The sequence below is a fragment of the Papaver somniferum genome, chromosome 9 (genome assembly GCF_003573695.1).
Source record: "Papaver somniferum cultivar HN1 chromosome 9, ASM357369v1, whole genome shotgun sequence".
Taxonomy (NCBI): domain Eukaryota; kingdom Viridiplantae; phylum Streptophyta; class Magnoliopsida; order Ranunculales; family Papaveraceae; genus Papaver; species Papaver somniferum.
In genome coordinates, this window is record NC_039366.1 from 199,717,989 (window position 1) to 199,790,077 (window position 72,089).

General features: G+C 36.5%; 3 protein-coding genes and 2 long non-coding RNA genes across 11 annotated transcripts; 3 read left to right on the plus strand and 2 right to left on the minus strand.

Annotated features, from left to right (window-relative positions):
* Positions 1–5,685: 5,685 nt before the first annotated feature.
* On the minus strand, positions 5,686–6,092 carry LOC113310556. The gene is made up of 3 exons (XR_003341207.1): positions 6,061–6,092; positions 5,905–5,954; positions 5,686–5,718 (listed from the first exon to the last, which is right to left on the minus strand). It is a non-coding gene; the product is annotated as an uncharacterized LOC113310556 (long non-coding RNA).
* A 22,734-nt stretch (positions 6,093–28,826) lies between these two features.
* LOC113314144 lies at positions 28,827–31,671 on the plus strand. Of its 3 annotated transcripts, none has more exons than XM_026562908.1 (5): positions 28,827–28,968; positions 29,633–29,761; positions 30,220–30,248; positions 30,410–30,542; positions 31,079–31,671. In XM_026562908.1, exons 3-5 carry the CDS (start codon positions 30,235–30,237, stop codon positions 31,460–31,462), a joined length of 531 nt encoding a protein of 176 aa, XP_026418693.1. In that variant the 5' UTR covers positions 28,827–28,968; positions 29,633–29,761; positions 30,220–30,234; the 3' UTR covers positions 31,463–31,671. The 3 variants fall into 3 exon arrangements, with proteins under 3 accessions (XP_026418693.1, XP_026418692.1, XP_026418694.1); XM_026562907.1 differs by having other exon boundaries at positions 30,097–30,248; positions 31,079–31,518; XM_026562909.1 differs by having other exon boundaries at positions 30,413–30,542; positions 31,079–31,518.
* A 229-nt stretch (positions 31,672–31,900) lies between these two features.
* Positions 31,901–34,404, plus strand: LOC113314145. 2 transcript variants are annotated; one of them, XR_003342302.1, is made up of 4 exons: positions 31,901–32,089; positions 32,177–32,403; positions 33,796–33,898; positions 34,068–34,404. It is a non-coding gene; the product is annotated as an uncharacterized LOC113314145 (long non-coding RNA). The 2 variants fall into 2 exon arrangements; XR_003342303.1 differs by having other exon boundaries at positions 31,928–32,089; positions 32,248–32,403.
* Positions 34,405–37,658: 3,254 nt separating this feature from the next.
* Positions 37,659–43,671, minus strand: LOC113310684 (F-box protein At5g49610-like). Of its 4 annotated transcripts, none has more exons than XR_003341335.1 (6): positions 42,317–43,671; positions 41,018–41,138; positions 40,201–40,273; positions 39,724–39,730; positions 38,034–39,563; positions 37,659–37,718 (listed from the first exon to the last, which is right to left on the minus strand). XR_003341335.1 is itself a non-coding variant. In XM_026559433.1 (1 exon), exon 1 carries the CDS (start codon positions 43,435–43,437, stop codon positions 42,322–42,324), a length of 1,116 nt encoding a protein of 371 aa, XP_026415218.1. In that variant the 5' UTR covers positions 43,438–43,671; the 3' UTR covers positions 42,016–42,321. The 4 variants fall into 4 exon arrangements, 1 of the variants encoding a protein (XP_026415218.1); XR_003341334.1 differs by having other exon boundaries at positions 39,647–39,730; XR_003341337.1 differs by lacking the exons at positions 37,659–37,718; positions 38,034–39,563; positions 39,724–39,730 and adding an exon at positions 39,766–39,867.
* Positions 38,983–40,715, plus strand: LOC113313091 (senescence/dehydration-associated protein At4g35985, chloroplastic-like). Its single transcript, XM_026561813.1, has 5 exons — positions 38,983–39,576; positions 39,667–39,765; positions 39,976–40,126; positions 40,214–40,298; positions 40,556–40,715. The coding sequence occupies exons 1-5, from the start codon at positions 38,983–38,985 to the stop codon at positions 40,713–40,715; spliced, it is 1,089 nt and encodes a 362-aa protein (XP_026417598.1).
* Positions 43,672–72,089: the final 28,418 nt, after the last annotated feature.

A 72,089-nucleotide genomic window follows, 5' to 3' on the forward strand; every position in this document is an offset into this window, starting at 1 on the left:
ATTCAAATAAAGTCGACCACTGGTACCCTTGTATTGCCAGTTGTGTTGAACCTAGAGTTAGGTTATCGACCACATGGTATACCCTTGTATATGCCAATGTGTTGATATTAGTCAGACTAGTATCTCAATCCATTAGGATAGGTTCATTTGGCGGAGGCCTTCAGACAGATATGGGAACTCGTTCACTTAGTAAACATCAAACCATCTAGTTTTATATCCATCCATCTTCTTGATCTAACCATGTATAGTTTGACTCCGAATATGTCCATAGTGCAACTATCTGAGTAGAGCTCTGTCACTTTATATGAATTTTAGTATGCTTGAGTGCAAACTCGTGTACAGCAATTGGAATTTCGCATCAGGGTACTTCTTCTGTAGTCAATAAGTATGCCAACAAGGAGATTCTTTAGTGCCTTCCAAGGTTCTGCGTAGATAGCTAAGGTCTGGAGTACAGGTTTGTGGGTATATCTCTGGTAAGCCCTCCCGAGACTTTAACTCGGCCACTAGGGCCACCTAGGGTTTAAGCTTATTGCATACGCTAATGCATCGACGATGCCTGCGACAGTGAGTTAGGATTTTATTTTGAGTTTTGATTGCTCGGGACTAGCAAATAATAAGTTTGGGGTATTTGATAGACGCATTTATGTGTCTAATAGCTCCATTGTATATAGTGTTTTGCTCAATTTTTGTATTTTGGTTATTTTATATTTGTAGTGTTTCAGAAGAATAAGGATTTGCGGCGAAATTGCTGAAAATGCGGCGTTTGAACCTCCATTGATAGAGTGCCGGAAGCGCCCAGAAGTGTACCGGAAGTACCCCAGAAAACCCGGAGGAACCCCGAAAAAAGTGCGGAAAATGCCCAGAGGAAACTTGCTATATGGACCCTTGATTTTGGATAAGGGGTAACCTAATTACTAAGGGGTGACCCATTTCCAAGCAGTGCTAAAGGGACACCAGGTCTGGTTAAGGGGACACCATTCAAAGTTCAAATAATGGAATTTGGCGGGAAAAACTAATTTCAGTCTGATAATTCCTGTTGGATTTCTGGGGTTTTGAGGGAGATTAATCCCTGAAATCAATTGGGCTAGGCCTGTTAAGAATAAACAGATCGTATGCAAGTGATTTTATCGATCAACTTGGGCATGGAATGGCTGGGAGAAGCGATCAAAGTCCAAACAGAATACGTGTTCTCTGTGAAGTTTTCAATATATTTTTAGAGATTCGGGAGAGTTTACGTTGAAGTAAAGTGTATCTAGTCTTGTTTAAGGATTAGGAGAAGTTTGGAGCGTAAGAAATTGCCAGAAGAGCGGACAAAGCAACAGAAAAGAGATTTCTCTCTCAACTGCACGTGAAGAAAAAAGGGAGATAAACTCGGATTAATCGAGTTATTTGGACCCTATTGGTATATAAAGGCTGGTGGAAAGTGAGGAAAGTTTTATCAAGAGTGAGGGGTCGATTGGGAGGCCAGCAGAGAGGCGCAGGAGGAGTTGCAGGAATTGTACCCTGCTTGCTGCTGCCATTAACAAAGCTCGAGAACGACGAAGAACACACCAGCATAGACAGTCGTTTATCAACAGTGTCAACGACTAGCATCCGAGGGTCTTAAATAACGCGTCAACAGCAGCGTGAGGTATCGTTTTTACAGCAGTGGTATTCTATCGTTTCTTCTCTGGACTTAAAGAGGGTCGTAGTTTCACTGTATTATATTTTTTCACTCTTTTAATCATATTTTGAGCATCAAGTATGTATTTTAAGAACATGTTATTATAGTAGCTAAACCCCAATACTGGGATGATGGAGGAAGCTGTTTTTCAGCACATGTGGTTATTTAAATAATTCTTAATTCACTTTTTTGCACCGATTTTAATTGATTTATTTCAATTAATTACTTGTGATTTTGTTTGATGGAACATGCTTAGTCCTAGGGATTCTTGATGTTCCATGCTTATCATATACAAGTAATATTTTATGGAATCTAATTTGGCAAAGATAGAGTTAATACTTGTTTTATTTTGAGCTATAATCGCCTAGAATTATTTTCTGAGCCACTTGAATATGAAACACATTGGAATCCTGAGTCCTGGTTCCTCTTGATCTTGTGACAAATTTTGTACATATTTTTGTTTTTTAAATCTATTCAAGTCCGAGCATCGAATCCGTATTTACCGCAATCGAATTACTACAACACTGTTCTCCATAAATTTACTCCTCCGTCCTAAATCTCATCTCAATCTTAGTTGGACTCAACAACAAGACGATAAACAATATATGTAATATTAATATATGGAGTTTTTACTGTATGTCGGATCTGCATTTTATCGGGTTGTCTCCTCATAGATGTTTTGTTTCAGATATGCTGTTGTGGATTTTACTGGCCGATGATTTTGCTGTAATACCGAATCGGCTTAAAAAAGTAAGAGCCTGTTTGGTAGCATTTTCAAAAACAGTTTTCAAAAATAGTTTTCTACTGTTTTTAAAACAGACCCTTTTTCATTGTTTTCATTTTCTAAAAGCTGTTTGGTATGGCTGTTTTCAAAAACATATTTTTTAAAATTAGTTATATGTTAAAACTAACAATTCAAAAAGTAGTTATGAGCTTGCACAAGTGTTTTACACATAACAATAATTTTACATATTTGTACAACCAAATCTCTTCCAAATACTCCCTTTGGTACAGTCCCTACACAAAGCAAATACATATTGTTATTTACAAGCAAAATGAATAACAATAAAAAAGAAAATTTTACTGATATCAACATAAACCCATTACTAATTACTATCAAAAAAAGCAAATCACACAAAACCAAGCTCACATTAACATAAATATTGTGTCACAGTGTAACTTCAAGTTATAAATCACAACACTCAACAACCCTTAACCGAGTTCAGTTTCTAAGAAAAAAAAAAACATATTACAAACTCTTAAGCCACATAATTCTCCTTGATTCTTTCATTTTCTTAAAAATTCTCCTATAGTTGGGGTTTCTGAACTTGTCAATGGCTTTGAGATATACATCATCTTCCACTCCTTCCATGTTGTCCAATATATCCATACAATCTTCAATAGATGATATCTCGGTGCTGGTACAAAGAGGAGATGTTACTTCCTTATCCTTCTTACGTTCAACCTTCGCTTTTGTTACTTCAGCTTTAACTTTAAGATTTTCAGTCCATGCTACAAGTGCATCATTAAACCTTGATGATTTAGTCGCCTTTCGCTGAGGAAGATCAATAGAAAGTTCTAAAGCACGTCTCTATATGTTTGATTTTGTGTGTGATGAAGGGTGACTCGTGTCTTCAGAGCTAGCGGGTTCCACATGTACCCCTTTGCCAAGGAATTTTGTTTCCAAATCTCTTTCGGTGTCTGAGTCAGGAGGAGACCGTGTTGATGCATTAGACATGCTTCCAGATGCTGTTGTGCTATTAAATATCTCCCCAAGCATATAATAATTGTCTAACCCCTTTTTACGGAAGGTTTTGCACCAGGATATTTCTGCATTTGGGAATGTTACACATGCATTATACTCTTGACCTATATTATGTACCTATATTATGTACAAGTAAATATCTTAGTGTAAACATTTATGCGCATACCTTCAAGTAACGCTTCCAAGCATCATCACTTGCAGTGACCGTGTTTGCAACTGGATCCCAACCCATACCAGTATCACTCACTAACCTTGCAAATTCCCTATGCTCTATACGCAGTCGATTGAATTTAGATTTCAACTTAGGAATGCTGTATCTCTTACCAAACTTAGCAAAGAGAGCATTATCTATTTCTCCCCATTTCTTCTTCTCCAATGTAGTGGTTTGTAACCCATTTTTGGCTTCATCATGAACCAATTGAACAAAGTAATCCACAATATAATGTGGCCATGTGCGGATATCATCTACGTTATCATCACTTGATAGAGAAGCCATCTTTTTTTCTACAGAATACATACTGTATAAAACTTAAATCTCACAGGTATGCAAAATCACATAACTCGGAATTTTAAGGCAACAAGATTAAAAATATTATGCAAAATCAAAACATGTTTACTTAAATAGAAAATAAATAAATCATTGTGTTGCTTAAATAATTTATGCATTACTGTCCAGGCTTAGTGTTGTTGCTTCTCAATCAGTTGTAAAGCAAGAGAAATATCAAGCAACCTGCTGATTTAGTCATGAAAATGGTGCTACTGACAGTTACAACTAGTTGTTAATAAACTCCCAGATAAAATGACGTACGGATGATCCTAAAAATTCAGTGTAGTCCACCACATGGTACTTACGTAAGAAAAAAAAAGAATTGTAATAACAGTAGCCAGTAAGGATCCCTAGTTTTAGAAAATGTATCCATCTCCCATTCCCAAAAATCCCCTTCATAAGCTTAAGTGTAACTATCCCCATCTTCCTAAGTGAGCCTTCAAAAAGCCACAGTATAAAGAACACAAATGGCATATTTTTCTACCTACAAACATCCATGTTAAGTTGATTTATATGGTCAAGGAGTTGATGACAGTCAGCATGCAGTAGTCAATCACTGAAAAACCCCAGGCTCGAAGACTAATCGTAACTAAACTCAACGAAATCCAAGTACAAATGCTATCTAGTTTTGTTCAGGATCCAAGTAGACATATCTCGTACCCATGATTAGACATTGCCTGTAATACCCCAATTAACATAAGGCAATATGGGTAGAGTATGCAGTTGTTGATCATTTACAAAGAAATACACTAATAATAATTCATAAAAGATACAATTGCAAGTTCTTCTTGAACAACTCCTGCCATGGAGGGTTGGGCGGCTTTTCACATTTAATTTTACTTAAATCCACAAAAAAATTGTTAAGGGGAATGCTTATAATGCAAAATTAATGTGAAATTTTACTCACAACATCAAGGTCACATACTACAAAATTCCATGATTACAGAGTAATTAAGCAAAATTAAAGCGGAACTTGTACCTTACGACATTTGAATTTGTTTTTTTGGATATAGTTTGTTTCAGTCCTAAGATGGTGTATATTATTTCCTACCTTTCAGTTGTTTAAGAAAGAAGACATGCCCAAATTAGTTATCCCCATTGCTACACCGGGGTAAATTTGTACTTCCCCTGGTAGAAACACAAGCAGCTAAACCCATAGGAACAGTGTACATCAAGCTAGTGGTATGATGAGAATAGCAGTGGCAGCAACAACAATAGTAGGATTAGGAAAATACCCAGCCAAGACAATCATAATCTCATACCACCACCATTCAAGACAAATCCCTAAACAACTTGGTATAGCCAATTTCAACAATGGACCTAACCCACTAATCACATTCTTAAACCCAAATGTCCATTTTAATTTACATCTTCCCGATATGTAAATATAACCAGACATAAAAATCACCATATTCAAATTTGTTAACACTGATGCCATTGCTACACCGGGTACTCCTAATTTCATTACCATCACTAATAACATGTTTAATGGTACATGAAACAAAACAGCTAGAACTGAAAGTCGAACCCTGAACATGTAACATGGACTTTTATTTATGGAATATGACTAACAATATGTATTACAGAATCATTAAATTCTAGATTAGGAGCAATTTAACTGCCCAGATATGAGCGATAGATTACCTCGTATTCAACCTTGTGCTTCTGAGATTCTTCAAGAGGAACGTAGTACTTTGTAAGACGAGTTTTCCCTTGTCTGTTTTGCAACAATATGAATCGAATCTGCAGTAACATACAAACAATTAAAAGATGCAGGAATGGTGGTTTCTAATAACCGTATACCAAATCAATCAATACATTTGTTTCAAATCATATACCCATTATTCCAAAAGGGGATTAGCTAATAACCGTAGAGAAATCGAAAAGAAATCATACATGCAACCCAGAAATTGAAATAGATATTCATACCTAAAAATTGTTGCAAACCCTAGAACTTGATACCAAATCAATCAACCCATCTGCTTCAAATCATACACCCGATTAGTCCAAAGGGAGATTCACTAATAGCCTAAAAGAAATCGAAACAAAATCATGAAAATGATCATGAAAACAAAATCAACCCACCTCCTCTGGGAAATTCTCTGCTCGTTTCTGAAGGAAAAGAAGGAAGAAATGAAAACGATGAAATGTTGTTTTCATTTTAGGTGTTTTTGAAAACAAAAAACGAGTAAAAAACGTTTTTAGAAAAACCGCTACCAAACACGTTTTCTCATTGTTTTCTGTTTTCCCTGTTTTTGAAAAGTGAAAACTGTTTTGGAAAACACTACCAAACAGGCCTTAAGATTCTACCAAGTTTCTAGCTTGCAGTGAACTCATTTGACATAAAATTTGCTTTTGCTTCTTATTGATGGGACAGTTAGTTCTGTAACTATAGAAAATTTGTACAATATTCAAAATTACGAATTTTAGTTTCCGTACAGTTTTTGGACATTTATACCCTGTACGGTTGGCTTTTATGGAAAGGGTAGTGGACACCGGGTGTTTTAATAATTTTTTATTGATTGGGTGTCCAGTTATTACGAAGTGGAAACTAAGTGGAATCTGGTTATTTCGTAAATAAGTACAGCGATTTGACGGACACTAGAAATCAGGGGTGCAGATACTTATAGATTTTTCGACTGGACACTCAAATATAGAGTGTATAGACACTGCATTGGTCGCCACATAGGCTGCACAGTGACGCATCACTAGGAAATTTACAACTTCCCTGCACAGGCTCCACATATACTTCTGCAGCTTATATACTTGATTGCATATATTTTTGCAGTTCATTATACTCTCCGACCAACATAGCACACCACCCCATAAACTTCTGCAGCTTATATACTTTTGCAGTTCATTCTACTCCTCGACCACCACAGCAAACGACCTCCTTCCTCTTCTTCTTCTGTGAGTTCTTCTTCAACTTTTTTGGTTGTTCATATTGATTTTCGTCCTTTTTTTGTTCTCCATGTTGTTGTGTTAATCATATCAATGAAACACCACTGCCATCACCATCAAATATATCAGATTGAAAGCGCAAGATAGATTTTGTTCATTTGAGTTTCAATTTCTCAAACTCGTATTTATCCATTTGCTCTATCAGGTTTAGTTTTGTTAAATTTCTCTTCTCAATATGAACTCTAGGAGCAATAATATGTTTTTTTTTTCAAATTTGGTGTCAATTGATTCCCCGGTAAAGTTCAAGAAGACTTCGCCGGGTTGTGGACCTTGTGCTTCTGTTGTTGCTTATAGGCATGTTTGGTTTTTAATTCTTGCTTGGATGATTGGTGTGTTTGTTTTTTCATATTGACTGCATCTAGTATTTCATATCATCCAAGCTATGTTGTCAAAGGCGTCGCTTAGGCGTAAAAGTGGCCTTATTTTGATCTTGGGCGGGTATGGAGATGCCGATTTTAAAAGTGGCGCCCAAGCGTCGCCTTTCTAGGCGCTCAGAATAAGATTCCAGTTTGCTGGGGGCCAAAATGCATTTTGTAGAAAAAAAGAAAAATTGCCAAAATCTTTGGAAAATGACATTAATATTTTAAAACCCTAAGCTAATTATGTTAAGAAACAGATCATTCCTAACTGTTTTTGTTAATTTCTTTAACAACAGTGAAGGAAAAAAATCTTTCCCCTTTGCAAATCTTTTCATTAAGATTTACAAGCTAATTTTTTTCATCAAATTCTTTGCACTCTTGAATATACGACTGTTAAGATTTCTGAGGGTGGTTGTGACTCAGGTGTTTTTAATTGAAGATAATTCTTCCCAAAATGACAAGAAAATCCAGAAATGTCCCTCTAATTGGTGTATAGTGAACTTGTTTCCGGATACTTATGCAACCACCCTCAGAAATCACCTGGGAAGAATTGGTTGTGACTCAGGTGTTTTTCATTGAAGAAAATCCAGAAATGTCCCTCTAATTGGTGTATAGTGAACTTGTTTTTCATTATAATGGGAAATGGGCAGATCTGAATACTGGTAATGATCAGTATGCCGGTGCCACCAAGCTTATGCAACCGTTGGTTTACCTTTTGATTACAATTTCGAAGATGTGAAGAGCATGGCAATGGGTTTGCCAAATTTCCGCTACGGGTCCGCTTTTGAAGTCTACGGTCTAATACAGGTTCCCAGTATCGGATGTAACGAACGCTTTTTGACTACTAGTGGTGAAACTTTAAAGATTTATAGTGCTGCAGTGCGTGGCATGACAGTATCTCATGAAGAAGAAGAAGAACATTCAAATGTTGATTCTCCAATAACTCCTGTCAAAAACAATGATCAAACACACAGAGCGTCCCAAATGACTCCGGTAACCCCAGTCAGGTAAACACTGCCACCGAGATTTTGCCCCTCTAATTGGTGTATAGTGAACTTGTTTATTCAAAATGCTTTTGGAAAATATTTAACCGAAGCCTGGATATAAGCTATCTATTTTTTACACATAAGTTAGTCTTTTGAGGGTATCTTCTAGTCTCATACGTTCTTGTTAGCAGTAGATTAGGTTACTTTCTATGCTTTTCTGGGTGTAGGAGGCCTACTCATACTAATCTTAAAATTGTTCCCTATTTATATCAGGGACTAAGCATGCAATGGGAGTTTGCGGGCACGAAAGGTTGGTGTCACCATCTTCTATACAATCACTACTGACGTTCTAGCTCACACATGTAATCGTGACAAACTCTTGATCCAACTACGCGAAGTCAGTAACGCCATGGCCGAATTATTCAAGCTAAAAGTTACCCGGTGTGATACTGCCTATACACCCAGACAACTGGTGATAGACATGAGAGAAACATATCGTGTGGAAGTCACTTACAGGCAGGCATTCAATGGGTGTTGGAAACAGGGAAAAAATAATCAAATCGGATCTCACACAGGTGAGTCGCGGACTAGATCGCTATCTTTAAGGTGTTTCGCGACTCTGCCTCTTGATTGTACTTGCAGTCAAAACTTGTTGAAAACCCTATGGGATAAAACAGCTGATTACTCTCTTGTTTGATTTCTCTGCACTATGAGAAATCGAACTACAATAATCTATCTACACTTGCTCAGTACTCAAAAATAGACGAAAAATTATGTGTTTTCTCTTCTCCAGAAACTATTCTTTTATTTATTAAAAGAAATCAATAAGGTTTTTAATGACAATAAATTTTGCAATTAGTGCTCAATAAAATTCTTCCATAACAGTCATAAAACGGTAACAATATAATTACAAAAATTAATAGAGTTAATTAGAGAATATTAAGTATAAAAAACTGTTTTGAAAATCAAAGGTTAAATCAGAAAAAAATCAATTTATGAATCACCAGACCTCCCAAGACTCTCCCGGACTTTTGATAAATAGTATATATAATATACCTACCCAATGCATGGGGTGAGACTTGAACCCAAGTCTTTAGTGTGGGAGCTCAAAATATTACCACTACACTATCTCTCTAAGTTTGGTAGGATATTACAAAACTATGTTTTTGAATATATATATATATCTCCCAACAATCCCCCAAAAACATTGAGCAAGTGTTGTATAGTTGTGCATCTGCAAAGGTGCCTTTCGACTTGAACCTATGCATAGTGTTAAACTTTCTAAGTACCAGGTGACTAGAGTGACTTGCGTCTTTAACTCTAACTAATATTAGATTATTTAACACATACAACTATATCTAGAGTAAAGTCCTTAAGTTCGCACATTAAGGCCATGTGCTTATCCCTTTTTTAACAAATGATCTAGAGAAATGCCCAATTTCTCATAGAAGACGGACACATCTTCACATTCGTATAGGTGAGTCTATCAAGAATACTCCTGTGTATCCCACTCTAAATTAAGAGCTATAGACATCATTAAGAGTTGAAAACCAAACTCATCTTGTTCCCCACATCAGGATATCATGCTATGGGAATGCATGACTCTATCATATCATTTGTAACTTCGTCTAGTCCCTTTGAACCTATTTCTAGGTTGGTTATCTGTAACAAACGACTCAACTTCTAACGGGCAAAAGTCACATGCTTTTAGAGATACTCCATAACTTTTCTCTTTCTAATCCTTTCGTCAAAGTATCAGCTATATTTCCTCCATACCTTACATGATCTACTCTAATAACACCAGTTATGAGAAATTCTCAAACTGTGTCGTGCTTTCGACGTATTTGTCGAATTTTATTGTTATTATAACAGTTCTCTACTACTCCGATTGCCGCGAAACTATCACAGTGGATCAAAGTGGCTGGTATCGATTTTTCCCATACTGGAATGTCTGGCAACAAACTCTTCAGCCATCCTGCCTCTTCACTAGCTGCTGCTAATGCCATCAATTCAGCCTCCATCGTAGATTGGGTTATAATTGTCTGTTTCTTTGATCTCCAAGATACAGCGCCCCAGCAATTATAAAAACATATCCACTAGTGGCCTTGGAATCATCTGAGAGAGTGTTCCAATTAGCATCGCTAAATCCTTCAAGGACTGCGGGATACCTCTTATAGTGTAATCCTAGGTTTTTGGTTCTTTTCAGATACTGCATAACCCTCTCAATAGCATCCCAGTGTTCCAAACTAGGATTACTGGTAAATCTGCACAGAACTCCCACTACATATGCAATGTATGGTCTAGTACAATCAGTTGCATAACGCATACTTGATGGACACATTTTTGTATCTAATTTGATCTCAATACTATATATTGTTGGCACTCGATTTTGTACTAATTTTGTTATTTTATGTATTTGTAGGTATTTTTTTGGAAATAAATATTTTTGGAAAATACGGCTCGGAAAGTTGATTTTGTCACCCGGAGGACAAGTGTTATTCGGACTCTCGCTTTTGGATAAGGGGTAACCTAATTACTAAGGGGCACCCCCCAGGTCACCCCCAAGGCAGCTGCTATTCACACCCCAGTTCTGGTTAGGGGAAGGACATCTTCTTCCCAAATTCAAAAACCAAAAATTGGCGGGAAAAAAGTATATCAACTGGCAGATGTTTGTTGGAATTTTTGAATTTGTTCTAGGGCGATTCAATAGTTTATTTTTGGTAGGAAGTTGTGTTATGTCCTATCAAACACGTTTTGGGCTTTTGGTTCGATCAAATTTGGCCACAATTAGCTGGACAATTCACGGAAGCAAAACAGGGAAACACGGGTTGGACAAGGGATTGGAGAAGATTTGAGCGTGTTCTGATCATGCATGAGGGCTCTAGCAACGTTGTGGGTCGTGTGTAAACACTTCTAGAGTGACCAGGATGGAAATCTATGCGTACCAGAGCAAGAATGGAAAGAAAATATTCCCAAGAATATTTTTCTTTACTGCCGAGTTAAAGAGAATTATATGGAGTGAATGAGCGAGATTCGATGGGTCTGTTGGCTATAAATATGTTTCTATGGTTTCCTAGAAGGGTTGTCGAGAGTTTGGGGGCTTGAGGAGAACTGAGGAGCAAGAAATCACCATGAACAACAAGCTTCCTGCTGTTGTTTTATGCTGCTGATGAAGATGAAGAACACGAAGAACAGACTCTCAGAAACCGTCGTTCTTCAACAGTGACAACGACAGCGGCTCGTGGGTCGTAGGTGTGGGTCTTAGGACCGTAGCGACAACAGCAGTTAGGTTTTATCGTTTATTCTGGACGCTTTTTGTGCGTCGCAGATTACAGTTTCACACCATTTTCTCTTCTTCTCTTTATTGTAAACACCAATTGAGCTTAATAAAATATTTTGAGAGGTATTTCACCATGATGAGCTAAACCCAACATTGGGACAATGGAGGAGGCGATTTTCGTCATTCTGGTAAATTTAATTTATTCTTTTTATGACTTTTGCATTGATTTAAAATTGAAAAATGATTTTGATTAATTAGTTATCATTTTATTTGATGCGGCATGCTTGCTTAAATGTTTGATGTCCCATGCTTACGATTTATAACTAATATTCTGAGAATCTATATTGGCAAAATAAGAGTCCTTACATTTTATGTTTTGAGCGATAATTGTTAAGGATAAATAAAATGTACCATATGCATGAGAATTGGCCAAGTCCTTAGTCCCAATAACTCTCTACCAATTTGTCAATATTTGTATATATATTTATTTTCTAAAAAAATTATCCTTCACAAGTCCGAGAGTTTGAACCTCATTAATACAACCCACGAAAAATCTTTAATCAATACTGCCAATTATACTTGCATATTCAGATTGTCTAACACTTTGTCCAGTATTCTTAAACAATTTCACACTATGATTAAAAGGAGTACAAACAGGATTACAATCAAAATAATCATACTTCTCCGAATTTTTTCAATGTAGTGAGATTGATCTAAAGTAATGCCACTACTAGTTCTAGTTATTTTGATTCCCAAGATTACACTAGATTCACCCAAATCTTTCATGTCAAAGTTCAAACTAAACATGCTTTTAGTTTCATTGACAACAGATAAATTGGAACCAAATATCAACAAATTATCCACATACAAGCAAACAATCACACACACATCATTCTCAGATTTATAGTATATGCATTTGGCACACTCATTTATTCTGAAGTTATTTGAAATCATTAAATTATCAAATTTCTCATGCCATTGTTTAGGAGCTTGTTTCAAACGATAAAGATATTTTTCTAACTTACATACTTTCTGTTCTTGTCCAGGAATTACAAAACCATCAGGTTGTTCCATGTAAATTTCCTCTTCTAGTCCACCAATCAAAAAAGAGGTTTTAACATCCATTTGGTGAATAAAAAGATTATGAGCGGCGGAAACAACAATCAAAACACGTATAGATGTTAATCTTGTAACATGAGAATAAGTATCAAAAAATTCTACGTTCTCACGTTGTCTAAATCCTTTAGCAACCAGTCTAGCCTTGTGCTTATCTACTGTTCCATCAGGTTTGAATTTCCTTTTCAAAAAATGCTATTAGTTTGATAAATTTCATTAAAAGTAGCAGAATCATATTCAGTGCCTCTATCACTGCGAAATCTCTAAATTTTCCTACCAAATTGATTTTCAATTTCAGCAATAAAAATCTTAAAATTTTTAATAGCTTCGTTCTTATGGCTCAACAAATAAACATAAGTATAATTAGAACAATCATCAATGAACGTCATGATATACCTATTGCCATTTCTAGTTAGGATACCTTCATATTCACACAAATCAGAATTTATTAAGTCTAGTGCTTTCGATTCTCTTACAACAGATTTATGTGAAGTCTTGGTTATTTTTGCTTGACTACAATATTCACATTTTTCAAAATCATTTTCAGAAAATTCAGGGAGGACACCTAACTTGCTCATGTTATTTACTAACTTTTTACCCACATGACAAAGCCTACCATGCCACACATTAAAATTGCAAACTATATAAGCAGAAGAATCAACTTTATTCATAGCATCAACATTAAGCTTAAACATTCCATTAGTAGCATAACCCTTTCCTACAAAATTCTTATTCTTAGTTATAGTGTAAATATCAGACCCAATAGTTTGATACAACCCAGCCTTGTTGAGAACATAGCCGGAAACAAGGTTCTTTCTCATTTCTGGAGTGTGAAGGACATCTTTCAGCATGGGTGTCTTCCCAGAAGTAAACTTCAACTCTACCGTACCAGAACCTTTCACCATAGTGCTGTGGGAGTCTCCCAATAACACTTTCTTGTCCTTGGTTTCATCATAAGTCTTAAACATGAACCTATCAAAACAACAATGACGCGAAGCACCACTCTCTATCCACCACCCATCAGATCCATCAACCATGTAGAACTCTGGATCAGAGACCATGGCAATTATAACGTCACCCATAGCATTAGCTTGTGCGTTATTCTTTTCCTTGTTAAACCTGCAATTCCTAGCCATGTGGTTTGGTTTATTACAGATATAACAAAGAAACTCAGAATTGGAATTTTGTCCATTTTTCGATGGGTGTTGGTTCTTGTTTTGATTAGGCTTTCCTCCTTTCTTCTGGTTCGGGTTAGGTTTCATATCCCTTTTCTTAGGTTTCAAACTCGGATGAGTCTTATTGTTAGAAACAATGAGAATCTCTTCCTTCTTATCTTGTTTCCGAGCTTCTTCCTCAACCCTGAGCTTAACAATCAAACTTTCAAGAGAAAATTCTTTAGTCTTGTGACGCAAAGTATTACAAAAATCTTTTCAGCTAGGTGGTAACTTGTCAATCATTACAGAAACTTAAAATTGTTCATCAGTTTTCATACCTTCGGCCACAATTTCGTGGTAAATTTTTTGAAGTTCATGAGCCCGTGCAACAACCGATCTATCATCCACCATTTGGTATGTCACATACCGACTCACAGCATATTTCTTTGAACCCGCTTCCTCGGTGTCATATTTTTTCTATAATGCATCCCATACATCTTTAGCAGTTTCAAAAGTTGAATAATACTCATATAAATCGTCATATAATGCATTAAGAATGAAGTTTTTGCAATCAAATTCATTATCGACCCATTTATCAATGGCCTTTTGTTTTTCCTCAAGAGTTTGAGAAACAACTTCTTCGACACCACCGGTAGGAGGTGGATCTATAGCAGCAACACCAGCACCAGCAGTCTTATCAGCAGAAGGTTCCAGGGTTCTAGGATGAACACTCGACACAATCATATGCAGTTTCATCAGTTTGAGATAAAAGAACATCTTCAGCTTCCATCTTCTGAAATGCAACCCTTCAAATTTGAAAGGCTTGTAGGTATCGTATTTAAGTATGACGACCTCAAGAGGGGAAACATATTTATGAACAGAAATCAACTTTGATTGATCATAGAAATAGCTAGAATTAAAGAAAGATTTAACTGCCTGGTTGTAACGACCGATCCTAATGTTTTGGCTATCAAATGCAAAGATTCAACATGCAATGGGAGTTAGCGGGCACGAAGGGTTGGTGTCACCATCTTCTATACAATCACTACTGACGTTCTAGCTCACACTTGTAATCGTGACAAACTCTTGATCCAACTATGCGAAGTCAGTAATGCCATGGCCGAATTATTCAAGCTAAAATTTACCCGGTGTGATATTGTCTGTACACCCAGACAACTGGTGATAGACATGAGAGAAACATATCGTGTGAAAGTCACTTACAGGCAGGCATTTAGTGGGTGCACCCGTGGAATAGAACTAATAAGAGGTACCCCTGACCAGTCTTACCAACACCTCATGGACAACAGTTACATGCTTTGGAAGCAAAAAGGGCACTGAAACAGCCATTGAAACCGGTGCAAATGATGGTTTCATGTACTATTTCATGGCTCTAGGTTTATGCCTAGAAGGGTTCATAAATTATTCAAGATGCATTTGTTGTTGATGGTCCACACCTTAACGGCAAACGTAAAGGACTCCTATCTTCAGCCATAGGATATGATGCTAATGAAAGAATCTACCCTATTGCGTTTGGCATTGTTGATTCAGAGAATGAAAATGCGTGTGCTTGGTTTATGGAAAAGTTATCCGATACTTTTGGGAAAACGTTTTCGAGGCGGGAGGATGTGGTTATTACGACAAACAGATCTGATTCACACTGTAAAGCTATTTAAAAGCCATTTCCCAAATCTACTCGTGTGTTTTGCACCCAACATATTAAAGGTATTTAGCAACATCACCTTATATATATATGCATGTTCTACATCATCCCAGTATTGTAGCAGTAGTAGTGGTTCAAAAAATTATCCCATGATGACACAGTTATTCGACCAACGAGGTGGGACGGTTATAATTTTTCTTCCCATCGAGCCTTCGGCGAGATGAGAAGAAAATGAGCAAATTGTGAGGGTAAAATGTCCAACCACCACGTGTCGACATCTCAAGGAATGATCTCATGATAAGATAACAGATAGGATGTACCGAATCATATGTTAAAAAGGTGATTACATTTGAATCGAGATATCTGTTATACAACCGCATGGGAGACGCGTGTATGGAGTAGTAAAATCAATCAGACGGTCAAGTCTAAAAGATAAACAATGTATTTAATGAAGGATTAGAAGAAATATGATATAGCCGTGGAAGAAAGGACGTCGTATCGCAAACTCGGATAAAGGACGATCTACAATATACCCGAAGAAGGCGCAGTACGATGTCTTCCAAGGAGGAGCAATACGATGATGGAAAAGAAGAGACAACTTAGGAGGAGATTCCAGCAAGAAACCACGAAGGAGAACGATGAGGGATCGTCCGAGTAATGATAAGATGCACGAAAGCGTCACCAGCCCAGCGATGTCGGGTCACACCTTCATAAGTCCTGGCTGTCTATAAGTAATGTAGAAGGAGATGGGAGTGTTATGTAATCTTAGATGGTCTTTCTATAGAAAATTTTAGAGAGATTTAGAGAAAAAAAGAGTGAAAAGTCTAAGTGATATTTGTAATTCATTCAAGGGAAAGACCTTAATCAATAAACAGATAGTTTCTTTCCCATGTATGTATGTCTATAAGGCTGAACCACGTTATATTCTTGTGTTCATATTTAGTTTCATGTTCTTTATATCTTGTTTATCTTCGAATCTTGTATGTTAATAGATTTATAGTCGTTAGATTTACTTGGATGTAGTCATCAGAAAAGGTACAACTACAGATGATGTACTCTAAATTCACCAGCTTCGCCATCCAAAGAAGTAGAAGTTGAAGCTTCGCATGTGAAGATGAATCACATACCTACTTGCTCACATAAATTATGCTCCATGCCCCGGATGCAGTACCCAAGCAGCCAACTACATTTCGTTATGGAATTAGATTGTATTCCATGTCCAATAAACATCAGAATTATGTATAAGCGCTAAATTTTCGCAGTCGCCTCCAATTAGTACCGGTTATTTTTGATCACTTCGTTCTTTTTTGCTTGAGGCTCCTCAGGAACTAAGGGAAGTTGTGGCATCACACTACAACAATACATCCTTTAGATCATATAGTAAATCACATTTTATGAAAACCTATTATATTTTTATAGTTAAAACTTAAAGATCATTGATCTTTTAATGTATGTGATATAATAGCAAAAGACCTTCTTATAGATCTCATGCTTTAGAAATTGTGATCTTAATGCTAACTATTTGACCACTTACAAAGCTGGTTAGTGATCTATAATGTGTTTATTAGAAAAAGAACAGGGTTTTGGGGACTACTCCCTTTTTGTGGGGGGATTATTATGGGTGGATAGTGGAAGTAAACTTGAGTCATCCCTTATCTTTTTTTTATTACCAAAAAAGCCCTTGGTAATCAAATTAGTGTTAGTGTAATGATTTCTTAGTGTTAGTGTAATAATTAATTAGTGATTAGTGAGTTAATAATATGATAGGTTTGTTAGAAGAAGGAGAAGAAGAAGAAGAAAAGATGAACAAAAAGAGGGGTGAACACAAAAAATCTTATTTTGAGTTTTCTAACTATGATTTGAGTGATTAATGTGATGATAGCTCCTCATCTGAATCAAAACATCCTTCATCTCCTAATGTATTTGTCAATCTTCATAAAGATCCGGATATGAGTTATGTTTTAGATGATGAATGCATTCTTCCCCAAACTCAATGTGACAAACCAAATGATGGATTTTATCAACCACAACCAGAAGATGAATTTATGGGTACTCAGGTATGGCTCAAATTTAGTTAATGTAGCTTGAATTGTGCAAAAAATTGGCAAAATCGAAAATTTTAGGAAGAAATTTTGGCTAGGTCAAAGTGGTTCGGTTACCTAACCTGCCTTGCGACGTAACCAAACTGTTCTGTATGTACAGTTCGGTTACTTCAATCAGAAGATGCAGGTAACCGAACTTTATTTTAATGGAGGTTTTATAGAGTTCGGTTATGTATTTCCAGAAAACGTTGCCGAACTATTTATTAAGAGTATACAGATAATAGTTCGGCTAGATCGTATATTAGCTTAGGTAACCGAAAAAAAGAGTTTGGTTTAGTAGTGTGTTCTGATAGACGCATTTATGTGTCTAATATAGCTCATTTGTATATATTGTTAGTGCTCGATATTGTACTTATTTGGTTATTTTATTTATTTGTAGGTGTTTTTGGAAGAATAAGACTTTGTGGCGAAATTGGCTAAAAATATGGCATTTGGACCTCCGTAGATAGCATACCGGAAGCTCCCCGAAGTGTACCGGAAGTACCCCAGAAATACCCTGGAGGAACCCCGAAAAAGTGCGGAAAACATCCCAGGAGAATTGCTAAAGGCACCCATAATTTGGATAAGGGGCACCCCATTTCAGGGCATGTACTAAAGGGACACCGGAACTGGATAGGGGGAGGTCATCTTCAAAGTTTCAAAACTGGATTTTGGCGGGAAAAGAACTCTGCAGAAGAACAGTTTTAGGGGTTCGAATTTGAGCGTGTTTTAAGGAGATTCAACATCGGATTTTCACTGGGCTGGACTTCCTAGACTATAAAAAGATCAGTATAAGCAATTTAACCCAACCAATTGGGCTGGAATGACCGGGAGAATGGATCAAAGTCCAAACAGGACAGTACCGTGTTGTTCACTTTCAAATATTTGTGAGAGATTTGTGGAAGACTTTTACGCTAGATAACTATGCACCTAGTCTTGTTCAAGTCTTAAGAGAAGTTTGGAGCGTAATAACTGGCCAGAGGACGCGTACAAAGCAACAGAAAAGAGATTATTCTCTCAACTGCTCGAGAAGAAAAAAAGAGAAATACTCTCGGATTTGCACGAGAATTTTGGTTTTGTTGGCTATATAAAGCATTGCTTCGAGTCTTAGAGGGGTTAGAAAGTTTTAGGAGAGAGTTAGGAGGAGTTTAGAGTCGGAAACAAAGAAGTTACAGATAATTTGTTGTTGTTGCTGCTGCTGCTCGAGGAGGAAGAAGAAGACGAAGAACAAACGCTTCTGAAGTGTCGTTCTTCAACAGTGCTTACATCGATAAATAGGTGTCGTTTTTCTACTGCAGTTCACTTGTGTCGATTATAAGCTGCAATACCATTGTAACAGTGACTCTATAACATTTATACAGCGTTGCAAACTTCTTTTTACACCATTTTCATCAATAAAAACACATTATTAAGCCATGGATACATCTTATGATTATGTTTTTGGGATGAGGAGCTAAACCCATTAGCCGAGACGACGGAGGAAGCCATTGATCCATATTGATTGGTATAATTCTAATTTTATTATTTATTGCAATATTATTATTTGATTATTTGCATGGAATTGAATTTGAAATATTAGTTTTTATTGAATAGTTGTGAATTATTTTGATGAAGCATGCTGGGTTTTAAAAACTTTTGATGTTTTATACTTTGTGATTACAATTATTACTTCAAAAATATATTTGAGGCAAATATTAGAATTATTTTTAAAGATAGAATTGCATGAATATTATTTAGAGTTTACTATTTAATTGGTCAATGGTGGAATCCTAGTCTTGGTATTTTCTCTAAAGGTTTGAAATATTTTATTTATTTGCCTGTTTAATTTAAATCTAGAAAAATTGTTTCTTCACAATTCTGAAAAGACCCCTTTTTACCACTACAACTACAATCACTATTTGAAATCCATCATGTTCTAAACTGTTTGCCGAACTTCTAAGGAGAAAATTAGTCAAGCTCAGTTCGGCAAGGTTGCAAAATATTTCTAGAGAAAATATAACCGAACATGTTGTTCGGTATGATCGATAAAATTGTTACATTGCCGAACTGCTCTTTGTTTCTTGTTTGTTGTTGTCATTGACGATGTGCCATTTATTGTAGGTTGCATGTGATCCAATACCAATGGAAAATCAACCTTCCCCAGTTGATATTTTGTACGATGACACATCCCATCACTATATGAATGATTTGGTATTCAAAAACCCGGTAGAGGCAAAGAGTTGGGCTAGACAACATGCACAAAAAGACGTGTGCATATTAGTTTTGAATGGGAATGAAAGCAAAACACGGTTTGAAATGGTTTGTGAGAGAAGAGGTGATCCCGAGAAAAGCTACAAGAGGAAGGGTTATGTTTATAAAGGAAAGACAAATATGAAGAACAAAACTTTCTCAAAGAAGATTAAATGCCCCTTCAATCTAGCATTTAATTACAACAAATATTTGGATGGATGGGTTCTCTACAGAGTTATGGAAGGTCGTCATAATAAATATTTGGATGTTTGTAATGTGAAGAAGTCTATGGGACTTCCTTGTCGTCGTATGATACTCAACTACGAGAATGGTGTAATCCCTTTAAGCGATATTGATCCCTTTTGGAAGCATTTAAGTTTCATTCCTCCTCCAATAGATGGTGAAGAAGCCGGAGAAGAGTTCGGTGATTATGAAATGGGAAAAACCATAACAGAGATGTATCGAGGAATGAATAAACTCCAAAAACAAATCTTTTGGGATGACATGAGGAAAATCATATATCCAGAAACTTCAGAGAATGTTCATGAACCGCAAAAGGCACACAGAAAGGTAGGTCAAGCTCGAAAGAAACAAAAAAAAAACAACTTAGAGAATATGCGAAGGTGTTGTCTAAGAAGAAGAGTGACCAAAATGCAACTACTAGAGATCCTTGTGCACATGAGTGGACCACGGAGAATTACTTGGAGGACTCTAAGAAATGAGGTAGGACTATTGAGGAGAAAAGCGAAACAAGTGAGTGAGATTTGAAGACTATATGTCGTACACGCCAACCAAATCAATTGACACCTAATAAATACTAGTTGAGAGAGTCACCCGTATACATTCGAGAATATGTTATATCCACCGATGACGTCCCCCAGGATGGTAATTGTGGTTTTCATGTTGTCGTACAACAACTAGGGCCATTCACTCATGGTGCCAAGCTATATGATGGGTGTGAAATCACTCATGTAAGGCAAATCTTGTTGAGGAAACTAAAGGAGAATTCGGCCTTTTACAAGACAATGTTGAGAGAAGGGGATGCTAGTCTAAACGAGAAATTTGTTAGGTATAAACGTCGTCTTCACGGTGGCAAACCGGTCACAACGAATTATTGGATGAGCATGCCGATATGTTGACACTTAATCGCCGACGCATTCAATTGTGTGGTTCATTTTTTCTCAAAATATACTAGTTTCATATTCACCCCAAAAACAACCGTTTGTGTCGAGCAACTTAAACGAAGGAGATTGGTGATAGCGTTGATTAACAACAACCACTTTATAGGCCTCCGGTTACAACCCGATTGTCCATTGCCTCCGATATTCAGAACCTCTTATTGGCATGGATTTAAGCCCGACATAATGTTGGGTTGGTGCATTATATATGAACATAACATGGAGATGTGGAATGTTTTGAAGAAGTCATACGAAATCTTACGAGAAGGTCCTATTATTATCTAGTAGGATTAAAATAGACATGTAATGTTACTAAGTATGCTCATTAATATACATTACATTTTTTGAAGTGTGGCATTATTTATTGAGTTAATTTTGAGATTATTTTGAGTTCACAGAGATCGATTACATAGTAGGATTACAAAGATCGGCGAAGTATACGTTCAGCTATCAGAGAAATTTTACGAGGTTTCCGAACTTAACAAACCTAAACTAAACATGTAAGTAATACACAAACCACTCTATATCAAACTTAACAGTGCATTTTTGTGATTTCTGAATGAAGAGAATGAGTCTTTCAACTTGTGGACAAAGCAAAATTGAGTCTACAAAGAGTATTTCGGCAAGGTCTCTATATTTTGCGAGCTAACCGAACTATGTGTTCGGTGACTTCCTAAAATTTCCAGGTAACCGAACTAATCTCCTTAACCTGCCATTGTATGTACAGAGAATAGTTCGGTGACCTGGTCAAATTTCACAGGTTGCCGGACTAAGTGTTCTGTTACCTGGTCAAAAGTTTCAGGTCACCGAACGAAGTTTCGGTTGCTTGGTAATCTATTGCAGGTTTCTGAACTAGATGTTCGGTTTTCTACTTTGAATTTCTGTCTAGCCGAACTCTATCCTGTAGCCTTTTCATTCAATATAATGTTGCACGCTACTTATGAACCGAATATAAAATTGAAACACAAACCCAATTTAAACAAATATAAAAGTGTTATACATACCAAACTCCCTAACTAATTGTTCAAAACACACAAAATCCATAACTAAGATTTTTTTTAAAACTACAACCAAATGAAAATAAAAGAAAAGAAGGGATTCAATAACGACCACTACGCCGAACTCTTTTATTTCCTTGTTGTCGATCCCTCTTCAATTTCTTAGACCGACTCTCCCCCCACCATTCTTTGGGAACAATTTCTAGATCTTCATCTTCTTCCTCTTACTCATCTCCCTCCTCTCCCTTATCTTCATCCCGTTCTTCCTCTTCATATTGTCCTTCTTATTCCAACTTCTCTTCTTATACATCTTCAACTTGTTTTCTTTGTTCTTCAACCTCTTCATTTCCAGTGGCTTCATTTCCTTGCGCTTCTTCATCATCAAGATGCGGATTATATCTCTTTCCTTTCTTCCTAATGAATGAAAACCACAATATTAGATAAACATAATATTTTCTTATCAAATTAATCAATAACATGGGACTAAATCAAACACAAGTTGTAAACAAATTAACCGAACTAAAAGTTCGGTTATCTAGCATGAGTTGCGAAGTAAACAAACTACATATTTGGTGTTAAAAGACCATAGTTCGGTTACCTATTAGAAAGTACGAGCTAACCGAACTATGATATAAAAAAGTTCCCATACTAAAGAACAAGTTCGGTTATTAATATCTAGGTTTTGTTTTGCGAGCTAACCGAACTATGTTATACCAAAGTTCGGTTACCTATATAATTTATCGACTACTCCGAACTCAAATTTCCCATACTAAAGAAGAAGTTCGGTTATGAATATCCATGGTTTTGTGAGCTAACCGAACTATCTAGTTCGGTTACCTGAAAATTTTCTAATTTTCCGAAGTGTTCTTCATATTGAAAGTTCGGTTACAAAAAAACTAGGGTTTTTAAAATTCTCCTAGCCTAAATGTTTACTGTAACTACCATTTTTCAATGGATTTTGATGATTTCTAATCGATTTCTTCAACAAAAAACGAATTAAAAGGAATGGGTATGAAGGAAATTACCCGCATATTTTCATTTCACTTGAATCATACTTCTTGGTTGTTGTTGGATGATTGATTTTGCCTCTCAACTTTGTTTCAAGTTGTTTATCAATTGCCAATACTTTTGGGAGATTTACTATATTTTACGAGTCACGGACTCGATCCTGGAAGTCTTGAAGTTTACTTGGTACACATGTTTGAATTTTTCGAATCGACGATTAACGTCGATGTATACGAAGAAGGGGAAAAGCGAAGAAGAAGAAATGAATATGAAAATTTTATTTTTAGGTTGTAATTTAATGGGTTAGATTAGTGGGTAGTGGTTAAATTAGTTAATTATTAGGATTAACTATAACCTTAATTATGATAAGGGTAGATTAGTGTTCCCTGACCTTTTAGGACACCCCATAAGAATTTAGGGTGGACACCCCTATCAAATAGTAGTCCTCCACCAATTTAGAGTAGTCCCAAAAAAAAAGAACCATTTTTAGGGACCATGGTTTTTTTTGGGGGACCATGGTCTTATTAGGCCACCTACCCTACAATGATAAGGGATGTCCTAACAATAATCCTACTTAACTAGCTTACTAATTTGCCCTTAACCTAATTAACATTAATCCTAACACTAACCCTAAATATAATAACCCTAACCGTGATAAAAATAAATAAAAAAAATAGAACCGCATCTCTTCCTCTTCCTCTTTTCCTCTTATTCATTACAAACTCGTCTCCATCATCGATTCATCGTCGATTCATAAAATTTTCATCGTCAATTAATCAATCTAGTATAACAATGGCCCGTCGAAAGCAAACCAAGCGAAATACAGGAACAGGTCCATCATTAGGACGTTTAGCTAATCAACCACCCGAAATTGAGGAAGAACTTCAACCGGAGCAGCAACTAATTCGTCGCAACAGCCGCAAGAACAACGCTGAATCATCCATGTGACAGATTCGAGGGTATTTCTCGACAAAACCATTCTTTTTAATTTGTTTTTCATTGATTCAATTGAATAGAAATCATCAAAATAGGCTTGGAATGGTAGTTACAGTGCTAGGTTCGGTTAGATCGTGTTTTTTATTTTCCCTAGGTTCCTAACCGAACTCACTGAACTCAAGAACACGAAGAACATTTCGGTTATATGTAATTCAGATTATGTAACCGAACTCTAGAGTTCGGTTGTTTCATAAAGAAATTGTAAAATTTCCATGTAACCGAACTCTAGGGTTAATAGCATATAAAGAAATTGTTTATGAGTTTGGTTTGTTTGCAAAATTTCCATGTAACCGAACTCTAGGATTAATAGCATAGAAAGAAATTTTTTATGAGTTCGGTTTGTTCGCAAAATTTCCATGTAACCGAACTCTAGTGTTCGAAAAAACATGACCACATGCTAAAATATCCAGGAGAAGGTTCGGTTACCTGCACAATTTTACAAGTAACCGAACTCAAGCCTTGAACTTCTGAATTTTTTTTAAAGGTTGAGTTCGGTTACCTTCACAATTTTACAAGTAACCGAACTCAAGCCTTGAACTTCTGAATTTTTTTTAAAGGTTGAGTTCGGTTACCTTCACAATTTTAAAAGTAACCGAACTCAAGCCTTGAACTTCTGAATTGTTTTTAAAGGTTGAGTTCGGTTTCCTTCACAATTTTACAAGTAACCGAACTCAAGCCTTGAACTTCGGAATTTTTTTTAAAGGTTGAGTTCGGTTACCTCCACAATTTTATAAGTAACCGAACCTGTGAGTTCGGTTACTTCGCAAAACATGATTTGGTAACCGAACCTTACCCTGAATCACCAATAATTTGTTTAAGTTGGCATTTTTTTGTGAGTTATTCCTAATATATTTTGTTTTCTTTATTAGTGTCAAAGGTAAATCCAACCAACCATTATCTGGAGATATGATAACTCCTCCGCCTAGAGGGGGGGTACACTTAGGTGCCTCTAAGCGTGGAACCAAATACGTTGTCAACCAAGACGATGTCAATAGAGATAATGTTGACGATGTCATTCAACAAGTGTATGAGGATATTATGGAACAAACGTGTGATCCAGTACATGAAGATGAGATTGTGGAAGAAACGGGTGCACAAGAACACAATCAAAGAGAAGGTAAGCAAGTAGTTGAAGAAGAAGAAGGAAATGAGGATGAGGATGATGATGACGGTGAAGAAGATGAGGATGAGGAAGAAGAAGAAGAGGATGATGAAGATGATGATGAAGAAAAAGAAGAGGTAGCGGAAGAGGTAGTTCAAAAGACGCCTAAACCACCTTGTGCTAGATATGCATACATTCCTGAAAATGCACTGTGCTTGCCGCCGAAAAACCCAACCTATGGTACTCCCAGAGATGGAGGGCTGAAATTGATTGGCTACAAAAACTCATGGGCTGCCAAGATTTTTCGACCAAGGTATTGAATCTTATCCATGAAGATTTGTTAATTTGGTTCTATTTTTCTATATATATTTATATAAGATACGATCTTGTTATTGTAGGACCATAATAAGGTTGTTCGTGTTTTAAAACGTCAAAAGAACAAGAAATGGAGTATAGAGCATGAGTATGATGAGTTCAAGAATGCAGTGTACGATTGTGTACTTTGGAAAGCGATAGAAAAAGCGCACCACAAATTTGATAATGTCACTGTTATTGCGTTTTCCGAGAGAGCTTATCCAGAGATGGATACTTTCCTCCTACCCTTTGGTGAGATGGCAATAACTCCAAATGATTGTTATAGAATCACAGGCCTACCAATTACTGAAACAAGTGTTCGAGCTGGCTACAATCCTAATATGGTTTTTGGAGCTCTTGAAAAGTTGGTTGAAAATTGTCTAGGATGGGACTCCACAAAGGCACAATGTGAGTTTAGAAAAGCTGCAAAGAAGCCTAAGAGATTGCGATGAGCTTAATCCGTTCAATGCTGACCGCAGGACCAAGAAGATGTTGAAAAAGATCAAGTTGAACACCTTGTTTGATGATTTCTCAGGGACTAGAGCTAAAGTTCTTGGAGGAAAGTTGGTGATGACATAGGAGAAGCTTACACACCATGTGACTGCTTATTTTTTGTACCAACTGGGAACCATTTTCTTCCCTGACACTTCAGGTGCTGCAGTAAACGCCCATTACCTCCAGCTATTGGACCCACTTGGTGAGGTGAACAACTACTGATGGGGCATTGCGGTTCTTTCATTTGTTCAAGTGGAGCTCAGAAAAGCTTCGAGGCTAAAAAGTCTCTACTTTGGAGGTTTATACACCCTTGTTCAGGTACGCCGTTAAGTTTTCCTTTGTTTACCATAATTGAATTAATGTGTATTGTCACTAATCATAATTGTATCTTTTATTGGTTTTTCTCATAGGTTTGGGTGTACGACCACTTCCCTGAACTGAAATTGTCTCATTCTCACGATCCCTGGCCTTATGGGAAGCTTACAGCTGGTAAATATGAATTTTTGAACTCAGGGGACAAGAAGAAGGAAGAGAAGGTGTTGAGGTTGAGGGAGAAATTAGATGATTTGACGCTTGAAGATGTGGTTTTCCATCCATATGCTTATGATGAAAATCAAGATGATATGGATGTTGAGATTATTGATTTCTCTCCAGTCGCGGCTTACAACGGACCGTTGTTTCATCCTGGAGGTTGTACAATGTATAATCCTCGGAGAGTATTAAGACAATGTTCTTGCATTCAAACTATCCCAGATGAGGACAAATTCAACTTCAAGGTGATGAAGCGGGGAACCAAAAACACCAAACAGAATTTTGTTTCCAAATACGACCAACTCCATCTGTGGACCATTGGAACAACATGTATGAGTATGTGGTTCCTTTTGAAGATTTACCGGGTATCACTGATGATCCAGATGCTTGTGAAGAGGGCTACATTGAATGGTATCAAAACTGGTATCATCCTTTGGTAATAAACCATGTCCAACAAGCTCGTGTTGAGAAAGGGAAAACGAAGATGGTTGAGAAAGAGGCTCAGAGGATTACGAAGAATACTCCCAAATGTGGTGATGAGGCTTTGATGTTATGGAATGCGGCGGTAAGATATTTCTCTCGTCTTTTATTTCTAGTCAATTATTTATGCTATTGATTGAAAATAGAAATAATAGTCGTTTATTTATGCTTTTGTTCTCTAAATAGAAAAAGGCTAGTGCTAAAATATTGAAGAAACTTATGGAAAAGATCAAGAGTGGAGACTCGATGAAAACTAATGAACTGCAAGCCCTCTACGGTGAATTGAGTCATGTTTTTCCACCCCCCACTGTTGATCCAATGCCGGCGAAGAGGAATCGCAAAGAAGGTGAAGGTACAAGTCATATGGTTGAACAACAAAGCAGTGGAGAGGATACTCTCGTAGGGGTCGTGGTAAATGAGTAATTGGGGTTATTTGGTTTCTTATTATGGTGAAAAACACTTATGTTCACTTTTTAACGAAGGATTTAGTTTTATGAAGTTTGCAATATTTATTTGGTTTCATTTTATGTTGAGAAAACTTTGGATTTTATGTTGAAAAAAACTTTGGATTTATTTGGTTTCATTTATTTGGTCGTGGTAAATAGTTCGGTTTGATAGCAATTTTGGAGTGTAACCGAACTTTGAGTTCGGTTACACTTCAAATGTCCATTATAACCGAACTAAACTGTTGAACTAAAATTAAAATATGCTAAAACATCCAGGAGAAGGTTCGGTGAACTGTCAAAAAATGGCAGGTAACCGAACTCCTAAGTTCGGTTATCTGCAGAAAAATGTCTTGTAACCGAACTCTAGTGTTCCAAAAAACATTACATTGTTCGGTTACCTGCACAAATTTACCAGGAACCGAACTCAAGCCTTGAACTTATGATTTTTTTTAAAGGTTTAGTTCGGTTACCTGCAGAAATTTACCAGGTAACAGAACTCAAGCCTTGAACTTCTGATTTTTTAAAGGTTCAGTTCGGTTCGATCGCAAAGAAATTGTAAAATTTCTAAGTAACCGAACTATAGGGTTAAAAAATTAGACAAATTTTTTTTATGTAACCGAACCTTGATGTATTCCCATTGTTTTGAGTACTCTAAGCACCGAACTATGACCTACGAGTTCGGTTCGATCGCAAAGAAATTGTAAAATTTCTAAGTAACCGAATTATAGGTTTATTCAAAATTAGAAAGATTTTTTTTTATGTAACCGAACCTTGCTGTTATTCCCATTGTTTTGAGTACTGTAAGCACCGAACCTTGCTGTTATTCCCATTAGTTCGGTTACTTGTTCATTTCACCAGGAAACCGAACAGCACCTTCAGATGAGTTCGGTTACTTGTTCATCCTCACAACTAATCAAACTACACCTTCATATGAGTTCGGTTAGTTGTTGTTCATATAAACTAACCGAACTGTTCAAAATCCAGTTCCAAATCTTACATTTTTGGGGAAATTTTACCAATTGTACATACATATTCTATGTTTTTCATCTTACCTAAGTGATGAAGAATCGGATTCATCACTTGTATACTCAAATGGGGTGAATTGCAAATATTTTGTATTTTCCATGTTTTTCTCCTTCATCTTCTCTAACTCTAATCTCACAAAAAATTCTATTCATAATAATTTAATCATCTAATAAAAACCCATCTTTTAATTTAATCTCACTAATTTTTTTAACTAAATCATTTCACTAATCATAATCTAAAATTAATTAGGAGGGTAATTTAGGTAGTAATATAAATATCAGATATGGGATGACCTAAAATTACTTCCAATATCTTTACCCGAAATAGAATCATGGTCCCCAAAAAAACCATATTCCCAAAAAAAGAGTTCAAAGAAAATAGTTCTAGAAAAAGAGACAGAAACCCAACTTACTTTTTTACGGGCCCAATACTGAAACAAATTTACTATCGAAATTCATTTCGTTTCGCTTGGTTACTCTCTGACTCTGTCGCTATCTCTCGATATTTGAAGGAATTGAAGGGACAATCAGCTCATGCTTTCGAAATCATGATTCAGGTATGATTAATTCAGATAATACTAATTCGTTAATTCGCGAGGATTAATTCATTATTGTTGAAGATTTTTGATTTACCTTCTAAATTTTCTCTTCTCTTTTTGAAATTTGTTGAATCTAAACATATTAATTCGATGTCTGTGTAAATTGGTGGTTCGGTTTCCATTCCTGTTTTGTAATTAATGTGATTTGTTGTTGTGTAGTTTCTTTTTTGACAATCTAGGGTTTAATTTAGATTAGGGGTTTTGACGGATTTATGTTTGTATGATATGATTTCGTATGTGTTAGGTTTAATTTCCTAATTTTGATTGTTTTTGTTACTGGGAAACCCTAAAGAGGTGAATTAGTGCTTGATACATGGTATATTTTGCTTTTATCTCTGTTTCTGTGAGAAAGCGAGGTGGAAATCATTTATTTTTTTTGTTTTGAAACAAGGTGGAAATCAATTGGAACTCACTCTAATGTAGTATTTGGAGTACCTATTAGTACATGTCCCTTGAGGTGCATGTATATTGGATTAGGTGATTAGAAATTGTTCCTTTGTGGTACCTAATGGTGATTTGGCAGATGGAAATACACCTGTTGATGATGAATTTACAGCTTCTGAATATGTGATACTCTTTAATATAATTTACTATTTAATCAACGCTGCGCTTTCTATCTCAGGTTGCTTGTGCTTTAGCTGATAAACCAAAGGAGGTCCCCTTTGTGTACATTGATAGAGGAGATGATGATAATCAGTTGGAAGCCGTGGAGTACGTCGAAGAATTGTACAAATATTAGAAGCTCGCGGAGGTAGTTCCTCTAGTTTTTGTCTTATTTCTCAGTCTAACTTTATAAATCATACTTTTTCTTTTGGTTATTCCCATTTCTATATTACAAAATGATTTCCTAATTAGCATCAAGTACTGCCGTAGTGAGTTTATCACTGGAAGTCTTTCATAATAAAGTTTATCACTGAAAATTAGAATCAACAAACTTCTTTGCTTACGAAGTTTGTTGATTCTAATTTTCAGATAACAAGTTTCTGACCATTGATGATACACTAGCTTTCCTCAGTTCTTATTGTTAACGTTCAAAGGTAGTTAGTGGTTGACAGTTTTTGCTTGATTTTACTTGTCGAGTTGTAGTTCTCTGGGGAATATCCTAGAGGAGTCTGCTCCTTGCAATGGTGAATACTGTTCTTCCCTTCTTTATTGAAGATTTTGTATGACTTGTTAACTTACCCTTTCCTTTTCATCATTCTGATTCAGTTGAACCAGAAGCATATGAAGCTCACACGGTATGTTTTCGCCTATAAATTTTTAGAAAGATTTGTTTTCTACTGTGATCTCGCTAGATCAGAATTTGGTTATTCAAAACATCCACCTTTTGACACTGGAGTGGGTACTTTGCAATTGTGATGTGGTGCTTAAACTCTGATAAAAGGATGTTTTGTATCAGAAGTGGCACAGATCATTTCTGTCAATGGATGATAAAGAGGCTAAGGAGTGGGTTACACATGTCAAGCTTGGTCTTCTCATTATCTTTGTTTCTATGCCTGAGGAGGGAACAACCTGAAGATAATACTTTTCAGGTACTAATTTTCTCTGAAAAATAAGTCTCTATTCACTCTCATTGTCATTAGCTCATACAATAATTGTAAAGGCACGCACATCGTATATGTCAAACTGTCTAATTTCTAGGTTGACCTAATTGTCACTTGGTATTTTTTATCAGATGGTTCATGCAAGTTGATTGCCAGTGTCCAGTTCTATTCATCTGTTAATATGGATAGCTGATTATCAATTTACATGTGTGTATTAGATTTTACACCCTGGTCATTATGTATATTATTTTACTCAATCATGACCAATTCCAGTTCAGCTTTTCCTTCATGGTACTTTGCATGCTTTGCTCATGTGAATTATTTTCCTTGATTTTATGAAATGTTCAATTTCTGCTCTGAGGTCAACATCTGAGTCGGGACAAAAAAAATTGAAATAACAAAACTCATGGTTGATTGCATCCCACTGTGAGGACTGAGGAGACAAGATAACAATAGAAATAAGATGAATTTAACTTTTGTGCTTTAAAGAAAATGGTTCTTACATTTTAACCTCAATGTTTCAGGACACTGATTCCAGAGAGCGTCAAGCAAATAGAATAAGCACAGAGAGCCTAGACACTTATCATTTGCCATCCTCTTTCTCTTTCAAATACTCGTCAAATGCCTTTGTCCACTTGTCAGCGTTCTTTGAGGCCCAAGCCAACCGTTTCTGGAGTTTCTTCTGCTTCTTATTCACCTCAGTAAGTGTTAGCTGCCGCAGTCTCGGAGTAAAGACCGCCTTTGATCTCAACTCTCGCAGCCTCTCTTCAGCTGCAGCCTTCAGCTCTTCTTTCTGGTGCTTGACTGATAGTTTTTCCTCCTCGGAAGTGGCACGATCTTGTGCCGACATCAATCTTGACCACATGGCTTGTAATTCCAGGTCCTTGGGTTCCGACGGATCAATATGAACCTTATGATAAGAAGAAACCATATTGTTAGCGGGTACAGAGGGATCACTTGCTCGAAATGGAGATGGAGAAGCCATTTAAAAACCCTAATGTGGTATAATATAAGACGGATCAAAGATCTAGAAAGGAATGAAAACTTGAGCGAAGAGATTCACAAAAAACTAATTGGGTGTAGAATTCTATAATACGTTATATAGGCCTCAATAATATTAATACCAAAAACAGGAAATCAAACTAAATTAAGAAATACATGAAAATCCAGATGAATTCCTAAATTTTTTAATTGTGTTTCCTAATTTTGTTTAATTTTCTTTTCTTCATGAATTTTTCAACTTAAGATTGTGTTTCCTAAATTAAGATTACCGTATTTTTTTTCTCATTTAAAATATGAGAACCGAAACAGATTTGAATCAATCTCGGCCGTGCATTTATGTCAATTTAATCCTATATATCCATTTAAAGTACAAAAATCTCGAAACATAATTATCACATCTTATCTTCTTCTTTTTTTCTCTCTCTTCTTTCTCGGTTTCTCCTCCCCCAATTCTTCACGAACCAAATGGCTTCTTCATCTCGAGCAACGGAGCAAGTGATCACTCTGCTAGCAGGGTTTCTTCTTACTACAAGGTTTGTGTTAACCGTGGATTCAGTGATAATTAAAACTCACAGCTTTGAATATTCAATCGTTTTTTTGATTTGATTTATTTGCTACAGAAACATATTGATCCGTCGTTTACCGTGGATTCAGTGAGAATTAAATCGTTGTGATTTGATTTACAAGCCAGGTGGTCAAGATTGGTGTTGGCACAAGATCGTGCGACTTCTGAGGAGGAAAAATTATCAGTCAAACGCCAGAAAGAAGAGCTGAAGAGAGGCTGCGAGAGTTGAGATCAAAGGCGGTCGGTACTCCGAGTCTGCGGCGGCGGCTAACACTTATTGAGGTGAAAACTTCCGCATCTTGTTATTGTATGTTTGGCTTAAAATTCACCCCATTATATTGTAGACCTTAAAATTCAAAATTGACTTAATAGGGGTTAGTAAATTGGGAATTTCAAGAATTTTATTGACTTCTTATTTGAGTGATTTCCTGGAAGATTTCCTTAAATCTGACTTCAAGTATCAATAATAGATTGAGGTCTCTCATCTCCCATCTCTTGTGGGTTTTTGCAAGGTTTTCTCTTTTTTCACTTATTTGTGTGAGCTTAGTTGAAGCTTATTTGATATTTGATCCTCAGTAATACATAACATAAAAATCTCTGAAAATATGACCTATTTCTTCAAGCCTTCTATGTTATCTTTTCTCACTCGATGTTGCAAGTGCGATGACATGTGTTGGAGTCTTCTGATCCTTGCTTCTTTTGCCACTGACTATGGCGGAACTAAAGGGGGGCTAACCCTGGCTGTAGCCCCCCTTTTTTCTTATAAAACCTTAACAAGATAGTAATTTACCCCTTGGCCAAAGAATAAAAATGAGTTAGTCCACCAAGTTCCAAAGATTTAGTCCACCAAAGCTCCAGTATCCACCTTCCAAAAATCAATCCGGGTTTTATTTGTCCACCAAACCCCAAATAACTTGATATTTGTACTCTTTTTATGCATTTTGTGACCATGAAAAGAATGTAATCAGTGAATATGTTATTTCCTTTGCACTCCAAGCTCTTTCGTCTACAATTAATCAATAGTTCGTGATGTTATTTTTCGTTTTCTTTGTTATTTCTTTCCATTCTTGTTGTTAGTGTCCATTTGGTACTGGGACGAGCCCATAGTTGCTCACAATCTATGCGACCCTCACCAAAAAAAAATTGCGACCTTCGGCCGCCTTTGTTATTATGAGTTTTTTCCATGTAATGTTTTTTTTAACCCCCCTATTTAAAATCTTGGCTCCGCCACTGAGTCCGCTGTAGTTTTGTGATCTTTGCTTATAAATTTTACCTTAGCTTGTGGAAGTAGAATCTTTTATAGTGTTCTCCGCTGCCCATGAAACATTTGGTTCTATTTTGTTTATAGAATCCATTAGCAGTTTAGAATCTGTAACAATAAAAACACCGAAAAGAATATTATCCTCTAGCCATTTTAAAGCCTTTAAAAGAGCTTTTGCTTCTGCGTGCAAAATTCTCTATTGACTAGCAGGAAACTTGGAGTATCTTTAGAATTCTTATTAGATCATGTTTTGAATAAAGTGAGGAAAACATCCTCCGGCAAGTTTCACATCTTGTATGATTTTTATCTGGGTAGCCGGAAACGGTCTATAAAATCAACCACAAATATCTGTGTAAACTCATTTTGGGAGTTACTTAATTGTATGTGTAATTTATACAAAGTATATTGAACAGGGTAAAAAGAGGCAGAGGAAAATTGAGAAACGGTTGGCGTGGGCCTCAAACAACGCTGAGAAATGGATAAAGGGATTCGAAGAGTATATGGCAGAGAAAGAGAGTAAGTGTCTACGCTATGCCGACCCTTTGTATTATAGTTTTCCCCATATGTAGTATTTGTAACAGTTTTCTTAGTGGCCCTAAGTTGTATCATATTCCCATAGCTCCTCTCCAACTGCAATTGTTTATTTATTTCAGCATTTCTTACTTCCCTTTTATGAATGTTGCAGCATAGGAGAAACCTGGAGCATCTAGGAGACTGAATGCATGGTGGTGTGTAGATGTCTGGGTACTAGATAGCAGGCGTTTACAACTATTGTGATTATCAGTTCGTTTAAGATATTCTGGAATTATGATGGCTAGTTCTAGCCTATAGGTTGAAATCTCTTATAACACACTAGTATTAACCTCTCATTTCGTTTATGTCGATAAATATTTCTGTCTTTTGCCTATTATCTTTTTATAGCTAAAACCTAGAGATCATTGATCTTTTAATGTATGTGATCTAATAGCAAAAGACCTTCTTATAGATCTCATGCTTTATAGAAATTCTGATCTTAATGCTAACTATTTGACCACTTGCTAAGCTGGTTAGTGATCTAAAATGCGTCCATTAGAAAAAGAGACAGAAGCCCAACTTACTTTTTTACGGGCCCAATACTGAAACAAATTTACTCTCGAAATTCCTTTCGTTTCGCTTGGTATTTGAAGGAATTGAAGGGTAAATCAGCTCATGCTTTCGAATTCATGATTCAGGTATGATTAGTTCAGATAATACTAATTCGTTAATTCGCGAGGATTAATTCATTATTGTTGAAGATTTTTGTTTTCTCTTCTCTTTTTTAAATTTGTTAAATCTAAACATATTAATTCGATGTCTGTGTAAATTGGTGGTTCGGTTTCCATTCCTGTTTTGTAATTTGTGATTTGTTGTGTAATTTCTTTTTTGACAATCTAGGGTTTAATTTAGATTAGGGGTTTTGATGGATTTATGTTTGTATAATATGATTTCTAATGTGTTAGGTTTAATTTCCTAATTTTGATTGTTTTTGTTACTGGGAAACCCTAAAGAGGTAGGTGTGCACATGGTCCGGTACGGCCCGGTTCTTCTATGGAACCGGTCCCTGTACTTAGTGTTGACCGGTACTGAAATTTGAGGACAGGTACCTGTACTTGTACCTGGTGTTGTACAGGTACTCCGGTACCGGTCAGGTACAAGTCTGATACCGGGTTTTTTACCTGAAAAAATTACAAGCTCCTAAAACACAACAATTCCAATTTTCCATAAGTTTAATGTTTAACATCACAAAATAAGTTCATTCTGTTACATATTTAAGTTCAACATTTCCATAAGTTCATAATACTACTGATTAGATTACTCAAGTACTTCAAGTAAACTGCATTTCTTCGTTCAGCTGAACCAAAACACCGTTTCCTCACCAACTCATCCATCCAATCATCAAAGCACCATTGTTTTTCTCAGACAAACAAACAACATCACCATTTCTTCACTGCATTGCTTCAGTTAACAACAACCAACATTCCATTTCCTAAACCTGCAACCACCAACTCCTTATGTACCTTCATGCCTGCAACAAGCACATATACCATTCATTTCTATCCTCACAGTTCACACTCAATACCCCCACATCATCAACTGCAAAAATGCATCATTTCTTAAGAGATTGCAATCAGTACTACTTTCATATGCATACAAAGAAGGTTGTTTCTACTCTTATGTATAGTTATTGTGTCCTGTCTCGAACAAAGTTTTCAAGAATAAACTTAATAAAGTTGTTACTTAAGAAAAATAAAATAGAAAAACAATGTTAGACTGAGATAATGCAAATAAAGAAATGATGATCAGGGCAAGACAAAGATTGCATCACTCAAGGCAGTACGAACCAAACTGGGTATTCTACCATGTGATGTGCTTTATTTGAAACTAACAAGATTTTACATGACTGGATTTTAACATAAGAAATAAGAATTACTCTTTAGCTTAAAGCCACTAATGTATATGACATTATCATTTATCATTTCCATAGTAACAAACATCTTTTGTTAATGTTGAATTCCACAAGCATATTGCCCTTTCTTTTAACACAAACAACACAGATACCTAATTATAATTAGTCTAACAGAAACCCAATTTCTTGACAAAACTAAGCAGAATTGAATTAAACACATGAACAAATCCAAGTTAAGAAATAGATTTCTCAATCAATCTCAAACCCTAAATCATTCACAACAATCGAAAGAAGAAGAATAAGTAAAGACTGTAAAGTACCTCGGAAACAATAAGGTACAGATTGAATCTGATAGATGAAGAAGAAATTGAATCTGATAGATGACGAAGAAGAAACACTCGGGTTAGTTGATTAATCAAGCGATACTGTTACTTAAAACCGTTTTCAATTTCTAGGGTTTCCTTTTGTTGAAACAGAAAGGAAATCGAAAAGATTACCTGATCGATGGATTGGTACTAACTAGTAAGACTTGAATCACTTGATGATGATTGTGAATTGGTGATTGCCTGATTGATTGGTGAGCGTAGCCGTAGTTACTCAGAGATGAAGAGGCTGTTCTTCATAGCTTCAGAGAGAAAACAAACGAAGAAGAAAGAAAAATGAGAATGAAAGAGGTACTCAGAGTTAGAGATAGATATTAGGGTTATCAAAATTGGACGGATAGGATTAAAAATAGTAAAGATCTTAACGGCTTAAATTAATCGGTACAGGTCGGTATTTTCCCAGAACCGGTGCTTGTACCGGTCTAAGCCGATTCTTAATCTCCGGTACCGGTTACTCCGGTACCGGTTCAGTTCCGGTATTCCCGATTCCAGACCGGTACAGATCCTCTTGACCGGTTCCTGTGCAGCCTTATAATGGGGTGAACTAGTGCTTGATTCATTGTATATTTTGCTTTTATCTCTGTTTCTTTGAGAAAGCCAGGTGGAAATCTTTTTTTTTCTTTTTTTTTGTTTTGAAACAAGGTGGAAATCAATTGAACTCACTCTAATATAGTATTTGGAGTACCTATTAATACATGTCCCTTGAGGTGCATGTATATTAGTTTAGGTGATTAGAAATTGTTCCTTTGTGGTACCTAATGGTGATTTGGCAGATGGAAATACACCTGTTGATGATGAATTTACAGCTTCTGAATATGTGATACACTTTAATATAATTTACTATTTAATCAACGCTGCGCTTTCTATCTCAGGTTGCTTGTGCTTTAGCTGATAAACCAAAGGAGGTCCCCTTTGTGTACATAGAGGAGATGATGATAATCAGTTGGAAGCCGTGGAGTACGTCGAAGAAAACACCAACTTTCACACATATTCAGAAAATGCAATATTGTTAATGTTGAGAAAATCATTCGAAGTATTTTTCTTGAATACAGGCAGGGTTATGGATGCAGCTGAAGCTGCCGAAAAACAAGCTCTTTCTGCTTCATCTAAAACTGCAACCAAAATGGTTACCGATAGGTGGGACGCTCTAATTATAATCACCCTACCACTAATATCTAATACCCATAGACTAATGATACTTCTTTTTGTGTGCTCTTGATTATATTTTCATGACGATTTGGTAACATAAAATGCTATAAGATTTAAAAGTAAGAGCTCGCTCAGACCATTCTACCTACTGGTTGCGGCAACTTACATCTTTTAAACTGATTTCAACTTCCCCAGGTTCTTTTACTTACTGGCCATTGGTTATTCTGCTTTGTATAAACAGATTCGGAGAAAGTGCAGGGGAGGCAACAGAAGATGTATTTGCCATCGCAGAGCATGCTGCAAGCACTGCTTCCAACATTGTAAAAATCCGACAAGCAATTGACCCGGCAAGCAATTGACCCGGCATCCTCTGTTTCCTCTACAATGGCAAAGAATGCAATAAAGAAGAACCTTTGAGCCAATAACAAGTTCCCCACACATATCTACTTCTGAACCAACCGCAACTATATTGAAGATAATATTCCCAGTGTAATTTGTGTAATACTAAATAATTTCCTATCCAACAGTGTGAAACCTCTCTTCCTCTAAAAAATCTAATTCTTATTTAAACTTATATTGATAATAGCATAATGAAGATAGTATTTCACTAATATCCTGAACTAAATAAGCATAACCACAATAAAAGCAAGTAAATGAGCAAAACCAAACAAAACCATGTAAAAGAAGTACAAACCTGAGCCATTTCATGATTAAAAGGGTTCTGTAATCAGGAGGAGACACATTAGCAGAACCACCAACTCTTCGTAGCTAAAAGCTTCAACAACTTCATTAAAACCAGAAGCTGTACTAACAGGAACTCAACTCAAAAGAAGAGTTCCATATAAAAAGACAGACAATATTTATTTAGGTGGAAATTTTTAGTGTCGAGATCAGCTTCCCTTCCTTGGTCGTATACTAGTATCACATAACCAGGACTGGACCCATGACCTTTTCCACACCATCCTCCTCCGCCAACATTTCCAACTCCATACCTACTCCAGCAGCCATGTATCACGATTTTCTTAGCAGGGTTAGTAGTGCTCATATTTCATTCAGGAAAATTCAACTGAACAGTAAAGGCTCACTATGGCATCTAATTCAACTGTGCAAAAAAACTGGCATCTTATTCAACTTTCAAAACAGCCCTTCAACAAAAATAAACAGATATGTTAACAATGACTAAGGGAATCAGCCTTTCCAGAGCAACCTAGTTGTAATTATTAACTTTGTTGAACACCATTATGGTCTGTACTACAGGAGGAACACTTACAGAGCCTGCTGTTCAATCCAACTTAAAGGGGTGTAATAGATTTAAGTTGAAAAGTGAACAGTCAAAATGTCCAAGGTTGTTGATTAGCTTCAGCAGAATCACTACCAGCCAGTACCGACAATTTACGTCGTAAGAGTTTCAGTAGGAACAATAATTAGGATTGTCCAACATAATATATTAATGTAAAGTTATCTACAACCGGAAGTCTCATTGCCTTACGTGACATACTTCCACTGGAAGGGCAAGGACACTTGATGCATTTACAGCTTTCCTCTGTTCTCCCTCCTATATATATCTTATATTTTGCTATATGAAAAGTAGTTTTTATCTTTCATTTTTCCCTGCATCAAATCTTAACAAAAATCCAGCCGCCATGATATTCTTCAGTTTTCTTAGTAAGAGTCTACCATCTTCGAACAAACCCTCGCCTGAAAATACATTTGAATCATCCCCAGTTACCACAACATCCAAAGAAGAACTGCTGTTACAAGTCCCCGGATGCACCGTTAATTTGGTTCAAGAAGGAGAAGCTGAAGAAATCGCAAAAGGAAACTTCAATCTTGCTAAGCTTTCTGCTGAGAGTGTAACTTTAGCTATTCAAATTAAGGTTGGTGATGAACTTCAGTGGCCTTTAACAAAAGAAGAGCCAGTGGTGAAACTTAACGAGCTTAATTACTTATTTCCGTTGTCGATGGAAGATATGAATCTTACCTATGGTGTTTCTTTCTCACAACAATCTGGTAGTGGTTTGACTGATCTTGATTCATTTCTTAATGAACACTCTTGCTTCTCTGGGGTTTCATCTTCCAGTCCTTCGGAAACTACTTCGAATACTCGGGCTCTTAATTGGGCAGAGCTTGCACCAAAGATTGAAAAGTACAGTGCAATCTTGGCACAAGTAATGCCAGGCAGAACCGGTGAGATTATTAAAGGGATTTCAAGGTTGAGCAATGCCTGCACCCAACAGGTAACACGATCCTCAAATTTTCTGTTTGTCAATTGAGATTATTAGCTTTATTGATGATATTAATGCTAACCTGACACATAAAAAATGCAGGTTGCAAAGGGAGGAGCAATGGTTATAACCGAAGCAACTGAGGAAACGAAGGCTGACCTTGAAACTGAAACCAACAAGAGCAGCAAGAAAACCACAATGGTAAGAAGAGGTGTGTACTCAGTAAGGGCTTAGCAAGGTAACTTCGCAGGCAGAAATATTTCCTAAACCCATTTTTTTTCCTTTTTTGACAGTTTTTTCCCACTGTTATACACAAAAATTAACATATAAGCAGAGACCATAGAAACAAAAACAAAAAAAGTAACATATATCATATTAAGATATCTTGCTGTTTAATCAGGGTGAGGGCAGTTTCAGAGAACACAGAGAAAAGGAGCAAGACTGTGCTTAATATCATCGAGATGGGCACTGGATCAGCAGTTGGACCAATCAGCTCCCATGCAGGGGGGAAATTCTAGCCACAGGACCTGGAAAGGTCCTCTTGGATTCTATGGTGCTTTCAGTAAGTAACACTATTTTCCACACATTCAGCAAATGCAATATTCTCAAGTGTTAATGCTCAGTAAAAATTCTCACCTTGAAAATACAGGCAACTTTATGGATGCAGCTGAAGCTGCCGAAAAAAAAGCTCTTTCTGCCTCATCGAAAGCTGCAACCAAAATGGTCAGCGAAAGGTGAGGATACTCAAAATATAATCACCCAACCACTTGTATCTAATACCCATATACTGATGAGACTTTCTTTTGTGTGTTTTAATTACATTTTCATAATAAATTGGTAACATAAAGTACTAGTAAAAGATTTAAAAGTAAAAGCTCGGCTCAGCCCATTCGACCTACTGGTTGCATCCAGTTACACCTTTTAACCTGATTTCAGCTTACCCTGATTCTTAAACTTATTGGCTATTGGCTATTCTGGTTCTTATATACAGATTTGGAGAAAGTGCAGGGGAGGTAACAGAAGATGTATTTGCCATTGCAGGGCATGCTCCAAGCACTGCTTTCAACATTGTAAAAATCCGAAAAGCAGTCGACCCTGCATCCTCTTTTTCCTCGGCAATGGTGAAGAATGCAATAAGAATGAACCCATGAGCCTATTACTGATTCCCAACACATTTCTATTCCTGAACCAATCGCAACTATACTGAAGATATATATTCCTAGCGTAATTTGTGTGTTACTCAAATTTATACTGATAATAATTCCTTATCCAACAGTCTGAATCCTCTCCTTCTCTAAGAAAATCCAATTCCAATTTGAATATATATTGATACTAAATTAATAACATACTGAAGAAAGTGTTTCACTAGTATCCTAAACTAAAACAGCATAATCACAATAAAAGAAAGTAAATTGGGAAAAACAAACAAACCGCATGTAAAATAAGTACAAACCTGATCAGAAGATGAGAAGAAGACTCATTTGCAGTGAAAACCCCGCCAACATCAGCAGCAACACCAACAAAAGGAAATTCTTCATACCCAAAAGCTTCAACAACTTCATTAAAATCAGAACCTGCATTCACAGGAACTCCTCTCAAACGAAGAGCTCACGCAAGAAGATATACAGTATTCATTTTGGGGGAATTTTTAGTGTCAACATGAGCTTCCCTCCATGGTGGCATACTGGTATCACATAACCAAGCTATTAGGTAGTTAACAGACAGCTCGAATCGTTTGCCGATCATTTTTTGTATTTGTTAGCATCAAGACTAATTTCAAGATTGAGCTTTCGAATATGCCACGGCTGCAGGCATTTACTTGACTGCAGTTTAGATAATTGAGCTGAATATAGTCCAGCTGATCCAGCTGCAGTAATCTAGACTGTCTAAAGCTTTGACTGCCGTTCAATAACACAAATCTCTTGAAAACAAGTACATTGTGTCAGGCAAGTTAAGTAAGTTGAATTTGACTCCATGTGGCATATTCATATTGGTCAAAATGTCAATGCAAGACCTGGAATTGCCTATACGTCAGCAGTCACTGCAGGGTGACCGCTGGGCCATCTGCTAGTATGCTGAACTACTCTCTACTGTTAGACAGGCCGTGTGTGGAAAATTTCTACAATGTTAAACACTACAAATGTTTAATTTAAGCAGAACCCCACCGTCTTGAAGTTGTCTGCAGGAGACAAGGGTCGTAGGTTCCCCATAAAAGTTTCCCCAATTCTGATCCACGGGAAAAAGAAAGGAGTTCTCGAAAAGATAAAGAATTAGAAAGTACGTACTGAGATTCAGGTGGCAGAACATGACCAGATATGGGTATCTCAGTATATCAATGGGATAACAGTATGATAACAATGACGCAACAGATATTATAAACAATTTATGCAGGATCTCATATATAGAAAAAGGATGGGAACAGAACCAATAGATCTTTCAAACAGACATAATGCAAAACATAACATGCTTGATAGACATTTCAAACAAACGAAGTACTTGTTACATACAGAATAGTGAGATCAACTGACAATAGGTTAGATAACAAGCTCCAGACAACCAGCATTTGAGCAAACATGTTACTAATATTACAGCAGGAAACTAACCATGAAATGTGAAATTTTCAAGCCTTGAAAGTGAAATTTCTACAAATTTACAAGGATTCATCAGAAAGGGAAAAGAAAAAAAATCAAACTTTTAAGAACATAATAGTAAAAGGCTATATATAACAACACAATTAACCTGAGAAACATGCCTGCATTAAGAAGAGTTGTCCACAGCACCATCACGACAAGAGAAGATAGTGCTTTTGAAAGCATGGGCCGAGAACCATAATGGATAAGTCGAACTGTTCTTCGCAGAATACATTTCCTTCCAGAATCGACTCTTTCGATGATAGACCAATATCTGTCTTTGAGTTGCCAATAATACAAATTCACTGGTCTGACTAATTGGAAAAACACTCGGTACAAGTCCTTTGATACACCTGAGACTCACTTTATCCGTCTCATACCATTCTTCTTCTGCATAATCTTTCAACACCCAAATTGTCATCCAGGAATCCGAAATCTGAACCATTGACAAAAATCCATCTAACTCCAACAAATGAACTCTGTGTCCACACCCATTCACTACTTCTTTAGGCAACAAAATCTTACTCCAAACATCATTTTCAATATCAAACACAAGTACATACATACAACTATATGTCAACCAATGCAAATATCCATTCACAAACACAACTTGATTCTTATTCATATGTGTAAACTCCTCATTCAACGAGGTAACAGATCTTTTCCAACAATTCACCTCAGAATCATACACCAAGCAAACAAATGAATCAAGCGGTCTCCTACCAAACGGACGATAAAACCCCGCCAAAACAACATTAAACTTCCCTTTAACCATATCCACACCCAAACCAACTAATGTAGCTTCACCATCAGGATGAAACCTAGTCATAGGCCTCTCTCGAGTCTTCGGCAACAACTTATATTCTTTAGTCATTGGATTACAAACATAGTAAACCCCCTTATTAGGAATACTAGCACAACATAACAACCCATTACATGATGCTCTGACTTTAACCCTGTCACTCTTAATAAAATCCAAAGAAAATTCACCAACACCTTTAAATCTATCAACACATATATAACTAGATTTGACATAAAATGATTTGATGACTTCAACTAGTATCATTGGATTCTTCGATGAGATATCATTGTAAAGGGTAATAAAGTAATTCTGTGAAGGTATCCTGTACCAATTTTTACAAACTGATTTACATTTGTATAGTGATTTGATTGGTAATCTTGCAAGGATTTGAAGTATTACTTCTTCTGGGAAAAACCCTTTTTCTGAATCTGATGAATTCATTGTAAAATGAAAAAAAAAATCAAAAAGATCAGATTTTTATCATACCTGATCAGAATTTTGCCATGTTTGCTTTGACCCAAATTAGGATTTGATTGAATAAGGGATTGTGTGATGATAATTTGGGTTTGTGGAATTGGACTTTTGGGATTTTTTTAAGGGGTTCGAACGGGGGAAAATTTATGAATCAGATTCCTATCAGTTCTAAGCAGAGGAAAATGTGATTTTGATGGCGAACCATGGACGACGAATATACTTCTGAAAAATATAGAGGTGAAACTAAGGCAGGGTTAAACTGTCACACGTGGCTTGAACGCACGGTGTAGATTTAGTGGAATAAATACGATATACTTAGTCTAGTCAACCCCTAATTATGTGGATAATTAATTGTATTAACTTGGTTTAGAGAGAAAGTACTAGAATCCAGAACGTGCTACTCTCAAAAAGAGTGGTGTGATGTAATTTTTAAGCGAATTAGAAATACAAAAATTATTGGGAGATACTTTTATTAAATGAGGATGGAGGAAAATGATAAAAATTGGATTTAAATATCAAACCAGGGTCAATTCTTATTTATATATTTTAATTAATTTTTAATCTACTCCTCACTAATAAGGTTAGTGATTAATTATAAATAGAAAATTCATAAGATTGTTTATAAATAATTAGTGTGTACATTTGAGTGAGGTGAGAGTAGGAGGGAAAAAAATTTGAGAGATAATTTTTTTTGGTGAAAGTGAATGATGATTGTGAAGAGAGAATTGATGCTGAATCTTTAGCTCAACTACAAAAAGGAGCATATCTTGAATCTTCTGCTAATGACAACAACTCACAATTGCAAGTATTTGTGGAACCAACACCCTTGGATCATGAATTTTATGAGCATCAAGTGTTTCGTGAAGAACTAACCCAAGAGAGTAAACAAGTTCAACACACAAACACTCCCAATACTCAACTAAAGGTGCAAATGTGTTGATTCTTTGGATCCACCATTGTTGCAGCTGAATAGCTTGGTTCTGGTATGGAAGGTGTATGAATACAATGCCGACAGCAATATTACCGACATAGTATTCATGATACGTCCATGTCGGCCAATAATATCCCTCATTTTGAAATGCAAGCCGGCATAGTATTCGACCAAAAAATCATGCTGGTACGAAAGTTACTTTTTACCTACCACGAAATATGATACCGGCACGGTTCAATTCTAACATTACCATGTCGGTACCTCCAAGAAGACATACATAAAGAGGAAGCAATTGTTTGGACTAAAGAGACAGCTCTTAAGGACATGTGTGTGTAGGTAAGGGAATACTCAAGGTTCAAAGATTCGTTATGAGATGGCTTGCGAGAGAAGTGGGGTATACAAGGAGAAGAATAGCCACAAGAGAAAGGGTTATGTATATCCAAAGAAGACTAATAGGGTATACAAGACTCGTATGAGGAAGGATAACTGCCCATTTAAGCTTGTATTCCATTTAAGAGACAAGGAATGATATTGTGAGGTGTGGTTTGGCCGCCATAACCACCAGGATCCGAAAGATTTTGTTGGCCACTCCCTAGATGCGTAGCTAAAACCTCATGAAATGGAGGACTTAAATAGATTGACCAAAGCATGTATCAAATCAAGAAAATTGTCAGAGTCTTCAAGGAAAAGGATCGGAAGAACGTTTCTTCTCTAAGTACAATTTATAGCACACAAGCAACTATTAGTTATGTGCAATGGGAAGGTAGGAGTGTTATGCAAGAATTTGAGAAGATAGCTTGGGATCACAACTACACGCGTATCATCAAAAGAGGGACGGACAACAAGCCCCTTCAAATATTCATTTTGGATCCTTTGCTTGCAAAATTGGGTCAAACATGTTTTGGTATTCTTATGATGGATTTCACCTACAAGACAAACAAAAACAATATGTCGTTGTTCAACATCCTGGGGCAAACATTGGACAAGGTATTATTCACATTAGTTTGGTGTTTTATGGAAAACGAGAAGGATTATAATTATAATTGGGCATTAAGATAAATGAAATTATTCTTCCGGGAAAATCATCTTCTGAGGGTCATCATAACCGATAACGATGGCGCATTAATGAATGCAATATCCAACGTCTTCTCGGATGTACAAAATTTCTTATGTACATATCATATACGTCAAAATGTGATAAAATTTTGTCCTGCTTTGTTTGAACCCACTAAGGAGGATATTAAGAAGAGAATGATTGTTCAACTAGAGGAAGACGTTCACAAGAAAAAACTATCACCCGAATAAGAAGAAGATGAAAGAGGAAAGATTAAAGAGCAAGTGGACAAAGAACGTGATGAAAATCATAAAAAGTGGTTGGAATTTCAAAGAGATTGGGAGAAATTTTATCGGTCTCTTACCGAGGATACATACGAAAATAATTTGAACATGTTTATTGCCAACTGGAGCGAAGTGCATCCAAGTGCCGTCTCATATTGTCGGAAGCAATGGTTGGATAAGTACAAGGAAAAATTTGTGTGTGCATGGAAAAACCGGTATATACACTACGAGAATGAAGCAACTAGTATAGCGGAGTCCACTCATGGGATATTTAAGGATCTCATCGAGTCCAACCAAGGAAACGTGGTTACGGTCATCGAGGCAATGGAGCAATACTTCAAGAGTGATATCGAGAGGATCAAGAAGGTTTTTGAGAAAATCTCAATGGAAAGGATGACTCAATATCTTCCATATGGTAAGTTGACACGAGGAATAGAATTCAACGTGTCTCAGTGAGCAATAAAACATATGATGATAGAATTGTAAAAGAGATAAACTACGGCAAACCGGGTGATATGTGTATTTGTCCCGACATGTCTTCATTGGGCCTTCCGTGTCATCATATGCTTGTGAGTTTGAAAAAGTGATACCTATTGAGGTTATTGATCCGTTTTGGAAGCAACTATCTTTCACCACTCCCCCTATGGAAGCTTCCGGACAATCACCATGGGGTACGAACGAAGCAAAGGAATTCTTCGAAGCTTACTCACGTGGAAAGTCGACTATCCGGAAAGTCTTTTTGAGCCAACTAAGAATAATTACTCGCTTATCGACAGCACAAATTTAAGAGCCAACAAAGGGAGATCCTCCCGGTAGACCACAAACTAAAATGGCAAAAAGAAGACAAATAAAAGAATTGAAAGAAATGATTCAACGTGAATAAGAACTTGAGGCAAGTAAGAAACGAGATCCAACCGCGGGTGAGATTTCAGAAGCAAGGTTCACGGAATCCCTGGTTCCAAACAAAAGGGGTATGCCGAGGAAAGAACCTCTATCAAGTCAACAACAAACGGCGTATTCCGTATCCACACTAAAAGTTGATGGAACGGAGGTTCCAAAGAAAAGGGGTAGGCAGACGAAGGTACCAACATCAAGTGACAAAGAACAACAAGGTGAGCATTCTTAAGCCACACCCATAGTTGATGGAGCGGCGGTTGGAAAGAAAAGGGGTAGTCCGACGAAGGTACCAACATCAAGTGACAAAGAACAACAAGGTGAGAATTCCGAAGCCACGCCAATAGTTGATGGAGCGGTGGTTGAAAAGAAAAGGAGTAGGCCGACAAAGGTACCAACATCAAGTGAAAAAGAACAACAAGGTGAGCATTCAGAATCCACACCCATAGTTGATCGAGCGGTGGTTGCAAATAAAAAGGGAAGGTCGACGAAGATTCCTACATCAATTCAAGCACATCAAGGTGAAAATTCCGAAGCCATACCTAAGATAAGTGTTAGAAAAGGTAAGTGACCCATGTCTAGTCAACAATAACATGATGGTGACAACTCCGTAGAAACCATCAAAGTTGATGTAGTTTCGGTTCCAAAGCGAAGGGGTAGGCCAAGGAAGTACGCACTCCCATCACATATTATATCCATTGAAAGTCTAGAGTTTGCAGATGATGGATTGAAGATATTAAAGCTAAAATATGGTAACATGAAGATGTATAAGGATGCTAAAACAGGTAGGTGATAGACACATTTTTGTGTCTAATTTGTCCTCAATGTCCGTATTGTTGGCACTCGATTTTGTACTAATTTTGTTATTTTATGTATTTGTAGGTATTTTTTTTGGAAATAAATATTTTAAGAAAATTCGGCTCGAAAAGTTGATTTTGGCACCCGGAGGACAAGTGTTATTCGGACTCTCGCTTTTGGATAAGGGGCGACCACTGGATAAGGGGCGACCTTCTTTCGAAATTCAAAATTTGTTTTGGCGGGAAAATTCTTTCCTTTACTGGCAGATTTTCAATTCGACATTTGAAGGTGTTTTAACGAGATTAAAGAGCTGAGACTTAATGGGTATATGTGATATGAGTATATGAAGATATTATGGTGGTTGGGATCGATCAAATTTGTCCAGAAAATCAATTCCCAATCAAAACAGAGAAAAGAATATCGTCTCATTTTTGGAAAGAAAATCACGTAAAAGATGTTGCATGTTTGTGTAGTTAAGCCCATATATTCTCCTAGGATGCGTATCAATCAGTTTATGAAGATTTCCAAGACAATTAACGTACACAGAGGAAGAAATAAGAAATAATTCTCAAAAATATTTTTCTTCATTGTGAAGATTTTTGAGGAGTTATGGCGAGATTCAATGAGGATTAGGTGTATAAATAGGTTGATACTATCACAGGGAAGGGCTGTCGAGAGTTGGGAGGAGAGAAGGAACGCTGCAGATCGAGAACCATGATTTCTCTCTGCTGCTGCTGCTGCCATTGATGAAGATGAAGAACACGAAGAACGGACTCGCAGAAGCAGTCGTTTATCAACAGTGTCTAAGACGCACACTCGTGGGTCGTAGTTCTTCGTACAACAGCAGTTACCATTTATCGTTCTTTTTGTAACAGCTGAACAGCGCCTTTGCAACAGTTATTTCTGTTGCGATTTTTCTGTTCAATTGTTTTACTCATTTTTATCATTTGTAAACAACTTTTTGAGCAATAAATAATTATTTTGAGAGCATTTTTACTATGATGAGCTAAAACCCAACACTGGGACGACGGAGGAGGCCAAACTTCATACTTGGGGTAATTTCATTTAATTCTTTTTTATGACTTTTGCATTAATTTAAAATTGAAATATGATTTGAATTAATTGGTTGTTATTTAATTTGATGATGTATGCTTGGCTTAAGTGTTTTGATACATCATGCTTAGGACTTACAATCAATGTTTTGAGAATCAATCTTGGCAATAAATTAGAGTCGATATATTTAATATATTTTTTGAGCTATTATTGATAAAAGAATTATTATTTGAACCTTAAGAAATGAAATTGGCGGAATCCTAGTCCCAGTACCTCTCGCCCATTGTGACAAATATTGTGTATATATTTTCATTTTTAAATCTTTACAAGTCCGAGCAACGAACTTTTACTACCACTTTCAAAAATACAACAGTAGGACCATTAGAAGTTACCATACCAAAATAGAGTCTTATATAGAGCAACTTACCGAGATTATTCGCGAGTATATTGTATATATGGATGATGTCGATGGAGATGGAAATTGTGGCTATCATGTCGTGACTGAAATCTTTGAAACGACGGTTAGTAAAGGGATGACACCACCCAATACGCTAGAATGAGGATAGCCGCTCAACTTGTTAAAAAGAAGAGCTTTTATGAGCAATTGTTTGGTGATGATGAAGATTTGATAGTTTGTATGCTCGAGTATTAGGGCCCGAGAACGAGATGAATCTCCTTCCTACTCAATATTGGATGAGAATGGTGGTTTGTGGGCATCTAGTGGCGGATACATTTAATTGTGTTGTTCATTATTTTGTCCCCACCGTCCAAGCAACATATACACCAAAGTGGCAAAAGTGCGAAGGATCTCTTAAGAAGAGAATAATTGTTTTGGCGTTCGTGAAAGAGAATCATTTCATTATTTTGAAACTCAAGGAAAATTGTCCATTGCCACCGGTGTGTGCGTTGACTAAAAACAAGGTCATATTTCCTAATCATTCGTAGGAATGGATGAAATTGAATGAGGAGAACCACCAACTTTGGTATGCGTTGGCCCTATCAATTACCCGAGAGAACATACTAGTTCATTTGTGTGGAAGCGATGATGATTAATTTAGATATATATGGTTCACTAATACGTAACATTTTTTTTTGAAGTTTGAATTGTAATCTAAAGATGATATTTTGACATTTCTACGGACGTGCTAATACCGGCATTCTGAAAACCTAAATTTTTGAAGGGTGTATAGAATGCCGGAAAAACCGTACCCAAAAACTAGTGTAAAAACCTAACAAAAAAACCAATAAACCTATCAATCTTCTTACGAAGAATCCGTCTCTAATTCACCCAGCTGGTGGTACTCCGTAACTTTGTTTACCATGTATTTCACGTTTTCATGAAACGTGAATGCTTTCCCATTTTCCTCTAAATAACGCTCTTTCACGGATTCGTGCTAAAAAAATAACACACAAACTTATTTTGTTACATAAAAATTGAAAAAGAGTGGATTGTGTCGAATAAATCATAAACATACTTACGAGTTGTTGAGGGGACAATCTATTGTGGTTAGCAAGCGCAATCCGGTGTTTGATTTTTCAAAACTCAACCACCGCATCTAGGATGATGTCGTGTCGTTACTCGATTTATTGAACACTTCTTCCTTTCGGGTTCCTATAATCGTGCCTAGATTTGTTAAAAATATTCACCCACATGGACTCGGACGAAGTGCAATCTGTAACTCCAACTCGTGTTGTGGCGTACCATGCTTGGGTGATTGCTAAATCTTCCTCGGATTCAAACGATACCATTTGTTATATGTGGAAGTAGGTTCCATAATAAGCTATTGATAAATTATTATTCTAGGGTTTAGGGTTACATAAGTTAAGAGTCTTAAAGATATATATATATATATATATAACACGAGTTTGGGGCAATTGGGTTCAAGTATTAGCTCTATTTGTGTAGAGAATTACCTAAACATCTAGTTTTTTTTAAAGCACCAATGCCGGCATTGATGTTAATATAGATAAAATGATGTCGGCACCGGTTTTCGGTGTAAAGTACTATTCAAACTCCATGTTGGTAGCTGATCTTTTTTTATATATAGTTTGGACCAATCTGCAGTAAATGCTGGCATCGCGACAACACAACGACAACGCCAAGATCTATTTGCAAACCACCATCAAGCTCTACAAACTAAGTAGATCCACCATTACTAATACTATATGTACATTTAAAATCTTCTCTACATGACGTATCATTAATATAATCTTCTCTTATAGAATAATCATTGCAGTTCAAATTTGCAAGTCACCTTCTCATTTAACCATAGACTGTCCATTTATTTATTCGAAGTGTAGAAAATGTGATGGGACACGTCAGTTTTGGATTGCAAAAACTGATGATGCTTAAAAATGAAAATGGAAGAATGTTTCTAAGGTGTTTGAATCACCCAAAATGTGAAGAGGTTCAATGGTTAGATAATGTTGTTCCACTATCGGAATCAAGAGACAAATGCAAGAAAAAATGAAAGATGATTGATGAGTGTGATTGATGTTATATGAAGGGAAAGGAATATGTTGAAAGAGAAGATGAACAAATAAAGATTGTCCTTGATACCGAGCTTCCAGATGATGTCTTCGAAGATATTCAGGAAAGGCTCAAAGATACCGTAATTGTTGAAAACGGATGGTAATAGATTAGGAGATCATATTAAACCAAAAGTATTCCATTCACATTTTTAGTATTTTTTAATTTAAAGTTTCAAACTTAATGTAATAGATTATCTAGGAATGAAATAAAAAGAGCATTCGTAAATTATCTGTAATCATAGTGCGACGACATTGTCCTGTTTATCCAAACTAATGCCGATATACTGAAAACCAAATTTTCTGAAGGGTGCACAGAATGCCGGCATGGAAAAATATCTTATTTACCATGTCGATATTCTGCAAAATTCTCCAAGTTTTAAAAAATCGTATTTCCGACGTAGATACAAGAAATATTCCATGCCGACATGGTCCAAGTTGTATACAGGAATTTTGTGACTTTCATCCCTAATTACTGGCATAGTTTTAGAAAAACATTGAAACCCGGAATTAGTTTCGGCATGAAAGTATAATTACTTAACAAGAACAGAAACCTTGCCCGCATTGGCGTACCTAAAGATATCAATGTCGCCGCCAGTTGTGAAAAGAAAACTTACAAAAAAAAAATCTAGAAATCTAAAGATGTTCAACATAAACCAAACAACTAAATCATGTTTAAATGTTTTTAATCCATCTATCGTAAACCTAAAATAAACCAAACGACTAAAGAGTTCATCATGAGTTACAAATAAAAACAAGTTCCAAATTGTTCAAAACGTAACAACCACAATCCAAATGAAGAAACACAAACACAAATCTTATATCAGTTGGTCTTTTGCTTCTTGGAGACGACCTTCCTCGTTTCCCCGAACAAAGCTCTTGCATTAGGGTCTTCCATTTTATCAAGCTTTTCCTCAACTTCCTTCATTTCTTCAAAGGATAACACCTCTCCTTTCTCGTTCTTGCAACCAAACATCTTCTTCAACTTGCCAAGCCAACATCGCTCATACATCAAATAAATAATTAGTATATATATGATAATATAAGATTGTGTATACATTAAACGACAAAGCAATTAACAATATTTACTAGAAATCCAATGGTCTTCTCAAGTACGGCCATTATAGGTGATGCCTCTGTAGGAGTTGGAACGTGAGGGTTTTTCTGGGGTGGAACTTTGACGTTATCTGGGCGCACAACAAAGGATGTGACCATTGGAGGTAATCCAACATGTAATTGGGATGGGTTTTATCACCGCTTTCCGCATTCTCCCAATTACTAATATCTACCAAACGACATGGTTCTGTATCCCTCCAATGTGTTGGTTCTGGATTTGGTGTATACTCTACCCTCAACCTTAAGGAAGTTGAAATGCAACATTCATAGTCAATAACGTACCTATGAAAAGATATTGTCTCCAAATTAGGTAATTGCTTATATCCAAGTTTCCACATCACACGTCGAAGATCAACCATAACGTATTCCTTTGGGTAGAACAACGGTCGATTGTAAAATACAACATTATTCAACCTCAAAATTTGGCGGTTTTCTCTAGCTTCCTTGTAAGGGTCGAACACAACCTATTTGGTAGTCATCGCGTCCAGAGCAAATCTCATATCTGTCAGTCGACGATTGTTACCGGGCTTCAGAATGTTGCTGAACTCGTATCTCTTAGAAATAGGAACCTCGGGATCGTAAATTTTCTTATCTTCAAGAATGTGTAGTTCGTGAACAATGTTGGGAAGCGTTCATAAGCCCACACCTATGCCAATGTGGAATGATACATATAAGAAGGAGTAATTTTTTTTCTTCTAATAATAAGGGTACATGTTAACAATATATATAAGAACATAAGTTGTAAAAAAACAAATTACCTAGAGTAGAGTGAAACTCCCGACAAATTGGTTGGTAACAGCCTTAGAGGCCCTTCTCATCTCCGCCACCAAATGTGCCATTACAAAGGTGGCCCAATAATAGTTATAGACCTCTTCCAACGGATCCAAGTATGGTAAGTAGTTTTGCACTCACCCTGTTCCCACTAGCGTCAGGGAATACCTTAGTGCCCAAGAAAGTAGCTGTATAACGAATTTGTGCGGGCCCCCATCCATCCTTCAAACTTCTTTCCTTACGTTTTTTTTCAAAATTTTCCTTAAGAAACTTCAGTATGATGGTCTTTGTCCTAACATTCTTAGCTACATAGAATCTTTCCAAAGAAGTTTTATAGTCCCACCCAAACATCTTGTTAGTCAGAGCGTGTAACTTCGATCATTCTAGGACCGGACACTTATCTCCTTCTGCAGCTGATTTGCCGGTAACCCATAAACGTATAATGTTCTGAGCATCATCAGGGATCAAGGTCATCTCCCCAAATGGGAAGTGCATGGTATCAGTTTCATCATGATACCTATCTACGAAGCAATTGACTGTCACAGAATCATACTTCACATAATTTTCAACCAAAGCATTTATCCCAGAGTCCTTTACTAATTTCCGGACCTCTTCACATTCCTTATTCAAAGGCCAATCATTCGCGGCTTGGTGTCGGCAAACACGCACAACTTTTTTATGATCCTGCAATCATGAGACAATATAATTAAGAGATTTTACATAAATACAAAACAATACATATGCACGAGATAAAAATTCTTACATAGGTTTGATAGATAGTACGATCCCACGTGTCCTTGTAGCCAAATAGTATTCCCGGATTGTCAGCTTCACCCAAAATTTTACCACGATCAAGGTCAGGTATCATGTCATCAGTATGAGGAAGGTACGAAGCTTTTACTTTTACTTTGAGTACCTTATTCTTCTCTTGATCCCCATCACCTTCACCTTGTGTCGGTTGTTTACTTGGCCGACCAACTTCCTTTAAAACTTCGCTTTCGGTTGCTAATTGACTTGGATAAACCTCATTATGTTCTTCCTAGGATTCCTCTTCATCATGGTCATCGTCCTCAAACGTTCTAGTACATTCACAGATTACGAGTTTTCGTCGGTCATCATCACTCTCCCAAATTTTCCCTCTTATAGAGTCTGTCCTCAAACGCTTTTTGACCCTGTTCTTTCCCTCGAGGAGGCAGAGAATCAGGAGTACCAAGAACGTTCTTTTTTCTTTTCTTAATGCCAACATCTTTAGCATTTCCTTACTTAGCTTCCTTTACTTTAGCCCTATATCAAAAGAAACACGAAATAAATATAAGACAACTCACAATTATATTTGATGCTGGCATATATATACTGAAGAACGACATAGAATCATCAGTACCGGCATTGGTTCATGAAATAAAGTCCATGCCGAGACTAAAAAATGACATTGTAATTTAACGAAAAAACTATGCAGGGATATGAAGCCGGCATTGGTGAATAAATGCCAGCAATGCCGGTAGTCTTAGGTAATTCCTAGGTTATTCTTGTATACCAAAAGAGCACTGCCGGCATAAACGTAAAAATTCAAAACAATGTCATAACTTAAACCGGCATAGTATTCATCCTAATCTCAATGTCGGTAGTGTTAGGTAGTTCCTAGGATATTCCTGTATACCAAAAGAGCACTGTCGGCATAGTCGAAAAAATTTAACACAATGTCGTAACAAATTACTGGCATGGTATTCATCATAATTTCAATGTCGGGACTAACCATTCAGTTTCAGGTGATTTTAGTTTTGTAACCGTCATAGTATTCATAATAAATTCAATGTCGAAACTTGATACTAGCATGGTCTTCATTCTAAATTTAACGCCATAAACTGGTACCGGCATTGTATTCATACTAATCGCAATGCCGGCATTGACTGTAACTAAACTGTTTGAGTTAGGCTTCGTGACTCTAACCTAAACCCACTGCCTTAAATCGATTAGAACACTTATATAAAAATTCAGAAGCACTGACCTTCTCATGGAAGTCATTTGTTCGAGAGTTTGATAATCTGAATCCTCTTCTTCTACCTCCTCAAGAGCAATCCGAGCAATCCTTTGTTGTTGTTTTTGTTGAACATCTGATTTTGATTCCAGATTGGGATTGGGTTTCTTTCGTGGAGGAATGGTTATATATTCGGGTAATCAACGAAGATAATTCCGAATCGACGATTAATCGATGATGATGAACGAATGAAGAATTTTGTTTTCCAGAACCCTAACTTAAGAAGAGTGCCGAAACCGAACGGGGGGATACTGATTTGGTATTTTGATTTTTAGTTTTTAGTTTTTATTTTGTAGGAAGAGTAGTATAGACTTTTCATATTATTTTTTAATTAACCAAAGGGTTTAATATTTCTGCCCCCAAAAAACACCCCTTAGCATACACTATTGGATGGGGATAGTAAATTATATCACCCAATTGCACGTTCTTATGTGAACCGTGTGAAACTTATGATTTTCCTTTAGGGCGTAGAAGTACACTACTTTTTATCCCAGCTATGCAAATCATTTTTGTTCTCGTAACTAGTAACTTTTTGTCTTGTGTTTTAGAAAAAATTTGATATTGAATTCATTATTTTAGGTGAATTTTTTTCATCGGATATAATCATAATTAGAATTGTTGAGGGTAGAATGATACCCATGAGCTGAATTCAATTTTTCTTTTCTTTTTTCGACAAAATTTAAATTCAAATTGGAAATTACCATACTCCACGTGACAAAAAGGTGATTGAACACGGGAATTTGGTACTCGAATCTGGGTTCCTTGTTCTTGTGTCATGTATACATAATGTGTAAATTGATGTATTGGTTAGTGGAAACTTTTGGGTGCATACAAATACAGTGGTTGTAATGAAGGGTACTAGACAACTTGGGTATCACTATTATGGTCAGATCTATGTTAGAACAATATCCTTTCCCTTTCCGATTTATCAGATGTACTTGGTATGCTTTTATCAAACAAAATTAAGAAAACAAAAAAAATACGCCTCCTTATCACAGAAATCCCCAAACCCTAGTAATATAAATTTCAATCTCATGATAATCTTCAAGAGGTTAGAAAGGTGAGTTGTCGTGCAAGATAACTGCAAAAACATAAAACAAAAACCTTTTATGAAAAATACAAAGAGAAAGGATGAAAAGATTAAGAAAAGGATGATGCTAAAGTACCTCCCAGGAGATATCGTTGATGACATTGTTGGATATTTTCTTCTATGCAACTGATGTTGACCTGAATCACGACAACCAAAGAAATAAAAATATTAAAGGAACTATGTACGAGTATTGAATACTTTTTCCTTAAGACGAAATTCGTCCCACTCCGGTGTTAACAGGTCTTACTTGCGAAATGTCTCCCAGGATACAACGATCTTTCTTCCTCGCGTAAAGCACTCCAAACTCAAGAAAACGGCAAACCAAATTTAGTGTTTATCTCTCAATACTATGACAACAATGAATGCAAGTGAAATCAGATTTTGGTGTGTGCTTCTTTTATAATTAGAATGAAACATGAGTGGGGTTTATATATACTTGATAGATGACTCTTAGGAGAGTCATGTCTCCTCACGGAGAGTCATGTCTCTTGGAAAGAGCCCTTTCATGAAGATTCATGTCTCTTGGGATAAGTCTCCAATTCAAATCAAAAGGGTTTTACTAGTAGACACAACCCTTCACAATTTGGTGTAAATAATGCATCATAAATTTTATTCAATTTTTCCAACAATACTGTTAATGTCACATGCAAAATCAATATGTATATTCAGGTGCATTTGCAAACGATTGAAAAACTTACTCAACGACCCTGATACTTTGGAAAATCGTCTTAAACACAGCATTGACACGGAAAAATTATACTGTTTTTCAATAGAAGAGAGTACTATCAATGAATTTTACATGCATATAACAAAATCATCATCATTATATATAGCATTTCAAGATGGCCGGTGTGAGTATGTTAAGATGAATTATCCATTCCAAGATACAAGTCTAAAACATATTGAAATTGTGGGTTCTTGTAACGGGTTGATTTTGATGAGTAACAATGAAACAAGAAGGCATCGGAATAGTCTTTGGAAACCATACACTAAAGATTTCAAAGAAATTTTAATCCCGAAAGCTAAATTTGGAAAAGAAGTTTATGACATAAGTAGCGAATACAGTCATACATATGGGGGTAGTTATAATTCCCACACATATGATTACAAGATCATTGTGGTAAGTAGATCTGAATCTCATATTGTTGAACGTGGTGTTACCCATGGTTTTGAAATTCAAGTTTCTACAAAAGAATCGAATTCATGGAAAACCTTACCAAAAATCTTTCCTTACGAAATCGCAACTGATAAGGCTGAAATTATATTTGCTCATGGAGCTTTTCACTGGATAGAGAGACGACTCGAGTCCTATCAAATCTGTCTTGTTTCTTTTGATATCCATGTTGAAAACTTCAAAGAAGTAGCAGTCAATGAATTATTGAATTATGGATTTTATGTTTACAACACATTGCGTGTTTTAGGAGGGTGCCTTTGCATAATACGACCGTACAGTGATTCTAAAATTCAAGTATTGGTGAAGAAGGATTACAATTTGACTGATCCATGGACTAAATTGTTCGTTGGGAAGTCCATAAGACATGTGAAATTGCTATGGGAATTCAAGAACGGTGAAGTTTTATTCGTAACAAGTGGGGGATATCCATACCACCAGAGTTGTTGTTTAGTTTCATATGACTTGGTGAGTCAAAAATTTCAGGTTACTGGGATCCAACACTTTGCGAAATACAAATGGAATATAGAAGCTTTTGCATGTTGAGAATCTGGTATCGGTAACAGACCACGAACATAACAAGGATTAATATGCTTGGCTAATAAAAGTACATTTTATTGAAGGAAAGATCCTAGCAAATGGAGAAAAGAGATAATTGCCATTCTTTCATTTTGTTTTTTGGTTTCATAAAATATCAAGATATCGAATTGTTTTGTGCAGGTAATCAACCGACATTTAAGTTTATATATTTTTTTCTTTTTTTTTTCCAGAAAGAAAGAGAGTTTTCTTTTCCAGGCGCTTCCTGCTTAATTAATTATATTCAAAAAGAAAAAATAGGAAAAGAAAAGAAAGAAAAGCTCTTTTTTTATTCACAAAATTGGTCAAAAAAGACCAAAACACAAAATTCCTGGGTGAAATAGATTCTTAGCTTTTGATACTGTTTATATAGCCAAATATCAGAAATATATTGTTTATATAGCCAATTTGGATATTTGGCCCAGGAAAATTAAAATAAAAAAATATGTCTTACCTAAAATACCCCTAACCTTCTAAACTTTTCTTTTCAAAGAGAATTTATTTCTATTTTCAAAACCTCCCCGTCCCGGCAGAGCTCGTTTATTCCTCACCTGCAGAATTCGATCAAAGTTTCAGAGCTCGTGTCTTTTTCAGATCTGGTTGATCAATCATGGTGATTGATGATTGTTGAATAATTTGTTGAATCGAAGTTTCAATTGGAGTTTCAACTGTTGAATCGAAGTTTCATCTACTAGCGTCGAAAGGTAAATTTCAATTGAAATAATTTTGATTTGGTTTTTGTCCAATTGAAGTTTCTCTGTCGTTGTTGATGATTTTTTATGAATTTGAAGATTAATATTTGTTAATTTTTGATTTTAGTTGTTGATTTGGAATATCCAGGGTTTAGTTGATTATGTGACATTATTTGGGTTTGTCTCGAATCATGTTTTATAGGGTTTAGTAATCTTATTTTCAATGCAATATACACAGATGCAAACCAATTTTGGGTTTAGGTTATTATTAGGATTTCTCCTTTACGTTACACAACCACAGAGATGTTATTGAAAGACCTAGAGATGTTATTGTGAGCAATTGGAATCAAAAATACCTTACACAACCACAGATTATGCATGCAGTTGTTGATGCTTATGTTACTTTCAAAAATATGAATTCATCTTACGTGAAGTTATGCAGATACTCTAAACAATGCATAACATGTCATGCAATTATTTTTGGATCTGCATAAGATGTTATGCAGTTAAACAATGTTCGTATTTTATGCAGTTAAACAAGTTATGCATAATAAGTTATGCAGTTCTGCATGTTTGCTTTCATATGCTTGAAATATACATTTATTCTGAAGGTTCATAAAACAAGTACCTCTAAGCTTGAAATATGCTTCTTGAGCATTGCTTTCTTCATTGCTGCAAAGTCCCACCTTGCAGCTCTTGGTGTAGCATTGGGATTGACCTTGAAAATGTTTGATGATGATATCTCAGCTATGTACTGCATAACTAGTTATGCACATTTTTTTTTGTACTGCATAACTTGTTATGCATCTGCATAACTGGTTATGCACATTTATTTTTGTGCCACATAACAAGTTATGCATCTGCATAACTGGTTATGCACATTTTTTTTGTATTTTTTTGGTTACTTTCAATATTGGTGATGAACTCTGGATTGATTGATTGGTTCTTGTTTTTTTGGGTATTTACTGATGATAACTTGGTTGAGTGTTAGAGGCTTAAGGGAAATAGAACTTTGCTAGTAAGTACATAGTAACTTGCTGAAGGAGAAAGTATTATATGGAACTGTTTAGAGCAGTACTCGTAGTCGTAGAAGTACATAGTAATTTATGACAACTTCTTTGGTGGTACATTGTGCCAAAATTGTACTTTGATGGTACACAGATGCAAACCATTTTTGGTTTTAGTTAATTTATAGGGCATTGTACACAGATGTTCGTTTATTCGTGATGAGCAAATCTGGATTCCAGGGAGGAGAACATCTGCGTTAGGAGATGTTGCTGTAGCGAGATTATAATGGTTGTTGAGAGAGTGGAAGAGATGTTGGAGTATGGGTTGTATGAATGCAGTTGGTGGTCACATTGTATGCTTGTAACTGCTGCTTATTTGTTTACATATTATTTTTGTCTTTGTTTATTGTCAATTGAATACATCCAGATTCATTTATATTTGTTTTATATATTCCCTGTAGATGGATCGTCATTTTCTCTGTGTGGTTATCCGGGGTACCGATGCGTGTCCATACCAAGTTACTACGAAGTCAACAGTTGATGAGTTGAAGGCGCATGTCTGTTCTTATTGGAATAGCATTTTACCAAACTCAATTCAGTTTGTATTTGACTATGAGGGGAGAAGCAATGTTGTTGACAGTGATGTGAAGCTCTGTTCTTTCTTGTCATTGTGTATTGTTAACCAGTTGTCTTTCTTGGAGCTTCGTTTATTTGAACGTGTTCCTCTTTGTGCTCCTGATTTTGTTCGTGAACCTACTACGAACGAGTTTAGTTTAGCACCATACCCTAGCAGAGCTCAGTTGGTTAATCCTTGTCATCTTCCGAGCAGCAGTAGAATGAGCGAGTTTCGTTTAGCACCAGACCCTAGCAGAGCTCAGTTGGTTAATCCTTGTCATCTTCCGAGCAGCAGTAGATGAGCGAGTTTCGTTTATCACCAGATCCTAGCAGAGCTCAGTTGGTTAATCCTTGTCATCTTCCGAGCAGCAGTAAAGTTACTCCTACACCTACAATGACGGAGTTGCTTTTACCTCAGTCACCTTTTCCTTCTTCTCAAGAGCCTGTTTCTTCTCAAGATATCCCCATGTCTCAAGAACGTACATACAATGGAAAGTTGGCAATTAAAAGATCTTGCAAGGCGGATGAATGGGAGTTTATTATAAAAGGTGTTGGTCAATATTTTTATGGAGGACGAGATGAAGCTCGTCTTGTTGTTGAGAAATATAACCATTTTTTTGATCGCAGGGTGAGAGTCGTCAAGAGCAATCCAGAACGATATACGGTCGAATGTTATTACAAGGAGAAATTGGAATGCGACTGGATGTTCCATGCAGCTCCCAAGACTTCCAATGTGAAGGGTCACTTATTCCTCAAGGCCTATAACGGGGAACATAAATGTTGTGCTGGTTATAGTGATGGAACAAAGGCTGATCCGGTTACGCGCGAACTTATCAAGAGTTTGATATTTGAGCAGATTGAACAGAATCCCAACAAGAAATCCAGGGATATTGTTAGAGAACTCAAAAGTGATTATGGGTTGGAAGTGAGCTACGATCAGGCGCATGCCGGTAAAGAATTATGTTTCAAGGAATTGTATGGCGAGGACATAAAATCATACACTGACTTGAGATGGTGGTGTGAAGCCGTGAAGAAACACAATCCAGGTAGTAGGGATGCTTTAGTTGTTGAAGGTGGCGAGTTTAAGAGTTTGTTCTTAGCCTTCGATGCTTGCATCTCTGGTTTCGAATATTGTCGCCCGGTACTGTTCTTGGATGCAACTTTCCTAACTGGAAAATTTAGGGGTTGTCTTATGGCGGCTACCGGGAAGAATGCGAATAATGGTACGTCTTCTTTTATTTTTGATGTCATAATTTTTTTTTTATGTCAGATTTATCACTGGATGAAACCGGTTTCATCCTTAACTGGTGAAGTCAGACTAGAGAATGAAACTAGTTTCATTCTGTATAATAGCAGTTTCAGTCAGTTTGATATGATTTTTTCTTTTTGCATAAGTAGTTATGCATATAAAAGGGTTTTTACGCCTTCAATGCGTCACTTATTGTTTAACTGCATAACATCTTATGCAGATCCAAAATTGACAGCATGACAAGTTATGCATTGTTTAGGTTATCTGCATAAGTAGTTATGCATATAAAAGGGTTTTTACGCCTTCCCTGCGTCACTTATTGTTTTAATGCATAACATCTTATGCATATCCAACATTGACAACATGATAAGTTATGCATTGTTTAGGTTATCTGCATAAGTAGTTATGCATATAAAAGGTTTTTTACGCCTTCAATGCGTCACTTATTGTTTTAATGCATAACATCTTATGCAGATCCAAAAATAACTGCATGACCTGTTATGCATTGTTTAGAGTATCTGCATAACTTGTTATGCATATAAAACGATTTTTACGCCTTCCCTACGTCACTTACTGTTTTAATGCATAACATCTTATGCAGATCCAAAAATAACTGCATGACCTGTTATGCATTGTTTAGAGTATCTGCATAACTTGTTATGCATATAAGAAGTGTTATTGTTTTTGTTAAGCATTCCCTGCGTCACTTATTGTTTTAATGCATAACATCTTATGCAGATCCAACATTGACACATGACAAGTTATGCATTGTTTAGGTTATCTGCATAAGTAGTTATGCGTATAAAAGGTTTTTACGCCTTCGCGTCACTTATTGTTTAACTGCATAACATCTTATGTAGATCCAAATTGACAGCATGAAATTATGCATTGTTTAGGTTATCTGCATAAGTAGTTATGCATATAAAAGGGTTTTTACGCCTTCCCTGCGTCACTTATTGTTTTAATGCATAACATCTTATGCAGATCCAAAAATAATGCATGACCTGTTATGCATTGTTTAGAGTATCTGCATAACTTGTTATGCATAAAAAGGGTTTTTACGCCTTCCCTGCGTCACTTATTGTTTTAATGCATAACATCTTATGCAGATCCAAAAATAACTGCATGACCTGTTATGCATTGTTTAGAGTATCTGCATAACTTGTTATGCATATAAGAAGTGTTATTGTTTTTGTTAAGCATTCCCTGCGTCACTTATTGTTTTAATGCATAACATCTTATGCAGATCCAACATTGACACATGACAAGTTATGCATTGTTTAGGTTATCTGCATAAGTAGTTATGCATATAAAAGGGTTTTTACGCCTTCCCTGCGTCACTTATTGTTTTAATGCATAACATCTTATGCAATCCAACATTGACAGCATGAAAAGTTATGCATTGTTTAGGTTATCTGCATAAGTAGTTATGCATATAAAAGGGTTTTTACGCCTTCCCTGCGTCACTTATTGTTTAACTGCATAACATCTTATGCAGATCCAAAATTGACAGCATGAGAAGTTATGCATTGTTTAGGTTATCTGCATAAGTAGTTATGCATATAAAAGGGTTTTTACGCCTTCCCTGCGTCACTTATTGTTTAACTGCATAACATCTTATGCAGATCCAAAATTGACAGCATGACAAGTTATGCATTGTTTAGGTTATCTGCATAAGTAGTTATGCATATAAAAATTTATGCATTTGCTGATGATTGTTATTAAATCATGTTGCAGTTTCAAGAGAACTTTAGAGATGAGTACAGTGCAATGGAGTTGGAACTCTGTGAACCAAGAGAACCAAGAAAAAGGTCAGCTATATTGGAACTCGTTGCAATGAAACTGATTTTCGGATGGTTTCTGATGAATCTGCTACTGTTGATGGTTAGGAGACGGTGGAGGAAATCGATTTCTGATGGTTTTTGGTGTAGGGAAACAGTGGACGAATTTGTTCCTATTCTAGTTTGTGAGAAGATGAATAAGAAGGATGTTGGCGGTTTTCATCTGAAGAGAGAAGGAGAACGTGGTTTTGTTGAGGAGACGGAGAATGTGCAGTTACAAAAGGGTAATTGGGTCAGTTTCAATTAAAAAGTTGAACTGTCCATTTGACCCAGACGAAACTTCTACCAGTCCATATGGCCCAGAAAACTTGTGTTTTTGGCTATATAGCCCATTTCCTGTTTTTTATTCCATCTACAACTTTGTGTTTTTCTTTTTATCAGCCACTTTGAATCACGTAGAGCAATAATGAAGTCTCGTTACATAATCGGTGAAGCACGTATAAGTAACTAATAAACATGAAGTAAATGTTATGTGATCTATCAGTCCAATGAATCTTTTTAGTTAAAAGAACTAAACAACCATTGACGTCCATTCAGTTCTGTAAAAGTATAAGGAGCATGAATATTATCAGTGATAAAATCACGAACCGAAATTACTCTAAATTTTTCCCCCAGAAATAAATTTGACAAATCACTGGTTTCATATCATAGACTATGCATCGTCAGACCCAAAATGCAACCAACATATGAAACCGTTCACATAAACAAAATGGTGGGTAAGAAGATTATATGGTGAGATTACTGGGACGACATTTACCATTTTCCATGTATTGTCTCTGACGGTCAAGACCTCGCAAAGCCAGTCTTCATGATTACCAAGCTTCCAGTTCGATAAATCTCTAACCCAAAGAGATCTTTCTTTTTTTGCTCCGTAAATAGAAATATATTAATAAAATAGGCTAATTACAAAGAGATCACTTTGCGTTCCTTGGTGGAAGGATCATATCCAAAAACATGCCGCGATAGATTAATATTACTTACATGGTACATGGATAGATGCCTTGATTACCTTGTTCATTCACCAAATTCATTGTCCTAGCTTGCCATGCCTAGGGGTGTACATCGAGTCGGGCAGGCCAGCCCAAACCCAATTATATCACACGCCGGGATGAATGGGTTTGTAATTCTAATTACCCATTAAGTTTAACAGGCCAGGCCGAGCAGTAGAAAAAATTTAATGCCCATGATCCGTCCATATCCGTTAAACAATATAGGCCAAGTTAGGTCTGGCGGATAGGCCTCGGGCCCAAAAGATAATTCAAAATTGTGAAAAATATATAGGTTTGTTTCTTAGTCCCGTTATTAGGAGGGAAAGATCGGATGTGAGGAGGGATAAAAACTAGTTAAACTTTAGTAAAAGTCCGGTCAAAGTCAAATAGAATAATAGGAAGGACTTATAATAAAAATACCAACCATACCCTCGCTAACCAAGCTGCCGATTACCTTCTCTAATATTATTATCACTTCTTATTCCCGAAAACCCAAAAAACTTTTTATAAGAACACCCTATGCAATAGTACTCACGGGATTGGATTTCGTTACGAAAACCATTTGCATAAAAGTTAAATGATCTCGTAACAATTAATTGATCATCAGAAGTACTCGTTCTAGCTTGCACTTTCAGATTTAAATTGAAAACCTTAAGGTCGTGTTTGATCCTTTGGAAATGTCTATCTTAGGTTGGGTTATCAAGAAAATACAGGTAAATTATGTTTGTCTCACCTTTATTCTAGTCTTGGATATGAATAACTAAAGCTTCCTTGATTTTACGAAGCGAAAAAAGCAATGTTATAGTACTCTCCAAAATAGGTAGGATACCAATATCCTTACCTAGGTTAGACGGTTATAGAGATAGTTATTTTAATTATAAAATATTTTTAAAATTTTAAATGTTATTGTTATGTTTAATTTTTTTCTCCAACATTTTTTTCCACAATATAAAATTATTTTATGAAAATACAGAATTTATAATTCGGAGAGACAAACATGATATATGATAAACCCGTGATGGATATAATGAAAATACAATCATCGTCTTTATCAACACATCTTGTGATAATCCTATTCAAGTTAGAGAAAAAGTTCCATAGATAAGTTTTATGTAGTCAAAGCTCCCAAACACGGACTAAAAATCATTAATCGAACCAATGTTGATGATTGATCCAATAGCAAAGAAAAAGTTAATTTAATTTTCAAGAACAGGATAAGTATTAACATTTTTTATATTATCAGCGATGAATCATTTATTCTAATTAAAGGTTAGACAGTGGTTAATCTATCCTTCTGTTGGGAGGTTTTTGTTGATAAATAATAATTTAGTTCAAGGATATGTTGGACAATTCATATCCAGTTAAAGTAGTCAATTTCTCCCCAATAATTTTAATTCTCTCCTCATAACTTATCCCTTCTCAAATTCATTCATTCCCTCCGACAACCTATTCCTTCTCAAATTCATTCATTCCCTCCTAGTAACGGGATTCTTGTTTTTTTTTGTCTTGATGAATGATGATATATTTGTAAGTCATTCAAATCATAATTTAAACAATTCATATTTATTATTGTGAAATGTAATTCAAAATTTTCTCTAACCCCAATAAATTGACTAAATTTGAAACTTAAGTTCTTAAGAAATCCATCACACTAATATGAAAACTTTATTCGAGGCCGTCGGCAGTCAGGCAAGCCGGGTAACTAAATAGGCTACTGGGCATGCTAATAGGTCTGACTCTAATATTTGAACAAAATCCCAGGTCCGCCCACTTATAATTATCGGACAAGCCCATGACAGACTGTCAGCTTCTCGTGGGATCCTTCAGACCCGGGCGGTACATGGTAGGCTGCAGACTTGCGGATATTCTGTACACCCCTAGCCATGGCTAATGCTACATTCCTCTAGGACCCTTGGTGATACCCTAATTATGGTCGGACTATGTCAAGAATATTATCCCTTCTCCGGTTGTATCGGCTTTTTCATAATGGTAGCTTGCTTTTTTTTTTCCTTTTATTCGGGATATTAGGGTTTTTGATGTGTTTGGTGTGCTTTGAGCTACCAAACAGAAATTAAGTAAAGAAAAAATACGCCTCCTTATCAAATACCTGAAAATCCCCAAATCCTAGTAAAATAAATTTCACTCTGATGATAATGTTCACGAGGTTATAAGCATGGGATAATTACAAAAACACAAAACCAAAACCTTTATATCTCATTTATTTCTTTGGGTTAGATACCACATCACAACTTGAAGCATGAAGAATACCAACATAAAAAGACGAAGAGATGAAAAAGCGAGCATGCTGAAATACCTCCCATGAGATATCGGTGACGACATACTATTGATGTCACATGCAAAATCAATATGCAGATTCAGGTGCGTTTGCAAGCGATTGAAAAACTTACTCATTGACCCTGGTATTACGGAAAGTCGTCTTAAGCGCAGCATTGAAACCGAAAAAATTATGCTATTTGTCAATTTTATCTTATCTATATTACAAAATGGGCACGGTTTCAGTTACTCTTATCATTCAATTCCTTTACTATCATGGAATATGATTTCTCCTAAACCTAACATCTTATAAAAGACCACGTAAAAACAACCATCCAACTCAGAAATGCTCCACAATACTGCAAGTCTTTAACCAAAGTTAGTTATATAGTTCTTTCTAGATTTTCTCCATCTTTCACCTCCTTCTATTTAGAATTTGTTTATGGATAATTTAAAAAGTAGGGGTTTGTGCATTGTATGATGTGATTTTCAACTTAATTTTGATTTTTAATGTCATTTTCAAGTCCAGTGTAGACAGAAAATTCCTTCATCGTCATTCTTTACAATCCCAGGTATTATTCTGTGTTTGTTTCTTTGTTGAATTAACATTTTTTGTGATACACAATTTGGGGTTAAAATAATAAAAAAATATTTCTTATCTATGTTGTTTCTGTTTATTACCCATTTCTGTTTCTCCTTTTGTAAGGGTTTTCCTCCGATTTTAGAATATCTGAATATAATTTGCTAATATAATCATTTATTTATTTTTATTTTTTAGGATATTTTAAAATCTTCATTTATTATTAATTTATTATTAATTATTAATAGAAATTAAAGAAAATTATTAAAAAACTGGATATGATTCTAGTCATCAGTTGGGCACCAACATCCTTCTGAATGATGATAACTATCCTATGAAAAAGAAATTACATTTCTTTGCACTGACATCAAACCTAGAAAAATGATTATGGAGCCTCTTCATAAAATCCACCATATCCTCACCATGTCCCCAAATTTCGTAAAGGTAAGGTGCCAAAAGCAAAACCTTTGGCTAAGCATTTACCAAAGAATTTTTTATGTTTGCGCGAGATAGCATTGCTTAATGCTAATCCAGGTCGGAAAGGACGAACTCCTCCACCAGTAAAAGGGGACACCCCAATCACATCCAAACAGACGTCTCGACCATTATCTCAATTGTAAACCATGATCTCAGCAAGTCTCGGAGCTCCACCATCATTAGAAAAGAAACCTAAATCAACCTCCTTTCCAGCAACAACTCTCGCACGCTAACACATATCAGCAATGGAGTCTCCGACAAGATCATGTCGAAATTTGAGCTCCACCTCATGTGCGCAATGCATAGCATAATCCCCAAAACAATTCATATTCGGATCACAAAAAACACAGCGGATATCTGTGGGAAATAAAGGGATACCCAAATGATAGCAAATGACTGCACTAAACTTGCGCGCCCCAAGTCGATGGGTAAAGCCTTGAGAAAATCCGAAGCATGATTGGACTTGGTACATTGCCAGAGGGCACAGTCACGATCAGTCATGGAAAACTTCTCGGGCATCTCTTCCATGACAACGTCAAAATAATTAAATGCCAAAGACTTCATGGGATGAGAGGCAGTAATATCGACGTTGACACCAGGACATACACTTGAAAATAACTCCATAGACCGTTGAAGACCAAAATCAAGGCCCAATAAAGAAGTATCGCGCAAGATGACAGTATGCAAGGGTTGTGTCTGTAACAGAGAAACTAAATAACAGTAGTGAATCGCATCATCCAAGGCACTACCCACCATGCCGGGAGGTAAAGAGATAAGCCGGTGTTGTAGTAACCACATACCAGGTCCATCATTTGTAATAATATGACGCACATGTTGGGCCAAATGCGCATCAAAAATACATTGCGCCACTGTCAAATGCTCAGGCATAGTATTGCACAAAAAAATATATCTTGGAGACCCTACACAACTTCTCAGCAGATACAATTCACACTGAGGATCCTCCAACTTCTTGACAGCATCATCAACTCCGTAGTCTTGAGAACTCTAGCCTTAACTAAATCACTTCCAATCATTTATTGGAAGTGATTTATTGGAGGTGAAATTTTAAGGAAATCAAGTAATGTTGTTGTGGGTTCCGTAGAATTTCTTTTATTGATCCATGCTTGATAGTTCTGAACCACCGACCAGCTTAAGAAGTTTGGCATGCCTGTGGTTCTACCAAGCTTCAATTTTTGTTTGTAATCTCATTTTTCGATAAACTGTATGGTTAAATGCACCAAAGAGAATCACTGAGATAAAATAATGTAGGCTTCCTATTTTGAGTATGTGATCATTTCGTTTTATTACCAAGTTTGTTGTTGCATATTGAGGCTCCTCTCTCCAAAAGTTTTCCGATGTGGTGGGAAATTTTCATTCAACAAATCATTTCAATTTAATTGCTAATGAAAGTTAAGCCATTTAAACGTCACAAGATACAACAACCTAATTAGTGTGTACCGTATCTTACTAAACCTCTTTTGCCTAAAGGGACTTGAGTGGTTTAGATTGGATTATTTCTATCAAGGGTTTATAGAGAGCGATGTGGTACCTGCAGCCAGTCTAATCTCAATCAGGGGAATGCCTATCCAAGATACGTGAACAATTAAAAAGAGTCGTAAGAACTCTTTTCATTCATGTAGTTTATTATTGTAAGAACTATGATGCTTTGTGCACTTATTTCTTTTTTTCATTTTAGGGTTGCAACTTTGTTAAAGATGATGGTAAAATTTGTTCAAAATTTTACTTCTATGTTTTTGGTCGTACAAGCAAGAAGGGTGATGGCTAAGTTGGAAACTTATGTGAAACCCACAAATGTTGAGGTTGTTTTTGTTGCTTTCCCATTGGTGGTATCTTTTAAGAGGTAATCTTGATTTCATTCTTTAAACTCTTTCATTGTTTTCTTATTCTGATCCTTATCTTTGTTTTTTAAGAACCAGGATTTAGTAAATGAAATTAAGTATATCTGCAGGGCAGGTGCTAGAAAATATGGGAGACGGGAATCTGCAGCAATTTCTAAGATCTCCTCTGCGTGAGGTTATCTTGGTTGTGGATTCTTTCTCGACATGATTACGTGGGCATCGTCATCTTCTTGAGGCTGCTCTCTTGAGGTGTCGGCTCCAGTAGATCTGAAGATGTCCGGGATCGCTCTTGTCCGGGTTGACATAATAGGAGAACCCTTTATGATGATTTCAAGATGTGTCAAGCCTCCTTTGTTATTGTAGATGTACGAATTCTCGGAATTACGCCATGCTCTGAATCTACACGTTTTTTTGATGAAGTGATAGCGGATACTTCCGACCTTAAATTAGTAGCACTTGTGGAATAGAGATAGACCTTTTGTTTTCTGATCTCTGCATATGTCTTCCTAGGACTCCACTGACGTTGAGATTTGTTGTCGACTATCTCCATACTGGAACAACCGCTAAGCGAATCTTTTTCTTTGTCTTTCTGGGTGTGGACCCTTTGAGGAATTTTTGGCTTGCTCCATACAACACTTGTGGTGTTGCAGAAAAGGTAGTTGCTCCATTCAGATCTCGAGGGAAGCCGTTGCGTTCTTCTAAGTAGTAGTCGCGTCTTGTGTCTCCAAGCGGCTTTCTGGTCCTTTCATCTGGGAGATTTACTGGTGCTCGGCTATCCAAGGAATTTCCAGTAGCATTGCTTGAAAAAGCATTTTTGTAAAGCTTCTAAGCGAATGGAATACCTAAATTGAAATTGGTTGTTGAACCTAAATTGAGTTTAATCATTGAACTGAATGTAAGATCTACCCTTTTGAAATTGAGAAAACTAGAATGAATCTTGAGAAACTGATTTTGCAACCGAGAGATCAATCTCCCACTGTGGTCGCCAATTGTTTGAGGGTAAAAAATGGTTCTGCCGTTTTTGGTAAATTTGAGTGTGTTGATGAGAAAAGAATTCAAACCCTAAACAATGCAATGCACGGGAGTACTTTCAGATTCGAGAGATCAATCTGTAAGACTCTGGCCTAAACCAATAAATGGTCATTCCAGATTCAATTCGGTCACAAAGTGAAGGAGAAGGGGTTGATCTTAGGGAGGGAACCAAAGAAGGTGTTCGAGATCAAAATGTTGAATTATGAAGGTGTGGTTTTATGAATTGTATCAAAATGTGGAACTATCTTGTAGAATGTAAGCTATCAGTTCATGGTGTTTTATGGATACTGTGTTGATAACACTTGTGTTCTTCTTGTTGAAACATGTTGAATACTTATTTATACAAGTCATTTGAGCGCACCCCTGATCTCGTAGGAAGTGGAGAAGATTAAGTAGTGGAGTATTGGGGTTGTGTAAGACATGGTGATCATCACGTAGTCACAGCTTCACCCACTACTCTCATCGTTGTTAACCGTTCGTCCTTTCCTGACACGTTCTCGTAATGGGCGCGTTGGACGCCGCACGCTGTAAACCGCCAGACCAATACCCCAGTAAGTATCCCCCACTTTGTGACATGTTTGATGTCTCGAGTAAGTGGGTAAAGTCGTGGGACTTTCCATACAGAATAACATATGGTTTTATTAGGTTAAACAACTAAGTTGTTTATGACGCCGATATAAAATATCATATGTATGCGATGCACGTAAAGCATCGCCTTTAAACAACTCAAAATAATCGATGTGCATGAAGCATTATTGTTTTAGATCTTGATTGAATAAGTCGCGGATTGGGCGTCTTAGAAGAGGTAGCATGGCCGACCACCTTTGGGTGATCATTTGGTAGATCTAGGGACAAGATGTTTCTTGGTCGATCACTCCATGTATGCGAGTGGCAGATGGTAGATATTCTAAAATCCTACTGATTGATCTAAATTAGATCCGTATCTTTCAAATTGGTTGGCCAAGTTGAGTGGTCGAGACGATTTGCGGCAGTTAATGACTGCTTTTGAAGCAGCACGAAGGGCCATCTTTGGGATATCGTACGGGATCGCACGGGAAATCCGTAGCTTGGTCCATCGCTCCTTGCAGGAGGGTGGTGGCCGGTGATCATCAAGGTACCTCATTGATTGCCTAATATTTGATCCAAGTCGTCCGACCAAGCTAGCGAAGTTGGACGGACAAGATATATTTTTGCGACAGATATTTGCCGCCGTTGATTTAGGGTTTGGAAACTGTGTGGCCAACCCTAGTTTGGTTAATCGATCCAAAGCGCTGAGCGCTAATTTGAACAGGCCGATCGGCCATGTGTGAAGATGAGCTGCCAGTGAGTATGCTGACATCTCCTGGGCCATGTTAAATTATATCTAGGCCATTCGATTCGGCTGGCGAACATGGGAAGTCGTGATCGATTTGCGACAGTAACATATCGCCGCAAACACCAATTAGGGTTTAGATACGTCCACATTCACCCTAGTTTGATCAAGCAGTTTGATGCGTCATTGACTTCCCTTGGTCAAGTCGATCGAGTGGGAATAAAATTGGGCCTGTGGTGAACTCATGTGCCCCTCCTTGATCGTATGAAACGCGATCTAAGTCGTCCAACTAGGTTGGCTAAGTTGGACGGATGTGATGATTTGCGACAATAACATACTGCCGCAACCTAAAATTTAGGATTTTAAAATAGCGTGTTCTCCCTAGTTCGA

Excerpts from the sequence above, each read along its gene's own strand:
- LOC113314144 (XM_026562908.1), top strand. Across the intron at positions 30,543-31,078 it reads CTGAAGATAATACTTTTCAG|GACACTGATTCCAGAGAGCG; the intron begins GTACTAATTTTC and ends TCAATGTTTCAG.
- LOC113313091 (XM_026561813.1), top strand. The coding sequence starts at position 38,983 with ATGATATTCTTCAGTTTTCTTAGTAAGAGTCTACCATCTTCGAACAAA. Across the intron at positions 39,577-39,666 it reads GCAATGCCTGCACCCAACAG|GTTGCAAAGGGAGGAGCAAT; the intron begins GTAACACGATCC and ends TAAAAAATGCAG. Across the intron at positions 40,299-40,555 it reads ACCAAAATGGTCAGCGAAAG|ATTTGGAGAAAGTGCAGGGG; the intron begins GTGAGGATACTC and ends TCTTATATACAG.
- LOC113310684 (XM_026559433.1), bottom strand. The coding sequence starts at position 43,437 with ATGAATTCATCAGATTCAGAAAAAGGGTTTTTCCCAGAAGAAGTAATA.